We start from the raw sequence: 72089 nt of genomic DNA on the forward strand, positions 1-72089 counted from the left end.
TCAAGACTACCAAGGCATTCTGGAGCAAAATGTGCTGCCCAGTGTCAGAAAGCTTGGTCTCAGTCGCAGGTCATGGGTCCTCCAACAGGATAATGACCCAAAACACACAGCTAAAAACATCCAAGAATGGCTAAGAGCAAAACATTGGACTATTCTGAAGTGGCATTTTATGAGTCCTGATCTAAAACCTATTGAACATCTGTGGAAGGAGCTGAAACATGAAGTCTGGAGAAGGCACCCTACAAACCTGAGACAGCTGGAGCAGTTTGCTCACGAGGAGTGGGCCAAAACACCTGTGGACAGGTGCAGAAGTTTAATTGAGAGTTACAGAAATTGCTTGATTGCAGTGATTGCCTCAAAAGGTTGTGCAACAAAATATTAAATTAAAAGTACCATCATTTTTGTCCAGGCCAGTTTCATTAGTTTTTTTTTTTAAATTATTCTATTGCAAGTTCTCCTACTTAGAAAGATGAGAGGTCTGTAATTTTCATCATAGCTACACTTCAACTATGAGAGACAAAATGAGAAAAAAAATCCAGGAAATCACATTGTAGGATTTTTAAAGAATTTATTTGTAAATTATGGTGGAAAATAAGTATTTGGTCAATAACAAAAGTTTAACTCAATACTTTGCAACATAACCTTTGTTGGCAATGACAGAGGTCAAACGTTTCCTGTAAGTCTTCACCAGGTTTGCACACACTGTACCTGGTATTTTGGCCCATTCCTCCATGCAGATCTCCTCTAGAGCAGTGATGTTTTGGGGCTGTCGCTGGGCAACACAGACTTTCAACTCCCTCCACAAATATTCTATGGGTCACTCCAGGACCTTGAAATGCTTTTTACGGAGCCACTCCTTCGTTGCCCGAGCGGTGTGTTTGGGATCATTGTCATGCTGGAAGACCCAGCCATGTTCCATCTTCAATGCTCTCACTGATGGAAGGAGGTTTTGGCCTAAAATCTCACGATACATGGTTCCGTTCATTCTTCCCTTAACACGGCTCAGTCGTCCTGTCCCCTTTACAGAAAAACAGCCCCAAAACATGATGTTTCCACCCCCATGCTTCACAGTAGGTATGGTGTTCTTCAGCATTCTTCTTCCTCCAAACACGACGAGTTGAGTTTTTACCAAAAAGTTCCATTTTGGTTTCATCTGACCACATGATATTCTCCCAATCCTCTTCTGGATCATCCATATGCTCTCTGGCAAACTTCAGATGGGCCTGGACATGTACTGGCTTAAGCAGGGGGACACGCCTGGCACTGCAGGATTTGAGTCCCTCTTGGCATAGTGTGTTACTGATGGTAGCCTTGTTACTTTGGTCCCAGCTCTCTGCAGGTCATTCATCAGGTCCCTCCGTGTAGTTCTGGGATTTTTGCTCACTGTTCTCATGATCATTTTGACCCCACAGGATGAGATCTTGCGAGGGGCCTCAGATCGAGGGAGATTATCAATGGTCTTGTATGTCTTCCATTTTCTTACAATTGCTCCCACAGTTGATTTATTCAAACCAACCTGCTTGCCTATTATAGATTCACTCTTCCCAGCCTGGTGCAGGTCTACAATTTTCCTCCTGGTGTCCTTCGACAGCTCTTTGGTCTTGGCCATGGTTGAGTTTGGAGTCTGACTGTTTGATGCTGTGGACAGGTGTCTTTTATACAGATAATGAGATCAAACAGGTGCCATTAATACAGGGAATGAGTGGAGGACAGAAGAGCTTCTTCAAGAAGAAGTTACAGGTCTGTGAGAGCCAGAAATCTTGCTTGTTTGTGGGTGACCAAATACTTATTTTCCACCATAATTTACAAATAAATTCTTTAAAAATCCTACAATGTGATTTCCTGGATTTTTTTTTCTCATTTTGTCTCTAATAGTTGAAGTGTACCTATGATGAAAATTACAGACCTCTCTCATCTTTCTTATTTTCTGACTAAATACTTTTTGGCCCCACTGTATATCTAGGGAGTAACCCAGAATTCCATCCTCTCTGTTGGTGCAGACACTTTCAACCAGCCAGCAGAGGTCACTATTGCACCAGCATTGAGAAATCCCTTCGACTGTGTCGGTGGTCTGGCTGATCCATAGCACAGCTGAGATTTAATTCGATCTCAGAGTTGAATGTGGACATCAGAGAGTGACGTCAGTGTTTCAGAAGCTTTAATTATTCTTCACCATCCAGTCAGGGTTTTATCTCATGGTGAGATTTTCTGTACAATTGTAGAAGAAATCACATGGGACCTGAAATAACTTGGAAATGTGACATCAATGATTTGTGGAAATGGTCTTATATCTAGAATATGCACAAAATGTTCCAAACCATTTGTGGCTTAGTCTAATGGGTGTGGTCATATTATCTTTGTGTATGAGGCCACAGAGAAGTCAGCAGCTGTACTCAATCATAATTAGTAATACGGAATTAGGAGACCTTGGTTTTTGGAAAACCCACAATAAACATTTAATCATTAATCATTTAGTCACAAATCAGAACCATTGCACAGATGATTAAAATCTTAAAACACCTGACCATGAGCTTGCTGGATGTCCCAGTTCAAAAACAAATGATAATAAAACATAGTGACCTTTATGTGATCTCTTGGTTTCATTCATATCTGACTGACCGCTCGCAATTTGTTTATGTAAATAATAAATGCTCGGAAACTACAAAAGTAAAGTGTGGTGTTCCACAGGGGTCGGTACTGGGACCACTATTATTTACACTCTATATGCTTCCACTAGGTGAAATTATTCATAAACATGGCATAAAATTTCACTGCTATGCAGATGACACACAGCTGTATATATCAGCCAAACCAAATGATACTGACACAATCAGTGAGATAGAAGATTGTGTAAACGACATAAAAAACTGGATGTCGTGTAATTTTCTTTTACTTAATTCAGATAAAACAGAGGTTTTACTTGTTGGCTCTGAAGCTGCAAGAGACAAGTTGTCTAACCTGGTGCTAAACTTAAACACGTTCTCTGTTACTCCCAGCCCAGATGTAAAAAACTTGGGTGTCACACTAGATTCAGATCTTTCCTTTGATACACACATTAATAATATTACTAGAGTTGCTTTCTATCATTTGCGTAATATCTCTAAAATAAGAAATATACTATCTGTTAATGATGCCGAAAAACTGATCCATGCGTTTATAACTTCTCGGCTAGATTATTGTAATGCTCTTCTAACTGGATGCTCTGGTAGATCCATAAACAAACTCCAGTTAGTTCAAAATGCAGCAGCTCGAGTGCTAACTAGAACCAAAAAATTTGATCATATTAGTCCTGTTCTATCATCTCTACACTGGCTGCCAGTTAAATTCCGCATTGATTACAAAATAATTTTACTAACCTATAAAGCGCTACATGGTCTGGCTCCACAGTATCTGAGTGAACTTATTAATCACTACAGCCCAGCGCGTCCACTTCGTTCACAAGATGCAGGGTTACTTATAGTTCCTAAAATTAAAAAGACCACAGCTGGTGGAAGAGCATTTTCTTACAAAGCTCCACAATTTTGGAATAATCTTCCTGCCTCTGTTCGGGATTCGTACACAGTCTCAATGTTTAAGTCTAGACTGAAAACATATTTATTTTCTCAGGCTTTTGATTAGTATTGACAAAGGCGCAGAGCTTGGGGGTTCTTGGTGATAGAAACTTGTGGTGATCAGGGATGTTGGGTCGCTGTCGTTCTGCCTCTCTTGTCCAATCACTCCAGTTTGTGTAGGGAGGTGGGCGCTGATGTCCTATGAAAGCCTTCATGACCTTGTTACCTGCTCGCTCTCCCTTTTAGTTATGCTGTAATATTTAGGGCTGCCGGAGTCTAAAACTAAACTAGCATTGTACATTATTAACTACATTCTTTGTTGTTTTACTCCAAAGACATTCTGATGGAAACCTGTTTACCCACCAAGGTTAAGGATTAAAGTCAAGACTGCCGTGACAACTATGCTGCTCCTGCCGGATGTGACGGGTCTGGAGTAATTGCACCAAGAATGACAAGAAATCACTACAGACTTTATTGAAGACTAGAGCGAAGAACAACTCATTATTATTAGAACAATATTATTATTTATTTATTTATTTATCTATTTATTACCAGTTATAACTTTTAGATCATTTAATTCTGTGTTTGTATGCTTTGTGTAAATCGTGTATTTATTTAAAGTATCCTCCAGACCACCCAAGAAGGATGGGCCCTGCTGAGTCTGGTTCCTCTCAAGGTTTCTTCCTGTAATTTTCAGGGAGTTTTTCCTGGCCACAGTCGCCCTCGGCTTGCTCAACAGGGGTTTTTGTATCTGTTGGTCCTGGATTTTGTAAAGTTGCTTTTATAACGAAGCCTGTAGTAGCTGGTGAACGTGCCCCGGGTTCCCAGCGAAACAGGTCTTACAGAGCTCAGAAAACAAAGCCGGTAACCGTTGGGTGGCGACCCCGTACAGCGTTCGGTCGGTCTGCCAGCGATCCCGGTTCGAATCCGCAAGTTAACCTTGCCTAACTGTGCTTGTCTTTTTTTCCTCCTTTCAGTTAACCTTGCCTAACTGTGCTTGTCTTTTTTTCCTCCTTTCAGGTCGGAGTGCCTCTGCCCCGCGACCGTGAGCTCGTCGCACTCCGAATAGTTTTTCCCCGAATGTCTACCGCTGTTCCGGGGTTGGCGTTAAGCGGAGCCTTTCCCTCTCGCCTCGGCTTACAGCAGCGTCTTCAGCGCTAACGCGCTTTCGTTTTGCAGTGCCGCGTTAGCGTGGTGTTAACGCTCCCGGCTCTCACTACGGAGACCGGGGTTCGCGTCCGTCCTGTTGTGCTTTTTTTGTTCGCTGCACCCGCAGCCTTCCGTCGGAGGTTCCGATCGGTTTTTTGGTTTGCTTTATTATTTCTCTGTTTTATTTTTCTATTGATTATTATTTAAAAACAAAAATAAAAGCTTTTTTTATCTTATTCCTGCGTTTGAGTCCTCCCTTCTTCACCCACGTGACAGCTTTGAGACAATGTCTATTGTAAAAAGCGCTATATAAATAAAGTTGACTTGACTTGACTTGATCTTTTAGCTAGAACAACAGCTGCTTTTCTAAAGTTTGAGTTGAGCTTTTCTAAAGAGTTTGTGTCCCTGCAGCAAAAAGAGCATTTGCATGTCAGGGCATTGATGTTGGTAAAGAAAGCCTCATGTACACTTTGAATCAAACTATATTTAGCAGTAATTAAAAATACATTTTGGAATTTCAGTTGGAGAAACATCAAGCTCTGATGTCACCACTGTGGACCAGCAGAATGGAGGATTCCTGTTGGAGCTAGTCAAAAAAGAAGAATCTCAAGATAAAACCTATAAAGCAGGTAAGATGTTACATTGGACTTATAATAATAATAATTTTAATTAAAAGCATAGCATGCATTCTGCTATATTCCAGCTTGGCACTCTAAACCAAAATAGTTTGTGTTCTCTGATTTTATAACAATGTTCTTGTGTTTACTGCCTTCAGTATAAATATCAGTACTCGAGTCATATTAGTGCTCACTGTAAAATGAGTTTCACTCAGCTTGGTGCTCTCCGTTCGCACCTGCACATTTACACTGTTGATAAGCTGTATGTGTGGAAATGTTTTACATTTACATAATCTCAAATTAACACAGGAAATAGACCAGTGGTTCTTCAGTATGTGGTCTCCCTCTGTTGGTACATGAAAATCTACTACTAAATTTAAATAAGATTTAAAAAATTATGATCAATGGCTCAGAAACCTTCCCATCATGGCTCAAAACAGAAACGATTAGAAAAAGAGAAGATAAGAAGGACAATGTTTCCAGCTCAGTAAACTTCTCATATCACTTTTTGTCCAAAATAACAGAACTCTAGTTCTAGAACCGGTTTAGTTTGGACTTCTTTAAACCTTGATGCTCTTTAGAGAACCGGCCCACGTTTCCACCAGTTTTTGGGAACAAAGGATGCATCATCAATGATAGGCAACACAAGCAAACAGTAGTAACAAGGTGCATTTAGGGTTTGTGGTGCTGTGCTGTGGTTTCCTGTGGAGTTTGACGCTGCGCTTCCTACCTTTAAAGTTTATCTGATTGAATTTTGACCCAGTTTGTCACTCCTAAAGTGTAGATTTAGCAAGTAGTAGCAAGCTCCTAAAGTGAGATGAACTGTGATATGAGGCGGTAAAAGCAACTCAGTTCATGACTTGTTGTACTAAAACAATGACTGGAAAATTTCAGCAGTACAGAGCACTTATAACCAGTAATAACTGAGAGAAGTTTAGTGTTCCTGTCATTCTTCAGCCACGTTATGCTTTTTATGTTGCATTATTGACTTTCAAGGTGAAGCTGATTATCAGAATTTCTCAGAACCCTGAGCTGTAACACAAGGTTAAACGTGAAACCACCACACAGTGAAGAAAATTGATAAATAGATACTTTATTAATCCCGATGTCACACAGGGGCTAGACGAGACTAAGGGGCGGACACACTCGCAGAGATAAACGAAACCAAAGTTTATTAATAATAATAATAATAAAATTACAAAAACTAAGGGCTAGCGTCACAAAAGCTAGCAACGTTAGCGAGACACCTGGAGCTAGAAACAAGGAGCTAGATAACAAGAGCAAGTAACAAAAGCTAGTAACATGTGTGGCCTCCCCCAGTGAACTAGGTGCCAGACAACGCCACCCCTTGGATTATGAGCGAAGGGGAAGCTCCGTGTATAAAAAACTCACAAACGCAGGTTTAGAAAAGTACAAAAGTTCAACTTTATTGAGTGTAAAAACCACTGTCAGTTTGGTTGCAGGATAAGAAAATAAAACAAAACCACATACCCAGCTGGATGGGAATAATTGGGAGGTTGGGAACCCCACAGATATAATATCAATAACAAATGTGGCTAGTTTCTACTAATAAAAAAATACACTCTACAATACAGTGCGACACAGTAATCTCTCACACTACACAGCACTGCAAATCAGTCACTCTGGTGAACAACACACAATTCTACCCACCAACCTGTAGGTTTCCCAAGTTTCCCCCAATTAACCAGCACTATAAGACCTTTTAAAAATGGAGCAGCATCCCCATAAAAGCTAAGACCTATAAGTTTGAGTATACCCTAATGGAATCTCAAGTAACAACAGTCAAACAGTTGCGGAGCACAAATAAAGGAAAGGAAAACAGTTGGCACCCCAAACAGTTGTACAAATCGATTTTCACTGAGCAACTGGATAATGCTTCTAGGCAAATATTACGTGACCTCGAGCCTGCTCTAGCATAGAGCAAACGGCATTAGTCAGACACTATCCTGCTGTTTGTGTTCTCCCACACGGCCAGGTTACTTTAGCTGCCGGATGCGGTTCTATATCCACTTTAAACCATACACCACACTGTCATCAAACAGCACCAGCTCGGCTCTACTCAGAGCAACCAATGCTACCGGGAACCAAGGCGTCTCGTCTATGCCCGTCCCTCACTTCACAGCAGCCAATGCTTTACCAAACAGCCCGGGACACCGAACACCGCTACCCACGCTAGTCCAGCAACGAGGCAAACTGCGCTCAGGACCCAAAGGTGTCCGCCTAGATGCCCGATTGCTAGGACCCTAGTTGGCTCAATAACTGCCTGCTTTACCTCAAGACAGGCCAACAGCTATTTTGGCTTGGGATGGATTCTTGTTCCTAGCTCTTGTTCCTAGCTCATGTTACTAGCTATGTTTCTAGCTCTTGTTATTAGTAATGTTACTAGCTTTTGTTACTATCTCTTGTTACTAACTCATGTTACTAGCTTTTGTTACTAACTTATGTTATTAGCTTTGTTTGTCTTGTTAGCTTAGTTTAGTGTGTTTAGCTGTGTTTAGTTTAGTTAGTATTTGTTTAACTTATCTATGTTTAGTCTTGTTTGATTTGTTTGTCCTGTTCTTTTATTATTAATAAATATTAATTGTTTTTGTACATCTCTGCGCGTGTCCACCCCTTCTTGTCTTGTCCTTTAGCCCAGCGTGACAGTTACTTTTGTCAGTTTTAAGTTATTTTAATAACCATTGTGGGTTTTTCTTTCTTCAACGGAAGGGTACCAACAATTTTGTCCACGTGTGTATATTCCAGCTTGGCACTCTAAACCAAATAGTTTGTGTTCTCTGATTGTATAACAATGTTCTTGTGTTTACTGCCTTCAGTATAAATATCAGTACTCGAGTCATATTAGTGCTCACTGTAAAAAGAGTTTCACTCAGCTTGGTGCTCTCCGTTCGCACCTGCACATTTACACTGTTGATAAACTGTATGTGTGAAAATGTTTTACATTTACATAATCTCAAATTAACACAGGAAATAGACCAGTGGTTCTTCAGTATGTGGTCTCCCTCTGTTGGTACATGAGAAAATCTACTACTAAATTTAAATAAGATTTAAAAAATTATGATCAATGGCTCAGAAACCTTCCCATCATGGCTCAAAACAGAAACGATTAGAAAAAGAGAAGATAAGGAGGACAATGTTTCCAGCTCAGTAAACTTCTCATATCACTTTTTGTCCAAAATAACAGAACTCTAGTTCTAGAACCGGTTTAGTTTGGACTTCTTTAAACCTTGATGCTCTTTAGAGAACCGGCCCACGTTTCCACCAGTTTTTGGGAACAAAGGATGCATCATCAATGATAGGCAACACAAGCAAACAGTAGTAACAAGGTGCATTTAGGGTTTGTGGTGCTGTGCTGTGGTTTCCTGTGGAGTTTGACGCTGCGCTTCCTACCTTTAAAGTTTATCTGATTGAATTTTGACCCAGTTTGTCACTGACATTTTCAAAGCTCCTAAAGTGAGATGAACTGTGATATGAGGCGGTAAAAGCAACTCAGTTCATGACTTGTTGTACTAAAACAATGACTGGAAAATTTCAGCAGTACAGAGTACTTATAACCAGTAATAACTGAGAGAAGTTTAGTGTTCCTGTCATTCTTCAGCCACGTTATGCTTTTTATGTTGCATTATTGACTTTCAAGGTGAAGCTGATTATCAGAATTTCTCAGAACCCTGAGCTGTAACACAAGGTTAAACGTGAAATCACCACACAGTAAAAAAGATAAGATAGATAGATAGATAGATAGATAGATAGATAGATAGATAGATAGATAGATAGATAGATAGATACTTTATTAATCCCGATGTCACGCAGGGGCTAGACGAGACTAAGGGGCGGACACACTCGCAGAGATAAACAAATCAAAGTTTATAAATAATAATAATAAAATTACAAAAACTAAGGGCTAGCATCACAAAAGCTAGCAATGAAAGCGAGATACCTGGAGCTAGAAACAAAGAGCTAGATAACAAGAGCTAGTAACAAAAGCTAGTAACATGGCTAGTAACAAGAGTTAGAAACATAAGCTAGGAACAGGAGCTAGAAACATGAGCTAGTAACAAGAGCTAGAAACAGGAGCTAGTAACATGAGCTAGTATCAAGGAGCTAGTAACAAGGAGCAAGAAAACCTGGAGTCCATTCAGAGCCAAAATAGCTCCCACTGTCTTGTCATCCAGCCTTCCTCTTTTATAGAGGGCAGCTGGAGATAATCGGTCCAAACGAACCAACCAGAGTGAGTGGGGTGTTGCAGACAGTGTGCTCACAAAGAGGGGTGTGTGGCACAAAGGAGCACACAGAGGGTCCTGGTGTAAAATATACCCCTCCCTAAAGGCAATACTCCTGGAGTGCTTTTAAAAAAAAAAACAAAAAAAAAAAACAAGGTCGCCCTGGGCCCTGTGGGGCAAATTTGAAGTCATTAAGGAAGTCCTCAGGCAGGCGTGGACGCCAACAAGAGTGCTGACAGAAATCCAGAAGTGCAGCCGAGGGGCGCCAACAAGAGTTCAAAAGTGCCCTCTGGGGGCACCGACGAGGAGCCTGAGGCACCAACTTGAGGTGCCGACTTGAGACCTGAAGCGCCCTCTGGGAGCGCCGACTTGAGACCTAAAGCGCCTTCTGGGAACGCCGACTTGAGACTTGAAGAGCCCTCTAAGGGTGCCAACGAGAGTTCAGAAGTGCCATCGGAGGGCACCAACGAGAGTTCAGAAGCACCCTCTTGGGGTGCTGACTTAAGAACGGAAGCGTCATCAGGGGCGCCTACTTGAGAGCAGAAGCGCCATCGGAGGCGCCAACAAGAGTTCAGAAGCACCCTCTGTGCCAGCCATCAGAGAAGAAGCACCATCGGGGGCACCGACTCGGGAACAGAAGTGCCATCTTGGGGCGCCGACTCAGGAACAGAAGCACCTTCGGGGGGTGCCGACTCGGAAACAGAAGCAAGCTGTCTGGAGCCTGGAGAGGCGTCTTGAATCAGCTGCTTGGAACCTGGAGAGGCGTCAGAAGTCAGCTGCTTGGAACCTGGAGAGGCGTGAGAAGTCAGCTGCTTGGAACCTGGAGAGGCGTCAGAAGTCAGCTGCTTGGAACCTGAACAGGAGCTAGTAACAAGGAGCTAGCAACAAGGAGCTAGTAACAAGGAGCTAGTAACAAGGAGCAAGAAAACCTGGACCCAGGAAACAGAGTCCATCCAGAGCCAAAATTGTTCCCTAGCTCCCACTGTCTGTCCTTCAGCCTTCCTCTTTTATAGAGGGAAGCTGGAGCTAATCGGTCCAAATGAACCGATCAGTGAAGGGGTGTGGGAGGAGACAGTGTGCTCACGGGGGGGGGGGGGGGGGGGGGGGGATTGAAGGTAACCCGAGTTTTACATATACTGCATAGCTACAGAACAGTTATTTATGATGAGGATGGATTGAGTGTAAATAAACAAATGGAATGGAATTAAAAAGTGCAGGATGGTGCAGTTCCAAGTATACAGTACACGGTCCAGATTAAATATTAATTAAATAATAAATATAAAGTGATTGTTAGGGGGTCTGCGGCGTCTGACGGACTTACCACCTGTCCTCGGCGTCGCAGACATTACAGAACAAAGAGCAGCGTGGTTTCATATACAGTGTATCACAAAAGTGAGTACACCCCTCACATTTCTGCAAATATTTTATTATATCTTTTCATGGGACAACACTATAGAAATAAAACTTGGATATAACTTAGAGTAGTCAGTGTACAACTTGTATAGCAGTGTAGATTTACTGTCTTCTGAAAATAACTCAACACACAGCCATTAATGTCTAAATGGCTGGCAACATAAGTGAGTACACCCCACAGTGAACATGTCCAAATTGTGCCCAAAGTGTCAATATTTTGTGTGACCACCATTATTATCCAGCACTGCCTTAACCCTCCTGGGCATGGAATTCACCAGAGCTGCACAGGTTGCTACTGGAATCCTCTTCCACTCCTCCATGATGACATCACGGAGCTGGTGGATGTTAGACACCTTGAACTCCTCCACCTTCCACTTGAGGATGCGCCACAGGTGCTCAATTGGGTTTAGTCCATCACCTTTACCTTCAGCTTCCTCAGCAAGGCAGTTGTCATCTTGGAGGTTGTGTTTGGGGTCGTTATCCTGTTGGAAAACTGCCATGATGCCAGTTTTTGAAGGGAGGGGATCATGCTCTGTTTCAGAATGTCACAGTACATGTTGGAATTCATGTTTCCCTCAATGAACCGCAGCTCCCCAGTGCCAGCAACACTCATGCAGCCCAAGACCATGATGCTACCACCACCATGCTTGACTGTAGGCAAGATACAGTTGTCTTGGTACTTCTCACCAGGGCGCCGCCACACATGCTGGACACCATCTGAGCCAAACAAGTTTATCTTGGTCTCGTCAGACCACAGGGCATTCCAGTAATCCAAGTTCTTGGACTGCTTGTTTTCAGCAAACTGTTTGCTGGCTTTCTTGTGCGTCAGCTTCCTTCTGGGATGACGACCATGCAGACCGAGTTGATGCAGTGTGCGGCGTATGGTCTGAGCACTGACAGGCTGACCTCCCACGTCTTCAACCTCTGCAGCAATGCTGGCAGCACTCATGTGTCTATTTTTTAAAGCCAACCTCTGGATATGACGCCGAACACGTGGACTCAACTTCTTTGGTCGACCCTGGCGAAGCCTGTTCCGAGTGGAACCTGTCCTGGAAAACCGCTGTATGACCTTGGCCACCATGCTGTAGCTCAGTTTCAGGGTGTTAGCAATCTTCTTATAGCCCAGGCCATCTTTGTGGAGAGCAACAATTCTATTTCTCACATCCTCAGAGAGTTCTTTGCCATGAGGTGCCATGTTGAATATCCAGTGGCCAGTATGAGAGAATTGTACCCAAAACACCAAATTTAACAGCCCTGCTCCCCATTTACACCTGGGACCTTGACACATGACACCAGGGAGGGACAACGACACATTTGGGCACAATTTGGACATGTTCACTGTGGGGTGTACTCACTTATGTTGCCAGCTATTTAGACATTAATGGCTGTGTGTTGAGTTATTTTCAGAAGACAGTAAATCTACACTGCTATACAAGCTGTACACTGACTACTCTAAGTTATATCCAAGTTTCATGTCTACAGTGTTGTCCCATGAAAAGATATAATGAAATATTTGCAGAAATGTGAGGGGTGTACTCACTTTTGTGATACACTGTAGGAAGCCCGCTGATTAGGGCGTACGACTGGCACCTGCGCGCTTACTATATAAGTGGGCGTCGCCAGTGTGCCGGCGTCGCACCTTTTGTTCTCATGCCGGCGTTTGGCTGCATTGCTCCAGCCGCTTTTCTTTCCTTTAGTCTAGTGGGTCTAGTTGGAGGAGTAGGGTCAGGAGGCCCGAGGTACTAGATAAGTTTTGGGTAGATTGGCTGGTGCGACTGGGTGCAGTCCTTACGCTGGATTTTCCTTTCCGGCTCTTGCCGTCTAGCTTTCGGCTAAAGCTAACGCCGGGGTATTCGCTTCCCCTTGCTTTATAGCGCTTACCGGCTCGGGGATCTTTGTAGCGCTACTGGCGCTTCCCTTGTGAGCCGCGCCTCCACCGGAGCGACCAGGGTTCGCGTCCGGAGTTCGCTACTTTATTGCGAACTAGTTATATTATACGGTCACTTCCCAGCTGCGCTGGTGACAGCACCGTCAAGCTTTTTGGAACCTGTGTTCCAATCCTCTGTTTTGGTTTTGCCTTGTGGGTTTTTCCCCGAGCTCGGCTGAGCGCGGTGCCTCGTTTTAGCGCCAGCGCTATTTCTTTCTGCAGCCTTGTCGTAGCGAGGTGCTACGGTCTTGGGACGGCGTGCCAGCGACCAGGGTTCGCGGCTCGCTTCCAGTACAAGTTGGTTCCGGTTTTTTTCTCTTTTCTTTTCAGAGCCAGAGTCTTCGGCAGCACTCGTGGTCCCCGAATTGTTTTATGTTATTCCTTGTTTTGTTTTCATTTATTAAAATAAAGAACCTTTATTTTCTCTTATCTCCGCGTCTTGGGTCCTCCCCCTCCGCTACGCATAACAGTGATAAGTGATGAGTATTGCACATCGGATCGGGCCAATATAGCCATATACAGTGGGGCCAAAAAGTATTTAGTCAGCCACTGATTGTGCAAGTTCTCCTACTTAGAAAGATGACAGAGGTCTGTAATTTTCATCATAGGTACACTTCAACTATGAGAGACAAAATGAGAAAAAAAAAATCCAGGAAATCACATTGTAGGATTTGTAAAGAATTTATTTGTAAATTATGGTGGAAAATAAGTATTTGGTCAATAACAAAAGTTTAACTCAATACTTTGCAACATAACCTTTGTTGGCAATGACAGAGGTCAAACGTTTCCTGTAAGTCTTCACCAGGTTTGCACACACTGTACCTGGTATGTTGGCCCATACCTCCATGCAGATCTGCTCTAGAGCAGTGATGTTTTGGGGCTGTCGCTGGGCAACACAGACTTTCAACTCCCTCCACAAATATTCTATGGGTCACTCCAGGACCTTGAAATGCTTTTTACGGAGCCACTCCTTCGTACACACATGATACAGGATAGGATATTGGATTTATAGATTAGTGGGGTGTGCATGAATTTGATCTTTTTTCTTCTCAATGAATGTAATAATGATTGTGGTTTTAAATGTAAGTGCATGTAACAGTAAATAAAGATCAATATCTCAAAGCCCACCAGCAATATTATTTCAGTACATTTCTGCAGAAACTCCATTCAATATTTCTTTATTAGGATTTATACATTTCTTCAAAATACACATAAAGCTAAATTTTATATTCTGCACTAGTTCCTGATAAACTGATTATTACCTCAAAAAAAGAATACATTTCATAATTAAAATGTAAACTAAAATATTAGTGTAAGTAAGTGCTTTTCAGCCTACTGGAGCAGCCGGCTGCTTTTTATGAAAACCATTACATGTTTATAAAAATTAAATAAATAAATGTTTTATTTCTAAAAACAGCATCTGTAAAAAAAATGTCTCAGTCTGATTGGTATTGAACCAGAAGAACGTCAGGATGAATTTAAACACAACAAACAAATCCTAAAGAAAGTTTATGTAAAGAGAATCAGAGAAGACTGTTTTATGTACATTGTCCAGATGATCTTCCCAACTATATGAAGTAAAACAAGCTGGAAATAGTTAACGTAAGAATAGTCACCAGATTTAAAGAAACTTTGTCTACAATTATCTTATTATGAAAAAATAGCTAATTATACTCTGGTAAAAAGTATACTTAAGTGTAGTAATATTTAATATGCTACAGTGCACTATAGTGTATTGTGGTCAAGATCAATACACTTTCGGAGCAAAAATGGAACAACTATTATTATACCCATTATACTTGAATTGTACAAAAATAATACAAAAGCTTCATTTAATTCAAATGAAGAATTTTGCAGCTTGTGTATTTAACTCAATGTGTCACAAACACACTAGTAATTAAAGCACATTTAATCAGTAATTTAAGTGCACATTAAAGTAGGAGTACTTTAAAAATATTTTTTAAATAACCTTAAAATATATTTACTTTAGAGTAGAAATATACTTCCACTTCCTGTCTTTTTAGACCTGATTCTTTTTGGTGCTTTGTTTTATCAGGGTTTTTTTTTTTTTTTTTTTTTTTTTTTTTTTTGCAGGGGTCGTGAGTGCTTGAGTCAGTTCTTAACTGTTAGCATATCACATGTGTATTACTACCTACCTTGTGAGCCTAATATTCCTTTTTATATGACTAGAAATTTAAAGATTTTTACCAGCTTGTTGTTGAAGTGAATTTTAAAATCTGATTCAATTGGTATGTCAGTTTGATCTTTCATACTGAAGGTATGTTAATAAACCATTCAGTGTTATTGTTATCATAATTAGGGTCATGAGGGTGCTAAAGTTTAACCCAGAGCTCGTTATGTGAAATGCAGGGAGACGCCTGGTTAGTTGTATTTTTAAAAGCAATTATCTAATTTAGTTTATACAGGTTACTATTTAAGTACCATATGTACCCCAAATTAATATTTATGTGGTGAATTCTTTGCAAGTATTATTACAGCATCATGTGAAATTACATGCAATTTTTTACTTCCAAGTAAAAATACTTAACATACTATAAAAAACTTACCGGAATATGTTCTTTAATATGATGAATTCATTTTCCAGATGGGTATTTAGGAAACATGTAGGTCATGTTTGCATCATGTTTTTGGACTAGTCGATAATGACGCCTTTAGTGGATAATACAATAAAACTCCATCTAATTTTAAACTTTGCAATGCAAAGGTTGTAGCTCTCTACTTAGTACTTAGTATGCTGTAAAACCTATTTTAAGTCAGGAAATGTAGTCCATGAATTTCTTGCTTTTTGAAATAACTAAAAGATCAGCAGTTGGCGATAAACCGACTGAAGTATTGCGCACTGATACACATTGTTTGCATTTAACATCTTCCCGGATGTTGACTGCAAGCAACAGCTATTGTTTTTGACCACCACTTTTAAGTATGGTAAACTTGTGATAGCCTGTGATAAGCTTTCCCAGGTTAGGATTTTTTATAAAGGTTTTTTTTTATCAGTACTTATACAAGACACATGCCTGGGGAACACTGGTTGGTGGTATGTCTATATGAAGCTCTGAGGGTTTTTTTACTCATTTGGCAACAAACCAGGCTACAAACCTCTCCTGCAATTAACTATTGCCAAATAAAACACAATTCAATATAGAAAAATCAATCATCAGTTTTTGTCCTCACCATGCATATTCATAAGCAAGTTCTTGCACAACTCAAACATAAATTTTGATCCGTTAGATGGTACAGTTTGTGTGTTGGATAAAATGTAATATTTTATGTATGTTATGCTTTGTCCTCATTGGAATGAATGTTACTGTAGTGACTGTCACTTCATCCTTAACCTGCTTGCAAAACTTATGTTTCTGTTCACTTGAGTGGAAAGGTTAATCTAACCCACTTAAAAAAAAACTGTTTTTCACATATTGACACAGATGTTACTTATCAGTTGTTCTCTGTGCATTGTTTAGTGGTCAAGTGTGGTCTGGGCAGGCTGCCATTTAAGCTTTATTTTGTGTATTTTAGCTAACTGAATATTCTGAGAAAGCAGACGTGCGCCAGAAGGAAGTTTTGGCACCTGGCCAGTGCTGGGATTTTCTTCTCACACAAAAGTCACCAACACACACACACATAACTTTTGTTATAAAAGCTAGGATGGCCCCTCTGTTTGGCAGAAGCTCACTTGTGACTTTATGACGCAAAGTGTTTGGGATTTTCCAAACAGTTGAGCTCTTGCCAGGATCGTACTGGCTTCTCTAATCTGGGGACATGCCAAGATGATGTAAGCAGTAGCTGTTTGGTGAGGTTGTGTTTAATTTTCTCCACCACAGAACCACATCCCATAAATGCTTGATTGGGCTTATGTCGGGAAAATGTGCAGGCCACATCATTCATCAAAACTCTCCAGAATCCTTCTTAACCCTCCTCTTGTGTTAACTTTCTGTTACTATCTCTTATGTTAACGGGTCGGTTTTGACCCATGTCTTAAACTAGCCATAAAATACCCTCAAAAGAATAATTTATTATCCAGTTTTTTTCTTACCTCTTGGTTACCTTGTTAGGCTTCCTTATCCGTAGAAATTTTTTTTAATAATTTTGGTGTGGCTCCCTGGCCCTTTCTTTTGACAGCTTACCCTTTGTTTTTAATTTTAAAAAATGGTAAAATGAATGAAAAATTATATAAATATACTATTTATTACTATTAATATACTGACTATTACTGAGGGGTATTCGAGCACATCTCTTAAATAAATTTGTTTTATTAATTTTTTATTTAAAAAAAAATAGCTATAGTAACATCTATGGTGTTAGGGTCAATTTTGACCCATATATATTTACTTCAAGAAACACAACCATTGGCCATCTCCCGGTCATTTTCTGGCAAGTGTAGGTGGCAGTAGCTTGTCCAGGTTGTCCACAGGTTGTGTTTATTATAGTCCAGGATAATTATGGGCATTTTGTCACTTCCTAATGACACAGCTGCATCTTTGGAAAAAAAAGTGGACATAAGTATCATAAGTAACTTTTCTTTTTGGACAATATGAAAAAAAAAACAGTGGTAGTGTTTGTAAAAGCAAATTTTGAAGAAAGTGAAGCCCAGGAAGGGACAAATCATTCATATACTGTCACCTCTGGGTTTAACATCACTGGAAGGAGCTGCACACATCTCTCCCAGACATCCAGTTCTGTTTAGATTTGGTGTTTTGCAGAGTACACATTTCCAGTTTGCAGCATGCAAAAATGAGGAGAAGATTTACAATAAGCCATGCTCTGGATCATATCTTTGCTAAAAATGAGGCAGAGGACACAGAGAAGCATAGCGATACAGATGAGCAGGTTTCTGAGGAAGACGATGAGTCTGATAAGGAGGTCACTGATGTCGGAGATGCTACTGCTCCGGCTAAAACATATACATCCAAAAGTGGTAACATCTGTTGGTGCTGAGTACCTCCTTTTGTTAGATTTTGCTCTAGTATCTGTGTTGTCAAATCTGGGGACTCTTGATATTATTCAAAAGGTCTGAAGTGACATTGTTCCCCGGATCTGTACACTCCAGCAAGAAGAATAACACCAATATAAGCACCCAGGTATACCTCATCCGTGCCATTCCACATGTTGCCGTGGACTTTTTTCAAAATTTGTCATAGCAATTATGACTTTTTTTTAGTGACAATGGCATAAACAGGTCTTTATGTCACTTACTCTTGTCACAGCAAACCTTGTGATCCCAGGGGTCACTTTGATGACATTTGCAGCAGCTGCCTTGCCATGTAAGTCAGGAGGTACTGAGCTCCAACAGATGTTACCACTATTGGATTTGAATGTTTTAGCGGTAGCAGGAGCAGCTTCAGCACCAGTGACCTCCTCATCAGACTTATCAGGTGTGTCTGTGTCTTCTGGTTGATGCTCTACATCATCTTCCTCCTTAAATACCTGCTCATCTCTATTGCTATGCTGCTCCGTATCCTCTGCCTCATTTTTACCAATAATATGATCCAGAGCATGGCTTATTGTAAATCTTCTCCTCATTTTGTTTGTTCAGGGAAGGAGACAAACAGGCAAAGCGGGAAGCCCCTAACTAAAGCTTACAGGGTTGGGAGAGGAGCTGGCTGTCAGTGGGCTGTTGGCTGACAGTGTTAATGAGCTGACAGTGTGTTTATAATTTCAGTTTTGGCACTAATTATTGTTTTATAATCTTTTTTTTTATAACTGGGTCGAAACCGACCCTAACAACACAAATTCAAAGTCATAATTTTTACTAGCGCATTTTATAATTATAATTTTTTTTGTTTTATTTTGTTTAAATAGAGGTCCTTAACAAAGTCAAAAAGCCTTGATGCAATAAAATAAATGTATGTGGTACTTTTGTACATTTAAAACCTAAAATGGGTCGGTGCCGACCCTAACACGAGAGGAAGGTTAAACTAATTCTGGACAACTTTGGCCCAATAGCACCAACCCATGCCGTAAGAACAAACTCCACACAGATATGGAACAATCACCAGCCAGCACAGGGTCAATGGGTTTACTGGGTCTGTGTCACACACAATTTGTACCGTTAGCGGGAAATAATTGGTACTGTGACTCAGCGGACAACTGCACATGTTGCCAGTCTTCTTTGTTCAACTTAGCAATTTCACAAGACAAGGTGAGGCACCCTGTCGATTGTCGTGTTAACAGAGGCACTCTGGTGGGTCTTATGCCTCAATATCCCACAGACAATCATGATAGGTATGCACCCATGTGTGGCCATTGCACTGTCCATTGTATGTGGTAATGCCTTCTATCACATACTCCCAATACACACGACACTGTGGATTGAGGAATCGGAAATAACAGCACAACTTCGGAAATTGAATGTCCCATGCATCTGGCACCCACTACCAAGTCTCGTTCCAACTTCAATAATTCACATCACCTTACCATAAGCATGCTGGCCAGTTTTCAACCTCTGTCACAAGATAACACCTCAAAACTTATCCAGCTGTGGGTATTTTCAAGTAATCCCCTAAGGTAACACTACTTCATAATCAGTTTATATACTGCTATCACTAAATGTTGGAATTTTACAATTTTTTTCGAAGTGGTAACTATCTAGCAGTGAACGCAATTTCTCTGAAGTAAAACTATGATGTTTTACAGTCTGGTGAGTGCCTTTTCTTTTTCAGTTTGAGGACTTTTTAGAATTAATTCACACTAGTCTCAGTTCAGGCCATCCTGGGATTCAGAAAACTACAGATTTGGTCACCAGGAAGTTTTGATAAAGTACCTTAACAAAGGATATTTGTGAGTTTGTAAAGGCCTGTAGTGTCTGTGCTCAAACAAAATCTCCAAGACAATTACCAGCAGGGCTATTAGAACCTCTACCTATTCCCCAGCGACCCTGGTCCCATCTGAGTGTGGATTTTATAACTGATTTACCAATGTTTCAGTGATTTACTACTATTCTAGTAGTTTCTCCAAAGCCTGTAGGTTGGTCCCAATTAAGAAACTGCCCACAGCCTTTAAAACTGCTGAATTGCTGTTCCATCAGGTGTTCAGGTTCTTTGGGGTACCTGAGACATGAATGGGCAAGTTGAACATTTTAATCAAGAGATTTTATAATTTTAAGGTCATATTGTGGAAGGTCATGATTGGGCTAGATATTTATTCTGGGGCAGAATGTGCACAGAATTTGCTCATTCACTTCTCAACTGGCCTAACTCCCTTTCAATGTGTCCTAGGGTTTCAACCACCTCTCTTTCCCTGGACGTGGGAGAATTCTTCTGTACCTTTGGTGGATGAGTGGATGCAAAGGAGCAGCCAAACCTGGGGGGAGACACGTTCAATTGCAAAGGGCTATTAGTAGATAAAAGTTAAATGCTGATCGGCGTCGCCATGAGGTTGTTCCTTTTCGACCTGGGGATATGGTATGGCTATCGACTAGAGACCTGAAATTAAAATGACCATGTAAGAAACTTACTCCCAGATTTATTGGCCCATTTACAGTACTTTGTCAAGTCATCTCACCCACCTTTTATGTATGTCTTTTAAAGCATTGTATTCCTTTACCCAGGTTTTCAGAGATGTGGCAGAGCCCACCTCCTTTTGAAATAGATGGCTCCCCAGCCTACTCTGTCCACACTCTATTGGACTCGTGGTGCCTTAAAATACCTGTGTGATGCCGTTTGTGACACCGCTCCTCTGCTCCCCAAGACTCTGATGAATATGGATATTGTGAACAGCTCTCATGCCATCAATCGTTTGGTCCATTAGCAAGTTTCCAGTAGAGCAAGCCTTTAGATGAAGCTTTAGCTTCACATGCAGCCCTGAGCACCACCTCACCACTAAAGCCTCAAAAATGCAACCTTTAAAGAAAATACATGCACTATTTGGGACATGTGGTGTCAAGCAAAGGTATCAAACAGACCCAGAGAAAATCAGTAAAGTGAAAGATTGTTAAAGACCAGAAAACCGACGAGAGCTGTTGCAGTTTCTGGGTTTCACCACATGTTTGTTAAAGGGTAGGTGGCTCTGTACCGGCTGACTTCCGGCAACCACAGAAAAAAAAAAAAGGGAAGAAAGGGCCCCCTGCCATTGTTCCATTGTTTGACTGGACTGACAAATTTCAGGATGCCTTTAAGACTAGATTATTTAAGAGTATGGTATAATAGATGATAATTGTGTAGATTTTTATGTTTGTCCAAATTTTATTACTGTTACATTAAGTAGCAATGTCACGGTAAAATTTTTTATTTTTACTGTTTAATACATTTGTTTATACATTTCATAAAAAAGGGGATTTATTAGTTATTAGCTTAGATCAGGTTAGAACCCATTACCATGGTTGTGACCAGTCTTACTGAAGTGTAAATTAGTGTGTGTATATGATAATAATAATAATAATAATAATAATAATAATAATAATAACAATAATAATAATAATAATAATTAGAGATGGGACGATCGATCGGCTAGAAAATTGGTATCGGCCGATTTTCAATCAAAATATGCTATCGGCGATTGGCCGATATTTCCCAAATGTAGCCGATCGGATTGCATGATATACAAAGACCATGTTAAGTTAACAGCTCAGTGGATTGATCCAGACTTTGAGATACAAAGCACCAACCATCAAATCACCATTCAGTAACTATCATACAGAAACCTGGTGAAAGCTCTTCACGATCTAAAATAACATCATTAACGTTGTGCATCATACATAGTTCAGGATCATCTGCTCCGACAGAAAACTTTTAGGTCCACAGGCGGAACAAGTCGGAGTCAGTTACAGATCTGTGGTTAAGCTTTTTAGTTGAGCTTTGTAATGTAAGAGAGTCACACAAAATGTTCTGTAGTAGCTGGTGTTTATTTAAAACCACGACATTAATTAATAACATTAAACACGGAGAGATAACTGAGAAAAGAAACTTACGCTTTGCATCAAATGAATCGACTGATGAATCACTTATATATCGATACTGTGAACAGAGCATCTTTCTTAAAGTAACACACACACCTCAATGCTTCCGTTACCGGTTTATCTTCACTGTTCGTTCTATTTTTAAGGTTTTTTCAGACTGAACTGGATAACATCTAATGTGCGTGTGTGCGTGGTCAGTTAGACTAAAGAAATATGTCTCCCGTGGGTGAAAAACGAATTGCTTTAGTTTTAGAAGTAAAAGAAATCTCGCAATGCCCCCTGGTCAGGCACTCGCGCCCCACAGGTTGAAACATCCAATTTGTTCCGCTCACCTAAAATGATTTGCAAGTCATTGCTGTCTTTTTTTCTACTGTCAGATTTTTTTACATTTAGAATTAGAAGAGAACAGAATTCAGCTTTATTTGTATTTTGTATATATTTATAAATTCTAATGACTATAAATATTAAATAAAGTTCCTTCATACATGTACTGAAATGAAATTAAAATATTGATCTTTAGTTGTTTAACTGTTACATGCAAATCATTATTACGTTTAATAAGAAAAAACAAGTTCATGCACATCCTACTAATCTATAAATCTCACAACACTTACTAAACAGTGAGAATATACATCATTATTTATCTGACCATACTAATAAGTAATCATTATAAATCTTTTGTATGTACATATAAATTGTACAATTCTTCAGATGTATTCATACAGACTCTCTATAGCTTGTGTTTTTGTGTATTTTTTCCATCCAGTGGGAATCTTTCCGTTTCCCTGGAATGTTTTACCATAGTACTGCTCCAGGTTTCTTTGGAATCTGCACACAAACCACTTCCAGTATGTGAGCTCTGAATTATCAGGAGTGATGCTCCACCTAGCATATTTTCCTTTTGCTCTTCTGTATTGTTTAAAAGGTACTGTATCATCTGTATCATGACGGGGGTAGAAACCTTTATCACTTTGTACTAAAGTTGTACAAATATCAGCATTGAGATTTGTTGTATATCTGTAGTAACATCCTATGATTCCATCTACTCTGTGGAAGGGGACACTGTGATCTCCATCATGATCCTCCATTGTGTTGGTGCAGATGGCTTTACAGAATGGACACTGAGCCCAGCAGCAATGACAGAGATGTTCAATCAGAATCTCATCTGGTTTCTTCCTGAACTTCTCCATGTTGATGTCTGTTACACTGTTGAAGCTTTTATGTTGTTTTGACATCATCTTTGTGAGACCTTCACACACAAACTGCCGAAGAAAATCTAAATCTGTAATTTCCTTCAGACCACTGCAGGTTATTTTTTTTAAGCTCAGCTCATCTGTTAGTGAATTCTTCAAACTTCTCAGCCACATGTTTGCATCACCACTGCTGTTCTTCACTTTTTCAGTTGTGATGTTTACAGCGTTCATCACTTTCTGCTCTTTGTGTTTCAGGTTTCCTTTGAAAAGATTCAGAACCTCACTGTTATTTTCAGTGATGTATTTATTAACCTTTTTTGTAATAAACCGTTCAAAGTGTTTCTTGGGATGGTTGATGTACTCCATGTACTTCTCAAAGTTCTCCTCCTCTGCCAGAGATTTCAGGATGTGTTTCTCAAGATGTGATCTGTTACCATTAAATTCTGGCATGTCTGATCTCATCTGTGTTGACAGATCAATAGCAGTTTTATTGTAGGCTGCTTCCAGGATGGCTGGTACAAGACTGTTGTAGACAAGTTCACCAAATACTGTTGTGGTTGTTGCTCCTCTGCAGTAGTTTTGGAAGATGCTGTAATATTGTGGTTTCTGCTTTTCCAGATAAAATTTTACATCATTTTTATCTCTGAACTGTTGGTGGATCTTGATGAATTTGGGATTTGCAAGGTGACACACATGAAGACAGAGATCCAGAGTAAATTCCTTCTTCAGCTTTATTTTCTTGTTCTCACTGTGATATTGCCCAACTTTGTGTTTGACCTGGTCAGTTATTTCCTGAATGTAGTTGTTTTTGTACCCCAGTCCTGTAATTTTGCTGCAGATCTTCTTGATTAAATCCTCAGATTCTTGGATGACATTTCTGATCAAATTTCTCACTAACTCATGTTCTTCAAAATACAAAGGATTTATCTCTGACTCACTGTGTGATTGAAATAAAGAAAAACCAGTTTTCCAGAATTTTAGTTTTTCAGGAAGTAAATTGTTTTCATTTTTGACCTTAGATTTTTTAGTGACTTGCACTTCCTCCAAATGTCTTTTCCCTTCTTCGTGCTTGGTTAAGAGAATGTAGCGTGAATAATCACCTAGTTTGTCTATCTTTGTGTAATCTTTCTGAGATATTCGCTCATGTACAGCAGCTTGTTCATTATCTTCAGACAGAATCTGTATCACATCCTCCCAAACATTAAAAGCTTTTCCTGAAGGAGTGTCTCGTGTTAGATCAGAGACCCATTTGTTCCACACTTTATCGAATTCCTGTCTCAGTACTCGTTCATCAGTTTCTGTGCTTTTTAGTTGTAGAGCAAGTGCTTTACTCATATTGAAGAGCTTTTCATCATACTCTGTCTTTTTGTGATTAAAAGCTTCTCGAGCTTTTTGCTGCTGAAGTAAATCATTCAGGTTTGTTTTTGCATTTTTGACAAGATCTTCAAAAAGTTGTTTAATTTTGTGTTCAAATTTAACTTGCCATTGAATTAAAATGACTTTGTCTCTGTCCTCTTCAAAGTAACACTTCATTGATTTCTCCACTTCTTCTTTGGTCTTCTTCATGTGATCATAAAGGTCTTTGTCCTCAATCTTTTGCAGTTTTCTGTTTTTAATTGTGGTGTGCAGTTTTTCTTCATGTTCTAACATGGCACTTCTGAGGGACCAGGTCCATTTTCCGAACTCAGTTTCTAGTTTCCTGTAGACTGCAATCTCCAGTGTGTTTTTGAAGCTAAAAACAAAGTTCTCGTTCAGTAGAGCCTTCCACAGATCACTGATGCGTGATTTAAACTCTGAGAGCTTCATACCATGAGACTTGGTAGCATTTGTGAAAATAGCGCTCTTTAGCTTCTGAACATTTTCACTGTATGAGGGGTTTGGTGGAGCCATTGGTGGGCTGCCCTCCCAGAGCTGTGCAAAATACTGAACATCATCTTGTACATTGAAAGCAATAACATCACTGAAGCATCCAGCTTCACTGTCTTCCTCTTTAGCAGCTAATTTTGTCATTTCATCCAGTTTTTCCTGTAGACGTCTCCTGCCCTCCATGTTCTTCTCTCCAGCAGTGATGTCACCAACATTCTGATGGACAAACATACATCTGGGATTTAGTTTGACCTTCTTCATTCTCAGAAAGGCCTGAACAATAATCTGAAGAATCTCGTGCATCTCAGCAGGGTTCTCACCAAATATGTTGATCAAAGTCAGATTTCCAAGACCTACAACAAATGTTGCCAGTTCATTATCGTGATGGTGAGTGGATTTTCCTTCAAGCTCAAGTGCTCGAAGCCCTTCAGTATCTACAATAAGAATGTAGTCAAACTTCAGCTGCTCCTTCATCTCCTCTGATACTCGGACCAGCTGCATGAAGGCTCCTCTGGTGCACCTTCCAGCACCGACAGCAAACTGGAGTCCAAACATGGCATTCAGCATGGTGGATTTTCCTGTGCTCTGAATCCCTAGAACTGACAGCACAAAGACTCTCTGGTCTCCCAGTTTCTTTATAAGTTCATCTAGAACTGCTGAAACCCAAATCAGAGGAACATGAGCAGCATCACCATCCATCAGCTCCATTGGAAGACCAGATTTTATGAGTTCTGCAGCATATTTGGGAAGATTGAAGATGCTTCTTTCTCCAGATGTTTTTTGACTTGACTCGTATATCTGACCCATCTCTCTGAAGATGTGTTCCAGACCAAATGTTGCTGCATTCAGTTTCATGGAAATTTCCTCAAGTACTGTTTGCTCAGCCTTCATCATTTTGGATTGATCATGTTTCTTTTTGAGGTCTAAAACCCTTGTCCATGTTTCATTGTACTTGTGATGAAGATCTGAAAGATCATCTGAGGTTTGTTTGTCCAGTAGAATCTCGAGCCATTTAATAAAGAATGATTTTTCATTTCCTGATAGAGAATTCAGTAAGGAAACAATTTTTTTCATAAAGGCCGATTGTCCAATTTCTTGTTGCTGTTCACGGATTTGTTTCATTTGTGTTTGTTTTTCACTCTTTTGCATTTCTAAATTGTTTCCTTGAAGTTGATGTAAGTCTTTGTTTATCTGACACCACTTATACCAGAGCTTCCCTTGACAGGGCAGGTGTGTTTCCTTTAATGTGGATATTTCCTTCCCCTCCAGCTGTTTTATTATCTCTAGTGCAGCTTCTTTTCCTTTCTTGCATTCAGGATCATCTTCATCTGTGCTGATCTCATTGTTTTTGTTTAAATCCTCAAGTTTAAAAACTGAAGATGACTTGGACAGACACTCTGCAATGGTTGTTCTGAGGTTCTCAGATACGTCTGACTGATTTCTGTCTTTCAGGCCAATTCTGTAATTTCTATTATTAACCTTACTGACACCTGATTGATCCTCAGAAAGGAGACAGATGAGTGGTTTGGGGTCTTTCAGAAGGTTCTGTAGCATCTCCTTATTTCTTTCATTTTTAGGATCAGATAAAAGAACAACATTTACAGATGACATTTCAGTCAGAATATCCAGTTGTTCTTTACTGGTTTCTGCATCACCATGTAGATTACAGAAAGCAACACAGTCAGTAAAATGATCAGTTTCCTTTCCAGATGGACAGTACCAAGCAATCTCCACAACTCCATCCATCAGTAGACGGTTTTTAATGCTGCCTGGACAGTTTCTGTGGAAGAATGTATCATGCTTCTTACTGATCAAGCTGTTCATCAGCTGAGACTTGGAAAAGGACACGTCTCCTAACCTGAAGAACACCACCATTGGAGTTTCTGCTTCATAAACATGCTGGGTTTTACTGATCTTGGTACCAGAAGTGTCAGTGGTTTTCCAACTTTTAATAATTTGGCGAAATGTCCACAGAGGAAACTCGATCTTTCCAGTAATTGGATTTGGCACCAGTAGAGGCAGCGCATACTGACACTGAGAGAGTTTAGTCACTATTAGTTGCTTCAGGGAACTGTCTGAGCAGTGGAACACCGCCATCTGAAGATCCATGGGATGGATAGAATTTGTATCACCATCAAAAGATGCAGCTTTTTGCCAAATAAGCTCATCAAATTCATAAAGTTCTTCTTCATCTGTATCTGGAGAAGGAGGGTCTAAAGCAGTATTCTCTTTTTTGGTGGTGATGTATCTTGCTCTGTAATCCATCATTAACAACCTTTGTAGGAAGGTTTGAACCAGATCTTTTTCTTCACAAGATTCCTGGCCATGGAATGAAAGAGAAGTTAGTTGAAGAACATCTGAAGTTTTCATTTTTACTTCCTGTTTGTCCAGAAGATTAAGTGTAGTTAGAAGTTGTTCTGTTTTGTTCTTTTCTTTATATTTTGATCCAGGTTCTTCTACTCCAAGCTCTGTCTTTTTTTCCTGTAAAAATGTTTTTGTAAATTAGATTTCATAATATTTTTAGGGCCATGATTCATAGTTACGGCTTATATTACACTGCACAGACTGTTAATTGGTTACGTTTGCATCTATTCAAATCTCTTTTTCTTCTTTTTTTTCTTTTCTAATGTATTAATGATAGTAAATAATATTTTAGTGCATAATTAATGATAAAATAATGGTGCAGCGGAATGCTGCGAAAAAAGGATCCATGAATTATTACTTTTAAAATGTTCTTTTCAGTTTGCTAATTCCACCCTGAGACCTCTATGCCAGAGGCTGTTTATTTTCAAAGATTTTTATGAAGCCAAAAGGAGAACCTAACAGCTTCTCCTATTTACATCTACTAGCATCATCAGCAACATTTACGACCTTTACGACCTTCATCTTACAAATACCCCCTTTTATGACTTTACGAGGGCTCTCAGTGTCACAAGGAACCTGGCTCTTTCACCTCTTGTGTTATCTTAACTCAGTTTACGACCTCTCTGGAGACACCAGACAGGAACCAGACATAATTAAACCCCATTTTTGTATGTAAAGCAAATCTCCTTCATTATGGAATCCCAGTGCATTCAACACAAACATCCTACGTTTTCAATTCAACAATTGTATTGTATTTGTCACGATTACAGCCCCTCTGTGCTCTGGAGCTCTGTGTGCCACGCCCTCCTCTCCGTGAGCACACTCAGTCTCCTGCCACGCCCCTCTCTCTTGATTGATTAGCCGGGACTAATTAGCCCCAGATGCCAGTATTTAAGAGAGGCTCTGGGAAAGGCTGGTTGGAGACTATTCTTGGTAACTCTGTTTGCTTTGTTCCTCTCTTACCTGAAGTTCCGTCTGTACTATTCTGCCTTGCTCTGTTCTGTCCCATCCGGTTTGTTTTTTCTGCTTCTGTCTTGTTTGTCATATGTTCCTGTCTAGTTAGTTTAGGTTCTAGTAATCCTGTTTAGTCTTGTTTAGCCTTTGTCTCTGTTCTTTGGCCTCTTTGTTAGCTCTGCATTAGTTCGGTTTATCTCTGTTTAGTCTTTGTAGTCCCGTTTAGTTTGTGTTGTCCTGTCTAGTCCCTGTTTAGCTTAGCTTAGGGCTTAGGTTCATGTTTCATGTGTTTAGCATTTAGCTTAGCATAGGTTGAGTGTTTGATTTTTTACCTGTTCTACCTGTCTTTTTGTCTTTGTTTTCAAAAAATATATTTTGGTTATTAAACATCTCTGCGTGTGTGTCCGCCCCTCCAGTCCAACATAGCCCTAAACCGTTACATAATAATCTCCCCGTTAGCACGCAGCAAGATGTTTTTTGTTCATGTCTTCCCAGATTTTGGCTCCATGCGGTTTCCTCAAAACTTCTCGCTTAGTAGGTCGGCTCCTTATGATGGAAGCAACCATAGATTTGAAGGCTTCCTTCTCCAGAGCCAGCTCTACCTGCAGAACCTTCTGGACCCTCAGCCCACTGAAACAGAAATGGTAATGTTTATGATGTCTCGGCTGAGGGATGCTGCTCGTGAATGGGCTAGGCAGCTTTGGTCTGACAGGGGAGTTGAGCTGAACTCGGTGAAGGATTTTAAGGGCCTCATGAGAGCCAAATTTTCACGCAGCAAAGTGCCCACTGCAGCTTATACCTGACATCCAGTGCCCACTGGGGAGGGTAAAATTCCCCCTGTGCCCACTGCTGATGTGGTCCAGGTGCCAGTGCCCGCTTATAAAGCTCATGACCGTCCCATGTCCACATTAGGAGCCAGCCAAAATTATTTTGGTCCTGTTTCCTGTTTTGACCCCAAGGGCTCCGGGGGTCTCTCTGTTTGTCTGCCGGTTCCGTCTATATCAATGACTCCTAGTCAGTCTGAGACTTTGTATAGTCCAGCAACTGTGTCTAATACTCACACTCAGGTCAGTCCTCTGTCAGTTCAGCATGTCACCATGTTTGTCAGTTCATGGTAGTCCCCTGAATTAGCAAAACCCTGTTAATTCTGCTAGTTCGTCGATCTTGCCTGTTCCTAGTCTGTCTTTACAGTCTGTCTTGTCTTGTTCTGGTCTGTCTGTCCAAGTCTGTCATGTCTCTGAGTCAGGTTCCTTGAGTTCTAGTTTGTCTAGTCTTGTTCCAAGTTCGACTGTCTCTGTCAGTTCTAAGTGTAATTCAGCAGGTCAGGGTCTCCTAAATAGTCTGTCTATACTTTCGGGCCCTCCTGCCACCCAGACAGAGTCGAACAGTTCCAAGTCCTCTCCAGTTCTGTTTCCTGTCTAAGTTCCAAGCATTATGTTCCAGCCTGCAGAGTTCAAGCCACAGTCTACTACAGACAATTCTCCTTCAGCTCTGCTGCTGCTGCCTTCAGGCTCCAAGCAGCTGATTCAAGAGACCTCTTTAGGTTCCAAGCAGCTGAGTCAAGATGCCTTCGGGGGGGGCGTACTGTCACGATTACAGCCCATCTGTGCTCTTGAGCTCTGTGTGCCACGCCCTCCTCTCCGTGAGCACACTCAGTCTTCAGCCAGCTCCCCTCTCTTGATTGGTTAGCTGGGACTAATTAGCCCCAGATGCCAGTATTTAAGAGAGGCTCTGGGAAAGGCTGGTTGGAGACTATTCTTGGTAACTCTGTTTGCTTTGTTCCTCTCTTACCTGAAGTTCTGTCTGTACTATTCTGCCTTGCTCTGTTCTGTCCCATCCGCTTAGTTTTTTCTGCTTCTGTCTTGTTTGTCATATGTTCCTGTCTAGTTAGTTCATGTTCTAGTAATCCTGTTTAGTCTTGTTTAGCCTTTGTCTCTGTTATTTGGCCTCTTTGTTTGTTAGTTCCGTCTTAGCTCTGTGTGTTCGCCTATGTTCTTTAGCATTAGTTCGGTTTATCTCTGTTTAGTCTTTGTAGTCCTGTTTAGTTTGTGTTGTCCTGTCCAGTCCTGTCTAGTCCCTGTTTAGCTTAGCTTAGGGTTTAGGTTCGTGTTTCATGTGTTTAGCATTTAGCTTAGCATAGGTTGTGTTTGATTTTGTACCTTTGTCTTGTCTTGTTTTACCTGTCTTTTTATCTTTGTTTTCAATAAATATATTTTGGTTATTATACATCTCTGCGTGTGTGTCTGCCCCTCCAGTCCAACATAGCCCTAAACCGTTACAGTATTAAATTGAATAGTACCCTTAGACATTCTGTTTACATAAGTTTATCTTTTATATATTTTATATATTTTTTATACTGTCCTTAACTCAAAACATAGTGTTAAGAATCATGTTGTACCATTGTTGTATTCAAGGATAAAAAACATTTGTACTTAATGCTTAAATCACATATGTAACGACTTCTGTATGTAAGACTTGTTTGAGCTACATATTGGTATTTAGATTTTGTTATTTTCTTGGGTTAGTGATATTGAGAGTTAAATTTCATGAAAGGTTTTACAAACTTTTACAAAAATTCAACTTAAAATGTTTTTGGGTTTAGCATCACCTACTGACTACAAGTGGTTAAATTGCATGGTGGACAGAAACCTTTTAGTCACGTGATCTTAAGGGAAGTTTAACTTCCATTGGCTGTATCTTCTGCCATCCACGCCCCTGTAGCTGAGGCAGCCTTTGAAGGTTTTTTTTAGAGCATTTTATTTTTTAGGGTTTTTGTGGAGTTTTTTCAGTTTTTAGTTTATGGGTGAGTTTTTGCAGTTTAAGGAGTTCAGCACATAGTTCCAAAATGTAGCTAAGATAGGCCGAACAAGCCGACCCATTTGACTCAATAGTTTACTGATTTTCGCAAGTTTAGATTCGACATAACTAGTCTGCTTCCTATTCGATTGCGTGTAGAAAATTTCGAAATGCGTGCTTCATATCTGGCCATCTTTGAAGACAAAGAAAAGGAGAGTGCATCAGTCCGATTAAAGCACCTCTAAATTAACGGTCATTGGCCACTTCTCAGCTGAACAAGGGCCAGAGAGAAAGACCCGAGGTGATTCAACTACAGGCCTTAAATCGAGTCTTGCTACAATGAAACGACAGGTACTATGGAGCTAATTTAATGCCAAAACTTCGCAAATAAACAGAACATATTCTGTAAATATGATATGCAAACAAACACAACACGATGTACAAATAAAAAACGCTATTTGTAAACAAACACAACACGATCTTCAAATAAAAAACACGACTATTTAACGCACACAGTGTGATTTACAAATGCAAAACGCCACTGTGGCAAATGCATATGTGACTTTCAAATAAATGCACAGCTGTTTTCTAATACACTGCACTTCACAAACAAATAGAACACGTTTTACAAATACAAACGCTGTTCCGCAAATGCCGTTCATGAATCACGTGACTGTTCTGGCGCTCGTGTCACTTTTGTCAGATTTTTTCACAAATACATCCAGACTCGTACAAATGCATCACACCTGAGCAGTAGGGGCCGCTGTGGGTCCTCGTTACAACATGTGAATGAGCGAGAAGAAGCCACTCCAGCCGGCTTGTGAGTCTAGGTGGATGCAGCGCTTTGCCTTCTTGAATGAATCATTATTTTATACTATAGGTCGCACATCTCGATACAGCCACTGATCTGTATCTCAGTCATATAGCTCAAGTTTATTTATTTATTAGGATTTTACCGTCATGTTTTAAACTTTGGTTACAGTAATGACAGGTACGGTAGTTACTCATTACACGAGGTTTAACACGAGGTTTAACAGGAAAGTTTAATATCAAACACAGTCATGGACAATTTAGTGTCTCCAGTTCACCTTGCTTACACGTCTTTGGACTGTAGGAGGAAACGGAAGCTCCAGGAGGAAACCCACATGTCAATACATTCCGCCCGTCCATTTACTGATTTATTAACAACAACAACACATCCTGAGTCTCTGGAGGACGTGTCTACATTCTAACATATGTAGTTTGGGTGTACATTCTGCACATTAAAATGTACCCATCTACTGCAGAGGTCACACGGGTAACACTCTTTTAAAAAAAATCTGTAAATAATGTCCACAATAGCGTTATAATAATAAAGTTACAATGAGATTAAAATCTCTGCATTGTCCTAAGTTACTACTCAGCCCTGCTGTCATAAGGTTCCCTTTTCTTTACAAAAATGCATATTAATTTATGAACACATAGGCGTAGTTTAGCAACTATAATTTAGCACATAGTTTAGCAAAATTCTAGCTATTTTTCGCTTATGTTCTTCATTCCTGACTGGGTCAACAAGTGTTACTGTTTTTTTTTTTTAACATCATGATAACCTTAAACATATTTTATAGTAAATTAAGACTTAAATAAGACCATAAACACAGCTAAAATATTTGGCCACACTGACAGACAGACAGACAGACAGACAGACAGACAGACAGACGGACAGAACATGGAATAACGAAAAATAATTAGAACAGAACTGGCAAGGGAGCAGCAACAAAAATTGTTTTACTTATAAAAACAGTTAAGTACAAGATAACGTAGAAAATGCTCAACACATTTAGCCAGTAATGAACTTTATTAGACCCAACCTTCTACTTAACTGCAATGTTCCATAATATTAAGGTCACAGATAGCTATTTAAAAACGATTGGCTTCCCTAGTTGTATGAAAAACGCTCTAACTATAACCATAAAAATTAAAACTAACTAACCGCTAGCAGAAATAAAGCAGGCAAAAGTAGCACAGAATTATAGACAAATGCTCGGTAGGATAAATTAATAGTGGCTTCTTCTCGCTCATTCACATGTTGTAACGAGGACCCACAGCGGCCCCTACTGCTTAGGTGTGAGAAAATCTTACAAAAGTGAGACGAGCACCAGAACAGTGCCAAAAGTCAGGTGATTCACAAACGGCATTTGCGGAACAGCGTTTGTATTTGTAAAACGTGTTCTATTTGTTTGTGAAGTGCAGTGTATTAGAAAACAGCTGTGCATTTATTTGAAAGTCACATATGCATTTGCCACAGTGGCGTTTTGCATTTGTAAATCACACTGTGTGCGTTAAATAGTCATGTTTTTATTTGAAGATCGTGTTGTGTTTGTTTACAAATAGCGTTTTTTATTTGTACATCGTGTTGTGTTTGTTTGCAAATCATATCATATTTACAGAATACGTTCTGTTTATTTGCGAAGTTTTGGCACTAAATTAGTTCTATACAGGTACACGCTATTTGTGTGCTCGCAACAAAGTGTTGATCTCTATATCTTTTATTTGCTTCCACTATTAATTAGTAGCATATGCTTTAATCAGGCTCCAAACCTCCTGGTTCTACTCACTATTCAATTTGCTATATAAACATTATAACAATTCAAAATGTCTCATTTTTTTATTAACTTCTTTAATGTGTATATCATATACAGTGGGGCCAAAAAGTATTTAGTCAGCAAGTTCTCCTACTTAGAAAGATGAGAGAGGTCTGTAATTTTCATCATAGCTACACTTCAACTATGAGAGACAAAATGAGAAAAAAAATCCAGGAAATCACATTGTAGGATTTTTAAAGAATTTATTTGTAAATTATGGTGGAAAATAAGTATTTGGTCAATAACAAAAGTTCAACTCAATAACCTTTGTTGGCAATGACAGAGGTCAAACGTTTCCTGTAAGTCTTCACCAGGTTTGCACACACTGTAGCTGGTATTTTGGCCCACTCCTCCATGCAGATCTCCTCTAGAGCAGTGATGTTTTGGGGCTGTCACTGGGCAACACAGACTCCACAAATTTTCTATGGGGTTGAGGTCTGGAGACTGGCTAGGCCACTCCAGGACCTTGAAATGCTTTTTACGGAGCCACTCCTTCGTTGCCTGAGCGGTGTGTTTGGGATCATTGTCATGCTGGAAGACCCAGCCACGTTCCATCTTCAATGCTCTCACTGATGGAAGGAGGTTTTGGCTTAAAATCTCACGATACATGGCCCCGTTCATTCTTCCCTTAACACGGATCAGTCGTCCTGTCCCCTTTGCAGAAAAACAGCCCCAAAGCATGATGTTTCCACCCCCATGCTTCACAGTAAATACTTATTTTCCACCATAATTTACAAATAAATTATTTAAAAATCCTACAATGTGATTTCCTGGATTTTTTTTCTCATTTTGTCTCTCATAGCTGAAGTGTACCTATGATCAAAATTACAGACCTCTCTCATCTTTCTAAGTAGGAGAACCTGCACAATCAGTGGCTGACTAAATACTTTTTGGCCCCACTGTAAAGGAAATAATTTGAAGTCTGTCCCTGCAGAATTTGTCCTTTAGTGTGGTGGGGACAAAAACATTTGCCCAGGAAATCGTTGCAAAGATCAGGCTACTGCCACTCTTGTAGCCTCAAGATTTACCCTTTCCCAATCCTTACATTGGAGGCATTTACCTCTATGATGAAAGGAACCTCAGAATCAGGCAGTTTAAGTACTAAAGCAATACCTTGTTACTACTTTGGGCAGAGGGTAATGAAGGGTGTTTTCCACTCATTGCTCTGCTGAACTCTGATCAGGTTATGTGGATTGCACTGGTCCAATTTAATGAGGAGAGATGCCTGCTGCAGTCATCCAAAGGCAGGACTCATAAGAGGCAGGGGTGATCTTAACATTGATGGCATTGAGACCTTGGAATTTGATACAATGGTACAGGTATTTTTCCTTTTTCTCCTCAAAAAAAAAAACTGTTCCGGCCAGGGATGAAAAAGGACAAGCATGTTCCTGACATTAAAGACGATGAACTTTGTTTAAATATTTATTTTTCACTTAACGTTTTTTAGAAATAATATTGTTGATCGATATCTAGTGTACTTTACCACATTCTAATGATTTTTAAATGAGTGTACAATAAGGACTTCTTACCAATTTTGTTTCTGCTGCTTCTTGATAAAGGTCAGAGCTACAGTCTATCAATAAAATACAAGAAAATAACATAAGAAAAAGATAATCCACACTTTACATGACAAATTAACAATCAGTTCAGCTTTACTGGCCATGCTGGATCTTAAGGCTTTAATTTTACTAATATTAAATTAAGTTAAATAAAGTTTTTTTTAATGCTTCTTTTAAACCAAATGTAACACAATTTGGCCCTGCCCAAATTTTATTTGCATTTTCCCTACTGCCCCAAGTTTGTGTGTAAAGATAAAAAGGTAAAATATACACCCACCTTGCTTCCTCTTGTGTCCTTGTTTATCTTCTCTGAGCTTCAGTGCTGTGTTGAACATCTCAGCGGTGTAGCAGTGTTGGTTTCTCTCTGAGACCAGGATGTTAATCTTCTCCACCAGTGTTCTCATCTCTGATTGGTTATCCATACTCCTGCTGCATGTGTGGTACCTGCCTCCACATTTATTTATCAGTTGCTCTAGTACACTGTTTCTCTTTAGATCATCTATGATGGAGTCATGATCCTCCTTTCTGTCATACGTAAAGAGAATCATCACAAAGGGAAGAACATTTTCTCCAAACGTTTTTTGCAGCCATTCGAGTCCCAGTTTATCATCATCTGTAAAAATCTCCAGTTGCAGAATGAAGATAAAGGAATGGATGCTGTTTTCATTAACTAAGCAACCAGTGATGTTCTCAACAGGAACTCGGGAATCATCATCATCTTGATGTAAGTTAAGCATGTTGAACACTGACACAACATGTCCAGATATTTTAGTTTCTCTAGGTAAACAGGTCTGTAGTGGTAGAACATGCTTTGGTCCTAGTAGTATATTTGTGTCTCCAAAGTGAACAGCAGAGGCGTTTCCAAACAGTACAATAGTGAGACCAGGGGATTTACTGGATAACTTAACATTACTTTTAACTTGGGGTGTGGTACTTTCAGCTTGGAGTGTGGTACTTTCAGCTTGGAGTGTGGTACTTTCAGCGTGGGGTGTGGTACTTTCAGCTTGGAGTGTGGTACTTTCAGCGTGGGGTGTGGTACTTTCAGCTTGAAGTGTGGTACTTTGAACTTGGGATGTGGTACTTTCAGATGTAACATCATCATTCTCCTTAAACACAGACCATGTGATCATTATTGTTGTGTCTGATTGTGTTACTGCTGTAAATTTATTTTATTTACTGATCCTATCTTAAGATATAATTAATAATAACTTTACCCATAATGCATTGTGACAGTATTTTGTACGTACCTCATGTTTTTCTGGTGTTATTTGGATTTCCATACTGCTGGTTGTAAGAAAGCTTTCATGTCTACTGGGAGCTTGAGTGAAGCAAAGACACAGTTGTTATTAAAACTATTTATTTTAATGATAGTTATTTAAAAAATATATATGAAAATAAAGGATAGAGAATCTACAGCACTCTCTACATGTATCAACACCCCTGAAAAAAAATGAACAAAACCAGCTGGTAAAAAGTCATCCTTCAATGCTTTTTCTTTTGCTTAAATTAATCCTTAAATTAAAATGCTCAAAACACCAAAAAAGTTGGGACAGAAGTGTGTTTACCCATGTTCAATCAGCCTTCCTGTTTATGAGACTTTTTATGTTTTGGGACATGAAAACACTAATTTCTGCAGTTTTGCAGGTGGAATTGTTCTGTCTGTGGTCGCTCTGTACATCATGTTGTCCCTGATGCACCATACATTTTCTCTGCACTAATCACACCAGCACAACAATAATGTATGTATATATTGCATATTAACCACTAGACTTATCTACTCTCTTCCATTTATTATCATTCATTTAGCCACTGTAGTTAATTGATTTAGCCACTGTAGTCACCTTGTAATTATATAGTAGTCTATACACTGTACAACCATCATCTGTTTACTCTTTTAATATATGTACCTTCATCCGGTCACTACTGCACTTTTTACTGTATTATATGTAAATAATCTTTATCTTGCACTTCTGGCTAGATGCTCCTGCATTTGATCCCCTGTTGATTTTGTAAGTTTACCCCCTTACAAAGACTTGAACAGTCTGTAATTTTTATCATAGGTACACTTCAACTGTGAGAGACAGAATCTAAAAAAAAATTCAGAAGAAAAACATTAAATAAAGGTTATAAATTAATTTGTTTTTAATTAAGGGAAATAAGTACTTGATCCCCTACCATCCAGCAAGAATTCTGACCTCCACGGACCTGTTATGTGCCCATGAGGCACACAAATTAGTCCTGTCCCTGTATAAAAGACTCCTGTCACAGAATCAGTTTCTTCCATTCAAATCTCTCGACCACCATGGGCAAGACCAAAGAGCTATCAAAGGACGTCAGGGACAAGATTGTAGACCTGCACAAGGCTGGAATGGGCTACAAGACCATCAGCAAGAAGCTTGGTGAGAAAGAGACCACTGTTGGTGCGATAATTCGAAAATGGAAGAAATACAAGATCACAGTCAATCGCCCTCGCTCTGGAGCTCCATGCAAGATCTCACCTCGTGGGGTAAGAATGATTCTGAGAAAGGTGAGGTCAGCCGAGAATTACATGGGAGGAGCTTGTCAATGATCTCAAGGGAGCTGTGAGCAGAGAAATGCTGGATATGACCCCAAGAACACCATCCCCACTGGGCATTTCTCTGCCTCCAAACACGGCGAGTGGAGTTGATGCCAAAGAGCTCAATTTTGGTCTCATCTGACCATATCACATTCTCCCAAGCTTTCTCTGAATCATTCAGGTGTTCATGGGCAAACTTCAGACGGGCCTGTACATGAGCCTTCTTGAGCAGAGGGACTTTGCGGGCACGGCAGGATCTCAATCCATTACGGCGAAGTGTGTTACTAATGGTTTTCTTGGTGACTGTGCTCCCTGCTCCCTTGAGATCATTGACAAGCTCCTCCCATGTAATTCTGGGCTGACCTCACCTTTCTCAGAATCATTCTTACCCCACGAGGTGAGATCTTGCATGGAGCTCCAGAGCGAGGGCGATTGACTGTGATCTTGTATTTCTTCCATTTTCGAATTATCGCACCAACAGTGGTCTCTTTCTCAACAAGCTTCTTGCTGATGGTCTTGTAGCCCATTCCAGCCTTGTGCAGGTCTACAATCTTGTCCCTGACGTCCTTTGATAACTCTTTGGTCTTGCCCATGGTGGTGGAGAGATTTGAATGGAAGAAACTGATTCTGTGACAGGAGTCTTTTATACAGGGACAGGAATAATTTGTGTGCCTCATGGGCACATAACAGGTCCGTGGGGGTCAGAATTCTTGCTGGTTGGTAGGGGATCAAGTACTTATTTCCCTTAATTAAATACAAATTAATTTATAACCTTTATTAAATGTTTTTCTTCTGGATTTTTTTTTTAGATTCTGTCTCTCACAGTTGAAGGTTACCTATGATAAAAATTACAGACTGTTCAAGTCTTTGTAAGGGGGTAACTTACAAAATCAGCAGGGGATCAAATACTTATTTCCCCCACTGTATGCACAATGACAATAAAGTTGAATCTAATCTACTCTAATCTAATCTCTAGGAGACAGATCTGGACTGCAGGCAGGCCAGTCAAGGACATGCACTCTGTGTCTATGAAGCCACGAATTGCCTGCAGAAATATCCATGCATCGCCTGGCAGCAAGTGTCTCTACAATTGGATTATACAGGTGCTGGTCATAAAATTAGAATATCATGAAAAAGTTGATTTATTTCAGTAATTCCATTCAAAAAGTGAAACTTGTATGTTATATTCATTTATTACACACAGACTGATATATTTCAAATGTTTATTTCTTTTAATGTTGATGATTATAACTGACAACTGATGAAAACCCCAAATTCAGTATCTTAGAAAATTAGAATATTACTTAAGACCAATACAAAAAAAGGATTTTTAGAAATATTGGCCAACTGAAAAGTATGAACATGAAAAGTATGAGCATGTACAGCACTCAATACTTAGTTGGGGCTCCTTTTGCCTGGATTACTGCAGCAATGCGGCGTGGCATGGAGTCGGTCAGTCTGTGGCACTGCTCAGGTGTTATGAGAGCCCAGGTTGCTCTGATAGTGGCCTTTAGCTCTTCTGAATTGTTGGGTCTGGCGTACAGCATCTTCCTCTTCACAATACCCTATAGATTTTCTATGGGGTTAAGGTCAGGTGAGTTTGCTGGCCAATTAAGAACAGGGATACCATGGTCCTTAAGCCAGGTACTGGTAGCTTTGGCACTGTGTGCAGGTTGGTCAGCAGCAGGAGGCATGAAGTGCTTTAAAACTTCCTGGTAGACGCTGCGTTGACCTTGGACCTCAGAAAACACAGTGGACCAACACCAGCAGATGACATGGCACTCCAAACCATCACTGACTGTGGAAACTTTACACTGGACCTCAAGCAACGTGTATTCTGTGCCTCTCCTCTCTTCCTCCAGACTCTGGGACATTGATTTCCAAAGGTAATGCAAAATTTACTTTCATCAGAGAACATAACTTTGGACCCATCAGCAGCAGTCCAGTCCTTAGCCCAGGCGAGACGCTTCTGACGCTGTCTCTTGTTCAAGAGTGGCTTGACACAAGGAATGCGACAGCTGAAACCCATGTCTTGCATACGTCTGTGCGTGGTGGTTCTTGAAGCACTGACTCCAGCTGCAGTCCACTCTTTGTGAATCTCCCCCACATTTTTGAATGGGTTTTGTTTCACAATGCTCTCCAGGGTGCGGTTATCCCTATTCCTTGTACACTTTTTTCTACCACATCTTTTCCTTCCCTTCGCCTCTCTATTAATGTGCTTGAACACAGAGCTCTGTGAACAGCCAGCCTCTTTAGCAATGACCTTTTGTGTCTTGCCCTCCTTGTGCAAGGTGTCAATGGTCATCTTTTGGACAACTGTCAAGTCAGCAGTCTTCCCTATGATTGTGTAGCCTACAGAACTAGACTGAGAGACCATTTAAAGGCCTTTGCAGGTGTTTTGAGTTAATTAGCTGATTACAGTGTGGCACCAGGTGTCTTCAATATTGTACCTCGTCACAATATTCTAATTTTCTGAGATACTGAATTTGGGGTTTTCATTAGTTGTCAGTTATAATCATTAACATTAAAAGAAATAAACATTTGAAATATATCAGTCTGTGTGTAATGAATGGATATAATATACAAGTTTCACTTTTTGAATGGAATTACTAAAATAAATCAACTTTTTCAAGATATTCTAATTTTAAGACCAGCACCTGTATGTCTGTTCATCAGTTGTGCCTCCCACATATACAAATCACCCATGTTGTGGGCATTCTCACCCTGATGAGCCATTCGTTGTCTGTATAGGTGCCTGACCTGCTAGTAGAAGAGCTGAGATTCAAACTCGTGAGTTCAAGATCTTTCAAGAGCTCTGCTGGGCTAGCATGTTTTACTGCTGTGCCCCCAAGCACCCATGGCTGGTGTTTGTTTCCAAAAAGCTGTAATTTGCTCTTATCTTACCACATAACGTGCTTCCACTGAAAGCTCTAGTAATGTCTGGAAAATTGTTGGCACTTGAATTTGATGTTTCTTGACAGTAGAGGCTTTATTTTGACAACCCTCCAAAACTCCAAAACAAATTTCAGTTAGGAAACCATGTCACCAAATAATCGAGCTAGTGTCAGCAAATGCCCAGCTTTGATTCTTGGAGATACTTTGGCCGCTTGAGTCATCCTCCTCAGTGTGCGTGCTATCAATATAATACAAAACTGTTTTAACTTTCATCATTATTGTCCTGATAGTGATTAATGTGTAACGGTTTAGTCTTTTTTTACTTGTAGCCGTTTCCTGATTTGTACAGCTCAACTACTTTTTGTTGCACATTATTGCTGCATTTTTCAATCTACTTATCAGTGAGTACATGCAGTACAACAATAACAGTGGTGTAAATTAAATTACAAGCCCAAATCAGAAAAAGTTGGAACAGCATGGACAATGTAAATAAAAACATTTAATTTGACTTTCATTTGATTGCAGACAAGGAGCCTGTAGGATGAACCTGAGATATTTCATGTTTTGTCTGGTCAACTTAATTTCAAATTAATAAACATCCATTCCTGCATTTTAGTGATTTTAATCATTTTCTCACACATTTGTGGACAGACTGGAGATGCTCTGATCATCTTTGCTCATCAGGGACTCTCAGCCTTTCCTGGATGCTGCTTTTGTACCAAACCATGATCACAATCACCTGTTGACATCACGTCATTATTTAGTTACTAGCCCTAACTTGCCCCAACCCAACTTTTTTTTTAAATGTGTTGCAGGCCTGAAATACAGGAATGAATGTTTATTAATAAACGAAATAAAACATGAAATATCTTGGGTTCAAACTGTCTGCAATCAAATTAAATAAAAAAAGTCAAAGTAAATGTAAGGAACACTGCATTTTTTATTTTATTTGCATTTTCCATACTGTCCCAACTTTTTTCTGATTTGTGGTTGTATATTAAATGTATTATTACCTTTGTTGTTACAGTCTGTGTTTCCTGCAGTCATGTACTGGTTAGAATCTCCTTTACTGTCCACATGGACGTTGCTGCTGAGAGTTTCATGATCTTGTTCCTCTTTACTGCTGAGTTGGTCTGTAGCATCACAGTTATCTGTGGCTGGCTGAGTTGTATAGACCGGATCATGATCCGTCATGACTTCAGCCTCTATAGCTTCACTTCTGAGTTTTCCTACTTACAAAAAGAGTTAAATATTTAATATTTAATTAATTAAGCATGTCATACATATACAGTATTTCACAAAAGTAAGTACATCCCTCACATTTTTGCAAATATTTCATTATATCTTTTCATGGGACAACATGGGAAAATGAAAATGACAACACTATAGACTTAAAGCTTGGATATAACTTAGAGTAGTCAGTGTACAACTTGTATAGCAGTGTAGATTTACTGTCTTCTAAAAATAACTAAACACACAGCCATTAATGTCTAAATAGCTGCAACATAAGTGAGTACACCCCACAGTGAACATGTCCAAATTGTGCCCAAAGTGTCAATATTTTGTGTGACCACCATTATTATCTAGCACTGCCTTAAGCCAGGTTTTTACCAAGAAATTGCTTTCCATTGATTTCCAGAGGCCGTGATCTGGCCTCAATCAGCAGACTTTATTCAGAAAGAGAACAAAACACAGTCTTACCTGCAGAGAAAATTTTCTGTGAATTAAGAAGCCAAAAAAGCCATAAACACTGAACATTTTCAAAGCTTTTCTGATTTCTGATCTTCCTGGTCGTTTTTAAGGATACTTGCTCTAACTGAGTATAAATATGCACTTATAAAAGCTAAATCTTTATATTATTCGTCCCTAATAGAGAAAAAATAAAAACAATCCTAGATTCCTTTTTGAGACAGTCTCCAAATTAACTAAAAACGTCAATGAAACTGAATCTAATATACCACCCGACTATACCAGCGATGATTTTTTAAAATTCTTTAATGACAAGATAGAAAAATTACGACTTCTGAGTCAAAGTGTGTCACTTGCCAATGTTAAGTATGGACTCACTCCGAGCAGCATTGGTGATAATAGTAACGAGTTAATCCAACTAAATTCCTTTAATCCAATCTCCCAAAATGAACTAACTGTGTTGATTAAATCATCTAAGTCATCATCGTGTATACTCGATCCTGTTCCAACTCGTTTACTTAAAGATTTACTCCCAGCTATTGTAGAGCCCCTGCTTACATTAATCAATGCATCCCTTAGCCTTGGGTATGTACCTAAATTGTTTAAAAGTGCTGTTATTAAACCCCTGATTAAAAAACCTAATCTTGATCCACATGTTTTATCTAATTATAGGCCAATTTCAAACCTTCCTTTTGTCTCAAAGATATTAGAAAAAGTTGTTTCCAAACAATTATGTTCTTATTTGAATGAAAATTGTATTCATGAAAAATTTCAATCAGGATTTAGACCCAACCATAGTACCGAAACCGCATTAATTAGAGTAGTTAACGAGTTGTTAATGTCTTCTGATAATGGATGTGTCTCTTTTCTTGTTCTATTAGATCTTAGTGCAGCGTTTGATACGGTCGATCATAACATTTTACTGGAGAAGCTAGAAAATACAGTAGGTGTTAAAGGACTCGCACTCTCTTGGTTTCATTCATATTTGACTGACCGCTCGCAATTTGTTTATGTAAATAATAAATGCTCAGAAACTACAAAAGTAAAGTGTGGTGTTCCACAGGGTCGGTACTGGGACCCCTATTATTTACACTCTATATGCTTCCACTAGGTGAAATTATTCATAAACATGGCATAAAATTTCACTGCTATGCAGATGACACACAGCTGTATATATCAGCCAAACCAAATGATACCGACACAATCAGTAAGATAGAAGATTGTGTAAACGACATAAAAAACTGGATGTCGTGTAATTTTCTTTTACTTAATTCAGATAAAACTGAGGTTTTACTTGTTGGCTCTAAAGCTGCAAGAGACAAGTTGTCTAACCTGGTGCTAAACCTAAACACGTTCTCTGTTACTCCCAGCCCAGATGTAAAAAACTTAGGTGTCACACTAGATTCAGATCTTTCCTTTGATACACACATTAATAATATTACTAGAGTTGCTTTCTATCATTTGCGTAATATCTCTAAAATAAGAAATATACTATCTGCTAATGACGCCGAAAAACTGATCCATGCGTTTATAACTTCTCGGTTAGATTATTGTAATGCTCTTCTAACTGGATGCTCTGGTAGATCCTTAAACAAACTCCAGTTAGTTCAAAATGCAGCAGCTCGAGTGCTAACTAGAACTAGAAAATTTGATCATATTACTCCTGTTCTATCATCTCTACACTGGCTGCCAGTTAAATTCCGCATTGAATACAAAATACTTTTACTAACCTATAAAGCGCTACATGGTCTGGCTCCACAGTATCTGAGTGAACTTATTAATCACTATAATCCAGCGCGTCCACTTCGTTCACAAGATGCAGGGTTACTTATAGTTCCTAAAATTAAAAAGACCACAGCTGGTGGAAGAGCATTTTCTTACAAAGCTCCACAACTTTGGAATAATCTTCCTGCCTTTGTTCGGGATTCGGACACAGTCTCAATGTTTAAGTCTAGACTGAAAACATATTTATTTTCTCAAGCTTTTGAGTAATATAGACAAAGGCGCAGAGCTTGGGGGTTCTTGGTCATAGAAACTTGTGGTGATCAGGGATGTTGGGTTGCTGTCGTTCTGCCTCTCTTATCCGATCACTCAGGTTTGATGACGGTGGGGAGATGGGCGCTGATGTCCTGTGAAAGCCTTCATGACCTTGTTACCTGCTTGCTCTCCCTTTTAGTTATGCTGTAATAATTAGGGCTGCCGGAGTCTAAAACTCTCTGTAAAACTGTTTTACTCAACTAGCATTGTACATTATTAACTACATTCTTTGTTGTTTTACTCCAAGGGCATTCTGGTGGGAACCTGTTTACACGCCAAGGTTAAGGATTAAAGTCGAGACTGCCGTGGCGACGACACTGTTCCTGCCGGATGTGACGGGTCTGGAGTAATTTCCACCAAGAATGACAAGAAATCACTACAGACTTTATTGAAGATTATTTATCTATTTATTACCAGTTATAACTTTTAGTTCATTTAATTCTGTGTTAATATGCTTTGTGTAAATTATGTATTTATTTAAAGTTTCCTCCAGACCACCCAAGAAGGATGGGCCCTGCTGAGTCTGGTTCCTCTCAAGGTTTCTTTCTGTAATTTTCAGGGAGTTTTTCCTTGCCACAGTCGCCCTCGGCTTGCTCAACAGGGGTTTTTGTATCTGTTGGTCCTGGATTTTGTAAAGTTGCTTTGTGACAATGTCTATTGTAAAAAGCGCTATATAAATAAAGTTGACTTGAAGTTGACTTGACTTGTATTTTTAAAACACCACTTTGTGTATTAAATAGATAACTACATTAATAGGTAAAATCTAGGATCACTTTATTATTTTATATTATTGTATCTGTTGTATATTACTGTAATATTATTTTTATTTAAACAAAAATTATGCTTGATGTAATATACTTCAGTTTAGCCTGCTTTTCTTCCAAGTTATCTTTAATAATTTACACATGCATCAATCTTGGAAACTAAAAAACTGGATAAGAGCGAGTCCATGTGTTTATGTAGCCCACAACATTACTACTACTACTACTACTACTACTACTACTACTAATAATAATAATAATAGTAAAATAATTTACCAATGTATTAATGGTTGTATTAACAATACAGTTTTAATAAAAAATATAACAATAATAATAATGATAACAATAATAATAATTATAATAATAATAACAACAATAATGATAATAACAGCAATAATAATAATAATAGTGATAATATTAATATTAATTTAACAATGTATAATTTTTGCCATAATAATATCATTTAATAATAATAGTAATATTAATAAAAACAATAATAATAATAATAACACCATTTTAAGGAGTTGGGAGGCTTATTAGTGTCTTGTTCTCAATAAGGCATGAATTAGACATTTATAAATGATTCATTCTCTAAGCAAAAAACTTTATTTTCTGTGATCTTTATTAGTACATAATTGTGGTTCTGTCATGTAGAAATCACTTATAGTTTCATTATTTGTTGTGATAATGCACAATAAACACTTTTTTAAGAACCTGTTATGCAAATGATTGAGAATAAATTATTATCTAAACGTACGTTTTAGTGTGTAGCTGGCAGAACTTTGTGTGGGTTCTAAATAATGACGGGGTTATTGCTGTATGTGAGTTTATTGAGTTAATAATAAACCAAGAAGTGTTTTTATATTCTAAAATGAGCTGCTACACATCACTAATTAAAGACTAAAAGCACAACATTAGAATTGAACAGGTCGATTTGAGTCCCATATTTACATACAGGATTTAATTTAGTCTGTAAGCCATAGCCTAGTGGTTAAGGTACTGGACAAGTAATCAGTAGGTTGCTTGTTCAAGCCCCACCACTACCAGGTTGCTGCTGTTCACATTTGTTTTAAAAAAAATAAAAAAATAAATAGTAAAATAATGTTGATGTTTTTACTCTACTTACTTGTATTTTTCTGATTGTAACATCTACACAGTAACAGCTTATCAGGGGTGCATTTCCCGATAATGATTGATCTTAGCGATTTACGAACAACTTTAAGAATGACGTAACTTTAAGAACGCCAATTTTGCGAGTGTTTCCCAAAAGCCCTCGTAAGTCTCCGAAACTAAGAACGAGGTGTAAGTAGTTCTGTGTTTGCTCCGCCTCTGAAAAGGCACCGCCAGTCGAAAACTGAATCACCGATTATCATGTAATTTCTCATTATTACATCACAAAAAGCAAATAATTCATTAGGAAAACATTTTTTATAAACTACTAACCAATAGATCTTTAAATTACTGGTATAAAAACATTACATTTGCAATCACTATCTGTTGCATATTAAGGTTATAAATAGGCGCACAATTAACCTTTCATGCATCAATCCAGAAGCATGGCAAATCTACAGCGCAAACGGGGGCATAATTTAGGAAAGAGAGGGCCAAGATAGGTGTAGGTCAGTTATCTGCAACAGACCTTAATGTGGAAGAGGAAGCAACAATGAGAATACTAGGCCCAACAGCCACTGAAGGGATAGCTGGGGAGTAGATGTAGGTTTAAAGTTCCCATCTACCCCATCTCTTGTGCAGCCTTCACTTTGCAGCAGTCCTGGGTCATCTCCTGGGCCTTCCTCTGCACAGTCCAGTCAAATAGCTTTAACTGATCAACAGGACTTCATGGCCATGCAGTTTTCAATGGCAGAATTATAGCTAGCCATAAAATAATAAAATAATTTAAACATTGAAATACAACAGTGAATATGAATGAATGACCTACACACATATATATATCACAAAAGTGAGTACACCCCTCACATTTCTGCAAATATTTCATTATATCTTTTAATGGGACAACACTATAGACATGAAACTTGGATATAACTTAAAGTCGTCAGTGTACAGCTTGTATAGCAGTGTAGATTTACTGTCTTCTGAAAATAACTCAACACACAGCCATTAATGTCTAAATAGCTGCAACATAAGTGAGTACACCCCACAGTGAACATGTCCAAATTGTGCCCAAATGTGTCGTTGTCCCTCCCTGGTGTCATGTGTCAAGGTCCCAGGTGTAAATGGGGAGCAGGGCTGTTAAATTTGGTGTTTTGGGTACAATTCTCTCATACTGGCCACTGGATATTCAACATGGCACCTCATGGCAAAGAACTCTCTGAGGATGTGAGAAATAGAATTGTTGCTCTCCACAAAGATGGCCTGGGCTATAAGAAGATTGCTAACACCCTGAAACTGAGCTACAGCATGGTGGCCAAGGTCATACAGCGGTTTTCCAGGACAGGTTCCACTCGGAACAGGCTTCGCCAGGGTCGACCAAAGAAGTTGAGTCTACGTGTTCGGCGTCATATCCAGAGGTTGGCTTTAAAAAATAGACACATGAGTGCTGCCAGCGTTGCTGCAGAGGTTGAAGACATGGGAGGTCAGCCTGTCAGTGCTCAGACCATACGCCGCACACTGCATCAACTCGGTCTGCATGGTCGTCATCCCAGAAGGAAGCTGACGCACAAGAAAGCCCGCAAACAGTTTGCTGAAGACAAGCAGTCCAAGAACATGGATTACTGGAATGCCCTGTGGTTTGACGAGACCAAGATAAACTTGTTTGGCTCAGATGGTGTCCAGCATGTGTGGCGGCGCCCTGGTGAGAAGTACCAAGACAACTGTATCTTGCCTACAGTCAAGCATGGTGGTGGTAGCATCATGGTCTTGGGCTGCATGAGTGTTGCTGGCACTGGGGAGCTGCAGTTCATTGAGGGAAACATGAATTCCAACATGTACTGTGACATTCTGAAACAGAGCATGATCCCCTCCCTTCGAAAACTGGGCCTCATGGCAGTTTTCCAACAGGATAACGACCCCAAACACAACCTCCAAGATGACAACTGCCTTGCTGAGGAAGCTGAAGGTGATGGACTAAACCCAATTGAGCACCTGTGGCGCATCCTCAAGTGGAAGGTGGAGGAGTTCAAGGTGTCTAACATCCACCAGCTCCGTGATGTCATCATGGAGGAGTGGAAGAGGATTCCAGTAGCAACCTGTGCAGCTCTGGTGAATTCCATGCCCAGGAGGGTTAAGGCAGTGCTGGATAATAATGGTGGCCACACAAAATATTGACACTTTGGGCACAATTTGGACATGTTCACTGTGGGGTGTACTCACTTATGTTGCCAGCCATTTAGAAATTAATGGCTGTGTGTTGAGTTATTTTCAGAAGACAGTAAATCTACACTGCTATACAAGTTGTACACTGACTACTCTAAGTTATATCCAAGTTTCATTTCTATAGTGTTGTCCCATGAAAATATATAATAAAATATTTGCAGAAATGTGAGGGGTTTACTCACTTTTGTGATACACTGTATATATACAAGGGTTGGACAAAATAACTGAAACACCTGTCATTTTAGTGTGGGAGGTTTCATGGCTAAATTGGACCAGTCTGGTGGCCAATCTTCATTAATTGCACATTGCACCAGTAAGAGCAGAGTGTGAAGGTTCAATTAGCAGGGTAAGAGCACAGTTTTGCTCAAAATATTGCAATGCACACAACATTATGGGTGACATACCAGAGTTCAAAAGAGGACAAATTGTTGGTGCACGTCTTGCTGGCGCATCTGTGACCAAGACAGCAAGTCTTTGTGATGTATCAAGAGCCACGGTATCCAGGGTAATGTCAGCATACCACCAAGAAGGACAAACCACATCCAACAGGATTAACTGTGGACGCAAGAGGAAGCTGTCTGAAAAGGATGTTCGGGTGCTAACCCGGATTGTATCCAAAAAACATAAAACCACGGCTGCCCAAATCACGGCAGAATTAAATGTGCACCTCAACTCTCCTGTTTCCACCAGAACTGTCCGTCGGGAGCTCCACAGGGTCGATATACACGGCCGGGCTGCTATAGCCAAACCTTTGGTCACTCGTGCCAATGCCAAACGTCGGTTTCAATGGTGCAAGGCGCGCAAATCTTGGGCTGTGGACAATGTGAAACATGTATTGTTCTCTGATGAGTCCACCTTTACTGTTTTCCCCACATCCGGGAGAGTTACGGTGTGGAGAAGCCCCAAAGAAGCGTACCACCCAGACTGTTGCATGCCCAGAGTGAAGCATGGGGGTGGATCAGTGATGGTTTGGGCTGCCATATCATGGCATTCCCTTGGCCCAATACTTGTGCTAGATGGGCGCGTCACTGCCAAGGACTACCGAACCATTCTGGAGGACCATGTGCATCCAATGGCGGTGCCGTGTATCAGGATGACAATGCACCAATACACACAGCAAGACTGGTGAAAGATTGGTTTGATGAACATGAAAGTGAAGTTGAACATCTCCCATGGCCTGCACAGTCACCAGATCTAAATATTATTGAGCCACTTTGGGGTGTTTTGGAGAAGCGAGTCAGGAAACATTTTCCTCCACCAGCATCACGTAGTGACCTGGCAACTATCCTGCAAGAATAATGGCTTAAAATCCCTCTGACCACTGTGCAGGACTTGTATATGTCATTTCCAAGACGAATTGACGCTGTATTGGCCGCAAAAGGAGGCCCTACACCATACTAATAAATTATTGTGGTCTAAAACCAGGTGTTTCAGTTATTTTGTCCAACCCCTGTATATACATATATATATACAGTGTATCACAAAAGTGAGTACACCCCTCACATTTCTGCAGATATTTAAGTATATCTTTTCATGGGACAACACTGACAAAATGACACTTTGACACAATGAAAAGTAGTCTGTGTGCAGCTTATATAACAGTGTAAATTTATTCTTCCCTCAAAATAACTCAATATACAGCCATTAATGTCTAAACCACCTGCAACAAAAGTGAGTACACCCCTAAGAGACTACACCCCTAAATGTCCAAATTGAGCACTGCTTGTCATTTTCCCTCCAAAATGTCATGTGATTTGTTAGTGTTACTAGGTCTCAGGTGTGCATAGGGAGCAGGTGTGTTCAATTTAGTAGTACAGCTCTCACACTCTCTCATACTGGTCACTGAAAGTTCCAACATGGCACCTCATGGCAAAGAACTCTCTGAGGATCTTAAAAGACGAATTGTTGCACTACATGAAGATGGCCAAGGTTACAAGAAGATTGCCAACACCCTGAAACTGAGCTGCAGCACAGTGGCCAAGATCATCCAGCGTTTTAAAAGAGCAGGGTCCACTCAGAACAGACCTCGCGTTGGTCGTCCAAAGAAGCTGAGTGCACGTGCTCAGCGTCACATCCAACTGCTGTCTTTGAAAGATAGGCGCAGGAGTGCTGTCAGCGTTGCTGCAGAGATTGAAAAGGTGGGGGGTCAGCCTGTCAGTGCTCAGACCATACGCCGCACACTACATCAAATTGGTCTGCATGGCTGTCACCCCAGAAGGAAGCCTCTTCTGAAGTCTCTACACAAAAAAGCCCGCAAACAGTTTGCTGAAGACATGTCAACAAAGGACATGGATTACTGGAACCATGTCCTATGGTCTGATGAGACCAAGATTAATTTATTTGGTTCAGATGGTCTCAAGCATGTGTGGCGGCAATCAGGTGAGGAGTACAAAGATAAGTGTGTCATGCCTACAGTCAAGCATGGTGGTGGGAATGCCATGGTCTGGGGCTGCATGAGTGCAGCAGGTGTTGGGGAGTTACATTTCATTGAGGGACACATGAACTCCAATATGTACTGTGAAATACTGAAGCAGAGCATGATCCCCTCCCTCCGGAAACTGGGTCGCAGGGCAGTGTTCCAGCATGATAATGACCCCAAACACACCTCTAAGACGACCACTGCTTTATTGAAGAGGCTGAGGGTAAAGGTGATGGACTGGCCAAGCATGTCTCCAGACCTAAACCCAATAGAACATCTTTGGGGCATCCTCAAGCGGAAGGTGGAGGAGCGCAAAGTCTCGAATATCCGCCAGCTCCGTGATGTCGTCATGGAGGAGTGGAAAAGCATTCCAGTGGCAACCTGTGAAGCTCTGGTAAACTCCATGCCCAGGAGAGTTAAGGCAGTTCTGGGAAATAATGGTGGCCACACAAAATATTGACACTTCAGGAACTTTCACTAAGGGGTGTACTCACTTTTGTTGCCAGTGGTTTAGACATTAATGGCTGTATATTGAGTTATTTTGAGGCAAGAATAAATTTACACTGTTATATAAGCTGCACACAGACTACTTTTCATTGTGTCAAAGTGTCATTTTGTCAGTGTTGTCCCATGAAAAGATATACTTAAATATCTGCAGAAATGTGAGGGGTGTACTCACTTTTGTGATACACTGTATATACAGTGTATCACAAAAGTGAGTACACCCCTCACATTTCTGCAGATATTTAAGTATATCTTTTCATGGGACAACACTGACAAAATGACACTTTGACACAATGAAAAGTAGTCTGTGTGCAGCTTATATAACAGTGTAAATTTATTCTTCCCTCAAAATAACTCAATATACAGCCATTAATGTCTAAACCACCGGCAACAAAAGTGAGTACACCCCTTAGTGAAAGTTCCTGAAGTGTCAATATTTTGTGTGGCCACCATTATTTCCCAGAACTGCCTTAACTCTCCTGGGCATGGAGTTTACCAGAGCTTCACAGGTTGCCACTGGAATGCTTTTCCACTACTCTATGACGACATCACGGAGCTGGCGGATATTCGAGACTTTGCGCTCCTCCACCTTCCGCTTGAGGATGCCCCAAAGATGTTCCATTGGGTTTAGGTCTGGAGACATGCTTGGCCAGTCCATCACCTTTACCCTCAGCCTCTTCAATAAAGCAGTGGTGGTCTTAGAGGTGTGTTTGGGGTCATTATCATGCTGGAACACTGCCCTGCGACCCAGTTTCCGGAGGGAGGGGATCATGCTCTGCTTCAGTATTTCACAGTACATATTGGAGTTCATGTGTCCCTCAATGAAATGTAACTCCCCAACACCTGCTGCACTCATGCAGCCCCAGACCATGGCATTCCCACCACCATGCTTGACTGTAGGCATGACACACTTATCTTTGTACTCCTCACCTGATTGCCGCCACACATGCTTGAGACCATCTGAACCAAACAAATTAATCTTGGTCTCATCAGACCATAGGACATGGTTCCAGTAATCCATGTCCTTTGTTGACATGTCTTCAGCAAACTGTTTGCGGGCTTTCTTGTGTAGAGACACACATATACAAACCGCTACTTTTGTAACAAGATACATGCAGCCGGTTGAACTTTTCACGAACTGAGTCGTTTAAATTGATTCACACTGTATTATCAGCCCTAAGAGGAAAGTTTGACTCACTCTACTGATTCAGAAGCGTAGGTTTCAGCCAGAGCGGTAGAGAGAACAGAGTGGCGACACTCCCATAGGGAACCGTTGGAAAGGGGGCGGGACATTTTTTCTGTGCAGCTTCCGGGTTGTGGAGCTCTGTATAGTTCCAAACATCCCATAGAGCCCCATTCATTTCCACTACTTATCAAGCATTTTTAGCTGTTTGTTGCTTTGTTTTAAAAAAAATAATGAATTTGATGTCATTAATATACGTAATACTGTTATTATTTAGCATTTGCTCAGCACTAAATGTTACATGTTTATCTTAATTAATAGGTATAACTGAATTTAGCTTAGTCAGCTAAGCTAAATTATTGACACTAGAGTCTTTTCACCTAAAATTGATTAATTAAAAGTTGATTAATCAAGAGTCTTGTTACAGAAATGATAATAAAACATCAGAGCCATAATAAATCATTATACTTTTACTTTCATTCTTAAGTACATTTGAAGGTAAATTTAGTTTAGTACTTTAGTGGAGGTAAAGAGTATTTTTACTTTTACTACTACTTTTACTGGAGTAATATGTTACCTTGGATATCTCTACTTCAACTCAACTACATGGTTTGTGTACCTTGTCCACCACTTACATTAGACAAAATGAACTAGTGCATATTAATTATGAATTAATTCATGTATTACATGTAGGAATAAATTATTACTTACTCATGAAATAAGACATGAATTAATGCTATTTCATGTACCTGCACTATAATGTTAAAGGTATTGGTACGGTAGTGTGTTTATGAATCTGTTCATTCAGTGCAGGTAAACCTTATGAATCCAGCCACATGGCTTAGTGTTTAACCAAAATGATTATTATTATGAATCCTCAGGAAAGTGAAGGGAGATTAGTTTATGTAAAAAACAAAACATAAAAAACTGTCTAATCTCTGTACTGTATATTGTCTCTACTACTTAATGATATCGCATTATGTAATGTATGCTAATATAATGTACTGTGTGTTAACAAGAACGACCTATTAAGTCATTATAAACATCAATCTTCCACTTCATATACCAAATTGATATTAAAGCAGATGCAGTAAATGTAAACGCAGTTGAAAATACCCAGAAATTGTACAAATGTTTATTATTTACTGTTTAATATTTCACTCACTGCTGCCTGTCCCATATGAGAACATGACAGCGCCGGGTTTGTTTGGAACTATTGGAGGGTGACATGAACCACGTGACCGCGTAGCGGCGAGATCAAGGAGTGTCGCAACTCTCTCTATCTACGGCTCTGGTTTCAGCGTGCGTAATGTGTATCCATGGTGACGGCTGGTGAAATACAGCTGTTTAGACTAATCCGAGAGGCTAAATGCAAAAAGCGGGGCGGGATATAAGCTGGTCCTCCAATCAAAAGCAAAATATGCTAATATTTTTGCATTTCTCCAATGAAAAACAAGTATTAGGTGGTGAGATGGATACTGTCTCTACATTGGCTGTAAAGGTATTGCGCAATCTCACAGCCAAACAGTGAACGCTATCTGTTACAGGGAGGTTTTGTGATTACTGTGAGCGCTCTCTCATTATGATACGATCTGATATTCGCGTGTTATTGACTTATAAACTTATACAACATGCTTGCAACTATTCAAAATGGCCGCCGGTGTTTGAAAACATTTACAAAAAGTGGATTTTATCTGGAATGGAAGGACTAATGAACATAAATTTGGACTCAGATTGAAGATAAAAGATCCAGGTATGTGCTGGTTTAGCTCTCATGCTTTTGTTTGATATACATTTGTCGCGGTGGTGTTGTTTACCGAGTGCTTGATGCATTGCATGCTATGCATTGATGGCAGAGCTTTATCAGATGTAAAACTTTTCTGTAATATTTTGGATGCTGATGTATTTGAAGTAAAACAAACAGCAGAAATGTGATGGTGAAGTTGTGCTGGCTTGTTTGGTATAAATGTTGTCGGTATGAAAGTAAGTACCGCAGTATAATATTACAAAATATAAAGGCTGTATTTCTGGCAGAAATTTTTCAGACCTACAATTCTTTTGTGTTTTTAAAAGAACTTATAAACAAAATAAGCTCAATGTTTACGTTGCTAAAAACTAGAGATTTTAAGCTATCAGAAGGTTCCTTGTTTACCAACAATGATATTTTGACGGTGTGACAGTATACAGAGAAACACAAACATAAAAATTCAAAGCCCGTTCACGGGCTAAAGACCACCATGGGGTTTTAAAGCGCAGAGAGCATCATGAAGACCAAGGAACACACCAGGCAGGTCCGAGATACTGTTGTGGAGAAGTTTAAAGCCGGATTTGGATACAAAAATATTTCCCAAGCTTTAAACATCTCAAGGAGCACTGTGCAAGCGATCATATTGAAATGGAAGGAGTATCAGACCACTGCAAATCTACCAAGACCCGGCCGTCCCTCTAAACTTTCAGCTCAAACAAGGAGAAGACTGATCAGGGATGCAGCCAAGAGGCCCATGATCACTCTGAATGAACTGCAGAGATCTACAGCTGAGGTGGGAGAATCTGTCCATAGGAAACAATCAGTCGTACACTGCACAAATCTGGCCTTTATGGAAGAGTGGCAAGAAGAAAGCCATTTCTCAAAGATATCTATAAAAAGTCACCTGGGAGACACACCAAACATGTGGAAGAAGGTGCTCTGGTCAGATGAAACCAAAATCGAACTTTTTGGCCACAATGCAAAATGTTATGTTTGGCATAAAAGCAACACAGCTCATCACCCTGAACACACCATCCCCACTGTCAAACATGGTGGTGGCAGCATCATGGTTTAAGCCTGCTTTTCTTCAGCAGGGACAGGGAAGATGGTTAAAATTGATGGGAAGATGGATGGAGCCAAATACAGGACCATTCTGGAAGAAAACCTGTTGCAGTTGTTAGGTTTTTCGGAACATAAAAACGTACATTTAATATGGGAAGTATTACATCCAGACCACATGGTCTATTGTTCAACATGTCGCCGGCTAGGCTCTCTCCCTGACTCCTACAGAAAGGGGGGGGGGAGGCAGAGCCCGGGGCTTGTTAGCACACTTCATTGGCTCCACCAGCAGTAAAGGAGGAGGAGCCTAGCTGAGTTTAAAAACTGGCGGGGAGAAAGGTTCGGCCTCTTTCTTACGTGGTGTGTCTAGACTGCAGGAGTAAGGAGCGCCGGCCGGCTTAGCTCTGATATATATTCACAGATTATTTTTACACTTAATAAAGTGTTTTAAAGAGTACTTTCTGGACTTCTCGACTGCTTTCTTCAGGACCTTTTGAACCAAAAGATTCATCCTAACAAATGGTAGCCAGAGGATGGTTCAAGAGACCTGAGATAGCATCGAATCGATTCAGCTGACTGAGGTAAGACCAGGAATTCTGAAAAAATCTTTTGTACTCAGTACAAGGCGCGCACCTGCTTAAGGTAAACAGACGTTCTCTGTATATATATTAGATGCATTTATTATTTAGCGTACTGAGTGTGAAAGTGAATCTCAGAATCCGTAAGTGTCTGATTAAATTACTAAAGTATCATTAGATAGTTTAAAACTGTGAATATATGTTGGAGCTAAAAATGTGTGTTTCCTGATATCTGAATTTGAACCAAACCGGTTAAAATAAATGTTAAGGGCGCCATTGTGTATGGGACACAATTGAAGGGAAAGGACGCTTGTCTGTTTTGGTAACGAAGCGAACCTAATTCGAGTGTAACAAATTCTAACGAATTCGTCTGTTTCGGTAACGGAATTCGGGTAATTTGATTATTAATCTCAAAGGAGTCTGGCTGTTACGGAAACGAGACTCGGCTAGTTCGTCTGTTTCGGTAACGGAATTAGCCTAATTCGGTCGTTCTAAATTCTAACTAGCCTGTCTGTTTCGGGAACGGGGCTGGAATAATTTGATTACTTTAAATTCTAAATCCGGTTCGAAAACAGTACATCAGGAGTTTTGTTTGTCAGTAAGTCTCTGTGTATGTTTGTCTGTGAAACCGTGTGCTGGATGTGCAACGTGGTTTCTTTTGTTGTCGGCGCCATTTTGTTTCTTGAGAACGCAGCGTGGCTTTCTGTCTGTACGCCATTTTGTCTTGGGAATGCAACGTGGTCTCCCGTCTATCCGCCATTTTGTTTCTTGAGAACGCAGCGTGGCTTTCTGTCTGTACGCCATTTTGTCTTGGGAATGCAACGTGGTCTCCCGTCTATCCGCCATTTTGTTTCTTGCACACGCGTGTTTTCTGTCTGTCCACCATTTTGGCTCTGGGAGAGCTGAGCGTGGTTTTCTGTCTGTCCACCATTTTGGCTCTGGGAGAGCTGAGCGTGGTTTTCTGTCTGTCCACCATTTTGGCTCTGGGAGAGCTGAGCGTGGTTTTCTGTATCCGCCTTTTTGGCTCTATGTGAGCAGCTTGCCGTATCTTGTCCATCGGCTATCTTTGTCTTTGTACGCCTGGATTGGGTAAGTGCTGCAGTTAATTTTATAATCAACTTTATTTTTATAATCTTAAGATAACTGAGTTAAGATGAAGTATTTATGGTACCTTATTAAGTGTGTTTTAAGGTAGATAGCGTTCTTGAACTTTAAGGTTCTTAAACCAGGAAAGGGGGTACTTAGAGTGGAATTCATCCATGTGTGACATAGGACATTTTCACACATAATTAAGGAAAATCTCCTTAATCAGAGTTGTTATAGTGAATAAGATTAAAATTTTGTGAGTAACACAGCGCTTGTTAGTCGTGATAGGAGATTTGCTGGGTGTATTGGTGCATGTATTATTGAGAGATTGCTATATTGTTTCTTTGTTTAATGTATGGGGTAGTGCTGGACAATAATTCGACATCAATATGTCGCAAGTGGGGAATGTTTCAATAGCGGGGATATGATTTTAAACAAATTCGATCAATACACATACATACACGAATCCAGTGCTTAGTGTTACCGCTCTGATCGCACTGGTTACTGTAACACAGTAGTTTTTAAAGCACATTTCACAGACTGTAATTTTGCTTTTGCTTAAGTATGTTTTGTATTAGTAATTGTTACATTTTGAATAGCATCTGTTACCGAGCAAAATAAAAAAAAACAAAAAAAAAAACGCTAAAGAAATCGCGAATTCAGTGAGTTGCGACAGGGAGTCGAGTCTTTTGTCTCGGTTCCTTTTGAAGAGCCGCGTATTTACATGGCGACTGCCGGAAGAGTCGGTTCCTTTGTTTCGGTTAGAAGAGCCGATTCATGGATTCGAATCATTTTACGACACATCGCTAGTGATTATACAAGTTGAAAAAGTTTTATGTCATTTGAAATGACGCATTACACATCCCTAACTGTTTTAATTGTTGTATCAACATGTTTCTTCTATTGCATTTGAGTTAAGGACAACGTTTCTTCTATTACATTTGAATTAAAAACTACTGTTGAGGTTTGTATCCACTCCTGTTTACATTACACAGAGGAGACCCCCTGCTGTTTACTCGGTGAGTACATTTTAAATGAGTTACTTTCTACTTTTTGCTTGAGTGGATTTTCAAAGTAGTAACTTTACTCGTAATTGAGTAAAGATTCATTAAGGTAATAGTACTTTTACTTGAATACAATTTGTTGTACTCTTTCCACCTCTGATTAAGACATGTGTTGATATATTAGATTATATATTGTCAAAGCTTATGTTTATTTGAGAGTGAGGTCGTGTTTTTCTCTGTGTACAAATGCTGAATACAAGTTAAAAGGTAAAAGCTAATATGTTACTGTTTCTAAAATATTGTGTAGTTGTAAAGAGTGAGATTTCATAGCCCTATAAATCTTATGAGGTGTGATCATTTGTTTGCCTCTTGAATTAAATTGGAAATAATGCCTGAAGGTACCACTTTCTGTACAAGACAGGGACTCTGATCCCTTCTGGATTTGTGCAGAATTTTCTTTCTGTCTCTGTCTGCTACAGAAATATCCGTAGTTATACTAGGTGATCTTGAGGGTTATACTTATCTAACTCGGTTAGTGCCAAATTATGTTCTATAACTGAAAGGAACACATCTCACGTATCAAGTTAATGATTGTATAAACACTACAGTGTACTTTTGTTTACAGGTCCAGCTAACACCAGACTTTGATTGAACTAACTTTAAAATTCTGTGCTTTCCAACAGGATAAACACATTTAGAAGGTTTATTTAATATTTTATTTTCAAGATTTGATTGTAAAATTTGAAAAAGGGGGGAGTATTATGGCAGGAATAAGAATTTATGTTTAATATGCCGCTTTGTGTATTAAATCCTGTGATACATTGTGCTGGGGCAGCTGGACTGGCAGACCTACGGATATGCATGCAGATTCAGGTACGTATATGCATGCAGATTCAGGGACGCCTGGTGAAGGTAATCTTCAGCCTTACCTCACATATGAGGACATTACATTTTGGTTTTGTTATGCCTTATTCCTTGACCTGCTAAACTTCGATCGATTGTCCCCATTGGTGGACACTTTTGTCTGCCAGCTAGTGGTAGCAAAAGTACTAGAACACTAATAAAGTTTGTTTGTTGCTTTATTGAGATTTTGACGTTATGTTTTGCACTTTGGTTGCATTTGTGACAGGAGCGGTGGTTGCTCATTGCACGGGATTCAGGTTATATCGGGCACAGTCGTGGACAGTTCAGTGTCTCTGGTTCGCCTCGCTGGCATGTCTTTGGACTGTGGGAGGAAACCGGAGCACCCGGGGAAGGCCCACACGACAACATGCGGGCTCCGCGGAGGGGGGACCTTCTTGCTGTGACAGTGTGCGACGGTACTACCCACTGAGCCACCGTGTCACCCAACTAATAAGGTTAAAAACAAAAGGAATAGGGAAAATGCATTGAAAAAATCAAAGCTCGGGTCTCAGGAGATTAAATATAATTGCTTACACAGACTCCGGTAAGATTCAATTTAATTGGTAATATTTTTGGAAATTGTTAATTGACAATTGTTAATATTTGATGCTTGTGTTGTATCCGATGAATCTTTTCTAGCTAATTGATCAGGTCAACTCACTCATTTTATATTATATAGTTTATTGAAGAAGTTAGATTGGTTCAATGTGGTGCAGTAAACCTTGTGGCAATACTATGTATGATCATAGACGAGTGCAATTTAAAGATTGAGGGAATAGTGAGAAGAAAATAACTTGTTAGGAGAGAAGTACATGAAGGGGGGTGACTGGAGACCCAGGTCATAGGTTTCACAGACACACAGCAACCCAGCGGGGGGTTGAGGCCATAAACTGCAGGCCCTGCATGAGTAAAGAGAAGTCTGATATTTAATCTACTGTGTACTGGCTGAGGATGGTGGACACTTATGCAGTACCAAAGATGATGTAAAAATTATGAATACCAGATCTTGCAGATGTGTGTCATGGCTGTTGTTGCATTCTGATGTTTGAGTAAAGCAGTGTTCAAGAGGCATATGGGGTGCTGAGGTACAGAATGCCAAAGTAATGACATCATCAGACAAGAGGAAGGGAAAGCTGATGTGAGACTGGATGGAGACGTTATGCAGTGAAATCTCAAGACCGTGTGGGACAGTAGTGTGTTTTAATAGACATCCACCTGAAGATCTGGGTTCCATAATAAAAAGTGAGGGGTTCGGTAACATCTTATAGAGGTTTTGGATGTATTTTACAGTAAGGTATTAGAATAACAATAATTCGTGTAGAAAAAGTTTTGGTTACAAGAGTAAATTAGAAAGAGCTACAAGTGCTTGTGTTTTAGTGAGAGTAGGGATGCAGGTACCATAGTGATGTGGGGTTAATGACATTTGTAGGGAGATGTAACAATAATACAATAGAGATAGTATAGGTTGGTAGTACTTTGCAGTGAGTTAACTAAATGGAACTGTTTAAGTAGAGTTTAATGTGATTCAAGAAAGCCAAAGTGGATCAAAGCGCTGGTGATGATGAGCATGAGGGATTGGCTGACTAGGAGCAGGAGATGGTCATGTGAGAGTCTGTTGGATTGTGGGAAATGGAGTCTGTATTGTTAGAAGCAGGAGGTGTGTTAGTACCAGTGACCAAAAGTTGGGGTAAAAACATCTGAATGAATAAATAATATAAGTCAGGGGTTTGTAGGACTGATGGAAGTTGATATAGCAGAGCTGTTGTTATTTTAAGTATGGCAAAGTAAATAATAAATAGTGGATTGGTGATTTTGTATTGGGAAAAATGTGATTTAGAAAATTTGAAGGCTCTCTAGCATGCGGCGATGATGAAGTAGAATAAGTGTAGAAAATGTTAGATGTAATGTGTATGCACCTTCTGCTCTGATCAGTTTGAACTGTTTGAAGTGGAATTTTATATAGCAGGAAGGGTTAATGCAGTATGAGAGACAAATTGTGAAGTGACTGTTTGTTTCCAGGGGATCACTGTCGATTGCCCTGAAGTATATGTTTGTTTCCATAGGACCATTGTCGGTCGCGGTGAAGTATATGTTTGTTTCCATAGGACCATTGTCGGTCGCGGTGAAGTATATGTTTGTTTCCATAGGACCATTGTCGGTCGCGGTGAAGTAATTGTTTGTTTCCAGGGGATCACTGTCGATTGCCCTGAAGTATATGTTTGTTTCCATAGGGCCATTGTCGGTCGCGGTGAAGTAATTGTTTGTTTCCAGGGGATCACTGTCGATTGCCCTGAAGTATATGTTTGTTTTCATAGGGCCATTGTCGGTCGCGGTGAAGTAATTGTTTGTTTCCAGGGGATCACTGTCGATTGCCCTGAAGTATATGTTTGTTTCCATAGGGCCATTGTCGGTCGCGGTGAAGTAATTGTTTGTTTCCAGTAGACACTGTTGTTGTACTGAGGTTTACGTTCTTTTGTCTGAGTTGTGTTTGGACAACCGAGTGAGTTGTGCCAGTGAATGTTAAAAGAATACTCGTATTCTTCGACTAGGCAGGAATCTTCTGTTCTAGGGTGTATCAGTTTATCTTTGTCTTAATACGTGTTACAGATTTTGCTCGAAAGGTTGTTTAAAGCGGTCTAAAATGTCTAATTTAACACATAGGGAATTTATCCATGTCTCACCCACTAACTCAGGAACCAACTCCAACCAACATCAAAGCTTATAAAGACAATTACACCTGTTTCAGGAGCAACAAACCAGAACCGATAAACAGGGGACATTTTTCAGAAGGGATGTGTGTATGAATGGGTGTCTGTCGCTAAAACACTGAATGAACTGCCAAAGGCAGCTCACTTGCGGCCCTGACGCTAACCTTCCTTACTCGCCGGCGCCACATTGGTGTCAGAAGTTGGATCGTGGTGTTTGGGTGGCTCTGATGGTTTGGTGAGCCAATATGCCCGGTCTGTCGGAGTGCGCTAGCCCAGGTGGCTGTAGGGGCAGGGTGCCCGGTCCAGCAGTGGGTGGAAGAGCGACTCGGCAGTGTAATGGGGTGCGGTCCAGACATGGAGCCACCCAGTGGACGCTGGTGAGTGGGTCACCGGGACGGTTGACCATTAGGGAGGGGACAGTGTAGCGTCGCCACTGGGTCTGGCACGGGCTTTACCCAGAAAGCCTTGCGGCAGTGGTGTCTAAGCTCACCGTGGCCGTGTATCCCGTTGTTGGGAGTGGGGTGGCTGCAGTGAGGGCTGGGTAAGTAGCTTATATGTTTGTCTGTTGTATGATTGTATGTGTGTATGAATGGGTTAAGTGGCTAGAAGGGATGTTTGGGCCATGGAAGGAAGTTATTACGGGTTTAGTGATGTCAGTATGAGAGTGTGGGATTGGCAATTTTAGTGGTATGTTGAGAATTCTCTTGTAGATAATTAGAAATAATTACTGATAAATGTTAAGGTGTGGTTCCTCTTTCACTGACAAAGGTATGGTGGGCATGCCTTGACTCCTGGTGAGTCCAAAGGATCCGGTGTGGTTAGAGTCCATGCCAGTTTGGTTAGAGTCCAAACTCAAAGCCTGGTACCAGGTCAGTTGGTCCGAGTCCAACTGTGAAAGCCTGAACGGGTTCAGGTCGGTTGGTTAAAGTCCAACCGTTTGTGTGGTAAGTTATTTTCTGGTCCGTGTCGAGCAGTCGGCCCTGAAAACCAATATAGCAATTGCTTTGTGGAATAATCAGTGGAATTGATTAAATTTCCTATTGCATGGTTAGCAATTGGTTAGTAAAGTCAGTGAGGCTAGAACTGGTCAGGGAAACTACTTACCGGGGTCTTGGTGAGGTCAGTATGTGTAGGATTGATAATTTTAGTGATATGTTGTTGTTGTGGTATCCCGTGCATCAGGATATTAATAGAAAATTTTGTGATAGAAGTAGTGAGTAGAGGAAGCAGAGGGGGGCAGGATCCACCAGTTATCCAGATGGTGTTGGCTGATTTGTCGAGATATCAGGTAGATGATGATGAGGAGGATGACCTTGAAGGTGGGCCGGAAGACCCACTTCGAGCAGTATAAGTGCTACTAACTCTGCTTAATTAAAGGTAAAACCGACCAGACAAGACGAGGAGAGAGGACCAGCACTACTAATCACACACCGTGATGAAGGAAGGAAGGACTGGCAGAGGCAGACTTCGTGGGAATTGGAAGACCCACTCCGAGAGACAGAAGTGACACCAACTGAACCAGCCAACAGGGAACTAAACACAGCAGAAAGCCCGACAAAACCGACTATGTGGAAGAAGAGTCCAGCGGAATCAACGGAGCGGAACAAGACGAGGGGGGAGAATTTAGTTAGACTAGGAGACAAAAACATAAACATATAGTTCGCAGACACATAGACCATCTTTGAAAACACTAGTTAAGTGCAACACACATAGTTTAGCTACAAAACGCAAGGGGTTAGTTCAGGATTGTTTACAATGTATATATGTTTGGTACTCTGCTATTTTTAGGAAATGTTTGTGCTGCTGTGGAAACAGGTAAGACCGACAGGGGAGAATCCATAAGACATTAGGAGTCATGCAGAGACACAGGAGCTATGGGCCCCTTCTGAATATCTGCAGCTCCGTCTGGTGGAGGACAACCTGAACGGACTTCCTGTAGAAGCCACGCACCCATTGTGTTTATTTTATTTTTCTTCTCTTTTTGATTTCCTATTTTTTAAATTACTTTATTTTGATTTCCTGTTTTTATTATTTTTTGTTTATTTGTTTGTTTTAGGGTTAGGAGCTGTTGCGATAGGTACGGTTCCTTTAGTTTAATTGGTAGCCTTTTTATTTTTAGAAACGTTTTATTGTATAAAATTCAGCCCAGTGGCCATGTAGTCAGAAGGGGTTAAATTGGGGGGTTGCTGACGGCTATCCTTATCTCCTGGGATCTAGAAACACCTAACCTATAGTTAAAAGTTATTGTGAAAGCATTAAGATGCTTTCAAGGGGGGCTGGTTAGGTTTTTTGGAACATAAAAACGTACATTTAATATGGGAAGTATTACATCCAGACCACATGGTCTATTGTTCAACATGTCGCCGGCTAGGCTCTCTCCCTGACTCCTACAGAAAGGGGGGGGAGGCAGAGCCCGGGGCTTGTTAGCACACTTCATTGGCTCCACCAGCAGTAAAGGAGGAGGAGCCTAGCTGAGTTTAAAAACTGGCGGGGAGAAAGGTTCGGCCTCTTTCTTACGTGGTGTGTCTAGACTGCAGGAGTAAGGAGCGCCGGCCGGCTTAGCTCTGATATATATTCACAGATTATTTTTACACTTAATAAAGTGTTTTAAAGAGTACTTTCTGGACTTCTCGACTGCTTTCTTCAGGACCTTTTGAACCAAAAGATTCATCCTAACACAGTCTGCAAAAGACCTGAGACTGGGACGGAGATTTATCTTCCAACAAGACAATGATCCAAAACATAAAGCAAAATCTACAATGGAATGGTTCACAAATAAACGTATCCAGGTGTTAGAATGGCCAAGTCAAAGTCCAGACCTGAATCCCATCGAGAATCTGTGGAAAGAGCTGAAAACTGCTGTTCACAAACGCTCTCCATCCAACCTTACTGAGCTCGAGCTGTTTTGCAAGGAAGAATGGGCAAAAATTTCTGTCTCTCGATGTGCAAAACTGATAGAGACATACCCCAAGCGATTTGCAGCTGTAATCGCAGCAAAAGGTGGCGCTACAAAGTATTAACGCAAGGGGGCTGAATAATATTGCACGCCCCACTTTTCAGTTTTTTATTTCTAAAAAAAGTTTAAAATATCCAATAAATTTCGTTCCACTTCACGATTGTGTCCCACTTGTTGTTGATTCTTCACAAAAAATTACAATTTCATATCGTTATGTTTGAAGCCTGAAATGTGGCAAAAGGTTGAAAAGTTCAAGGGGGCTGAATACTTTTGCAAGGCACTGAAAATGGAAGTCACCTCACATGTGAGATTTTTGAGGCTGCAGATGAAACTTTGCAACATTATGACAAACATGGAAAAGATGAAGAGAGGAAAAGTGCAGGTTGTCCTGAAGAAAAAAGTAAAAAGAATACATTTAACAGAGTGAGAAGGGTTAGAAAAAGTAAGTGTTAAAATGAACATAAATATACCAGCACACTTTACCATGGTTCAAGGAATTTCATGTGAATGTTGGCGGTTGTGTTTTGGTGGAAGTGATTGCTCAGCTTTACAAACGCTGATCTTTCATCTGGAGCTTTATTGGGACGGTTAGCTCCAGATCTCTAAGGGTCTTGTCCCCATTGTGCTTGTTTCAGAGAATGTTTGCTTTCATGTATACTATATGACCGAAGTATTATGACACCTTGGTCAAGTAATGTCAAATTTATATAGCGGCATAGCACTAGCTCAAAGCAACTGCACAGAATCCTAAACAAAAAACCTGCAAGTCGAGAGCAACAGTGATAAGGAAGAATTCCATTACAATTACAAAGATTAAACCTTGAGAGGAACCAGACTCATCAGAAACCTCTACCCTTCTTTGGGTGACTTAGAAAGTAATTAGAATGAATTAGAATTTGATTTAAAACATTTAAATAGAATTACTTCTAATAAAAGTTTCACCAATGTTTTAAAAGAGCAGGGTCCACTCAGAACAGACCTCGCGTTGGTCGTCCATAGAAGCTGAGTGCACGTGCTCAGCGTCACATCCAACTGCTGTCATTAATGGCTGTATATTGAGTTATTTTGAGAGAATAATAAATTTACACTGTTATATAAGCTGCACAGACTACTTTTCATTGTGTCAGTGTCATTTTGTCAGTGTTGTCCCATGAAAAGATATACTTAAATATCTGCAGAAATGTGAGGGGTGTACTCACTTTTGTGATACACTGTATGTAGTTAAAATGTGATATAAACAAAATCATTAATAGTGTAATTTCAATTATGCAAAGTAGCATGAGACACTCTTAATTATTACAGCATAACTGAAAAGGAGAGCTAGGAGGTACAAGAGTGTGCCTTTAGTTGTAGTGGAGAGCCCTGGTCCTACAATGAGCTACCATTCCAAAACCATGGGCATTAATATGGTAGCGCCACCACCCTCTTTTAAAAGACAGTGACAGCTTTTACTTTTTTGGAAAGGCTTTTCACAAGATTTTGAAATGTGGGACTTGATGCTTATTCAGTCAAAATAACACTTGTTCTTGTTCAAGGTGAGTCAGAAGTACCACATACATGTGCTGATATTCATCACAAAATCATGCTGATTTTCAAGTTACTAGTTCAAGTTAATTTAAGATTGTTTTGGCCTTGGCATTATGCACAGAGATTCCTACACAGTCTCTAATTGCCCTGATAATATTATCAGCTGTAGAGGGCAAGTTCTAGCAGTGGCTTATTAAGAAAGCTGGAAGATTTTGTGAAATGCACTAAAATAGAATCTGAGATTTGTGATTAATTCTCTTATTTGTTAATATTAATTATTTATTTTACAAACAAAATTAGATAAAATAGATGTCCAATGTTTTCCCTAATCAACTTGTTTTTTTTATGATAAGAACACATTTAGAATTTTTTGCAACACACTTTAAACAGTTGGGACAGATATAATAAGAGTGAATAGTTTATGGAGTATTTAAACTAATTTGAAAAATTCCACAATAAGCAGGTGAATTACCGAACATTTGGATATAATTTAGAGTAGTCAGTGTACAGCTTGTATAGCAGTGTAGATTTACTGTCTTCTGAAAATAACTCAACACACAGCCATTAATGTCTAAATAGCTGGCAACATAAGTGAGTACACCCCACAGTGAACATGTCCAAATTGTGCCCAAATGTGTCGTTGTCCCTCCCTGGTGTCATGTGTCAAGGTCCCAGGTGTAAATGGGGAGCAGGGCTGTTAAATTTGGTGTTTTAGGTACAATTCTCTCATACTGGCCACTGGATATTTAACATGGCACCTCATGGCAAAGAACTCTCTGAGGATGTGAGAAATAGAATTGTTGCTCTCCACAAAGATGGCCTGGGCTATAAGAAGATTGCTAACACCCTGAATCTGAGCTACAGCATGGTGGCCATACAGCGGTTTTCCAGGACAGGTTCCACTCGGAACAGGCTTCGCCAGGGTCGACCAAAGAAGTTGAGTCCACGTGTTTGGCGTCATATCCAGAGGTTGGCTTTAAAAAATAGACACATGAGTGCTGCCAGCATTGCTGCAGAGGTTGAAGACGTGGGAGGTCAGCCTGTCTGTGCTCAGACCATACGCTGCACACTGCATCAACTCGGTCTGCATGGTCGTCATCCCAGAAGGAAGTTTTATTTCTATAGTGTTGTCCCATGAAAAGATATAATAAAATATTTGCAGAAATGTGAGGGGTGTACTCACTTTTGTGATACACTGTATAATAAGAGTGAATAGTTTATAGAGTATTTAAACTAATTTGAAAAATTCCACAATAAACAGGTGAATTACCGATCATTTCAAAAAGAACATGTCTCAATGCAAAAGTGTCATGCTTTTGTGATAAATACAGCCACATGGACTCAGGAGTATTTAAGAAAACCATTGTCATGTAACACAGTCAGTCAATGCATCAAGAAATGCAACCTAACGTTCTACTACACAAAGAGAATGCATCAATTTTGTACATGGAATTCTGTACATAAACACTTGAGTTCTCTAGGCCCAAGCTCATCTTAGATGGTTTAAAAGAAACATGCTGTGGTTGGATCCAAAGGAGTCCCCTTTTCAGCTTTTCATTTTTGTAAAAAGGCGTGGTTATGGCCTCATTCTGTATTTGCTACAACAGTGTGACTTTGTGGACACAGAATGTGTGCGCTTAACTTACCTTCCTGCAGTCCAGATCTGTCTCCTATTGAAAATGTACAGCACATCATGAGAAGAATCAGACAACGGCAACTTGCACAACTGCAACAATTATTGTTCTCAGTTCCCCATGCATTAAAAAGTCCCATTAATAGGAACACTGATGGAACATGGGGGAACACGTTTCTGCGTTTGTAGAATTTATTTTTTATTTCTAAAATCAAAAAGTGTTGAATGCCATTACAGAGCTAAAGAGAAGCTTAGATTTAACTTGATCATCACTTAATCTCACAAAATACAAATAAATAAACAAACAAACATTTGAAAAAAAGCAGAGTGTGTACAGGCTAAAATGTTTAGTATTTAGTGTGACTTTCCCTTAGACTTGAGCAATTGCAGAAACCCTAATAATGTCATTGCTCCCTGGATTTACTACTTCATGTCATTTACATTTACATTTTCAGCAGACGCTTTTATCCAAAGCGACTTACACAATGAGCTGAACACAATGAGCAACTGAGGGTTAAGGGCCTTGCTCAGGGACCCAACAGTGGCAACTTGGTGGTGGCGGGGCTTGAACCGGCAACCTCCTGTTTACTAGTCCAGTACCTTAACCACTGAGCTATCACTGCCCATGTCAAATTAACTCCTATGAAAATATTTTATTACACCAGCAAGCCAGCTGGTGCCAGGCTAGACATACTTGAGTGCTACATACACATGTAGTATGAGTTTATTAGATTGGAAGCTAATATGTATAACATGTAAGGGGCCGCCCGCACCGCCATCTTCCCACCACCAGAGGGAAACCGCGCTGTGCACCCAGTGATAATCAGTCTGATTGATATCAGCTTTTTATAAGGATCTTGCCCAGTTCACTCGGCACAGAGTCTTGTGTTTGCATACAGAAACCAGACCTCGCCGGTAATCGGTATCTCTCTTTGAAGGAACATCTTTATTTCCTTCTCTTTTTCCGCCTTGTAGGAAAACAGTACCCTTCAGGCTCTGTCTATCTTCCTTCCTAAATTAAAGAACATTTTTAAAGAAAAGTTAAGAAAGTATCACTTTCAGTGGTGAACCAGGTGGATGCAGGGGATTTTTGCTCCAGTGTTCTCTGGTGTTTCAACAGGCACCCACCCGGTTCCTCACTGAAGGGGTTAAAGTTGCGTACATGATTTCTCTCCTTACTGATAGAGCTCTAACCTGGGCCACTGCACTGTGGGAAAGCAGGTCCTCCGATTGTAGCACCGTCACTGACTTTACAGCAGCTATGAGACGGACATTCGACAGCCCCGTACTAGGTGTGGAAGCTGCCTCTGCCCTTCTAAATATGCGGCAGGGCTCCCTCTCTGTTGCAGATTATACTATCTCCTTTTGTACATGGGCAGCAGAGAGTGGTTGGAACTCAGAGGCTCTGATGGCTGTTTACCAACAAGGTCTTAATGAGGACCTCAAAGACCTCTTGGCCATCCCCCAGCCTCTTTGGAGGACCTGTATGAGGTTACTATCAAGCTTGACAATCGTTTATGGGAGCGTCGTCAGGCTAGTAAGAAGGCCCAACGAGCTCTACCTCCTGTGGAGAATCCTATTCGGGGGGGGGGGGGGGAATGTGGGCGAACCAATGCAAATTGGGCATGCTCGTCTGACTCCCCAATAGGCTGTGCAACGCCGCCAGGAGGGGCAATGTATGTACTGTGGGGAGGAGGGCCACAAGCTGGCTCAGTGCCCAGTTAGGCCAGTAAAAGGCCAGGCCTACCCCCGGTAGGGGGCCCCAGAGTAGGTCCGCTTCTAGGCCCCAGGACCAGTGGGTTGTTTCTTCCAGTCACTCTGAGCTGGGACAATCCACATGCAGAAAAAAGGCTGCAAGCCTTCATAGACTCTGGCGCAGCTAGTAATTTTATGGACGTCTCCATGGCCATAGAGCTAGGGCTACCCATGGAGCCTTTGGTAGCACCCCTACCTGTTGCTGCCATTGATGGTTTCCCACTCCGGTCTGGGGCCATCAAAAAACAAATCAAGCCCATTATGGTAAGAGTAGGCCAACATTCAGAGCTTCTCTCATTTTTGTTAACTCAGGCTCCAGATTTGCCAGTCATCCTAGGGTTCCCCTGGTTACTCAGGCACAATCCTCAAATCGACTGGCTCTCCAAGTCTATCCGTCACTGGGGCCCGCATTGTTAGGGCAGCCTACCATGACCTCTGGGAGGTTTTTGGTAAACAAAAGACTGAGGTGTTGCCCCCTCACCGGTCGTTTGATTGTGCCATAGATCTGTTACCCAGCACATCCCCCCATCGGGCATCTATTCTCCCTCTCAGGACCCGAGAGAACAGCCATGGAAAAATACGTCCAGGAAGCCTTGGCCCAAGGCTTCATCAGACCCTCCTCCTCTCCTGCTGTTTTTCTTCATAGGCAAGAAGGACGGAGGCTTGCGACCCTGCATTGACTATAAGGGGTTTCAATAAAATCACGGTCAAAGACCGATACCCATTGCCTCTCATGATATCTGCCTTTGAGACACTGCAACAAGCGTCTATTTTCTCTAAACTTGACCTTCGCAGTGCCTACAACCTCTTGCGAATCCGACCAGGGGATGAATAGAAGACGGTGTTCATCACCCCTATTGGCCACTATGAGTATTTAGTGATGCCGTTCGGGTTGATGAACGCGCCTGCTTTTTTCCAGCGCCTCATTCACGAGGTCCTCCAAGAGGCACTTGGTCTCTATGCCTTCGTGTACTTAGATGATATCCTCATCTTCAGTAAGACCTAGACCATGTACGGCGGGTCCTGCAACTGCTTTTAGAGAACCACCTTTTTCTGAAACTGGAAAAATCCCAGTTCCACATACCCACAGTTCATTTTCTTGGATTTGTGGTTTCTTAGGGCAGACTGGCTATAGACCCTGCTAAGCTCAAGGCAGTGGCCTCGTCCAACCTCTCTCCGGCTAGTTCAGCATTTTTTGGGCTTTGCCAATTTTTACCGGTGGTTCGTTAGGGGTTTTGGTTCAGTGGCGGCACCGCTGATGGCCCTTACCCGAAAACTACCTGGGCCATTTCGTTGGACGGGCAAGGCACAGAAAGCATTTGATGACCTTAAGCGCAGGCTGATGTCTGCCCCCATTCTCCATCTCCCTGATACCCCCTTTCTGGTAGAGGTTGATGCCTCTGAGGTAGGCATGGGGGAAGTTCTTTCTCAACGCTCAGGCGTTGACAAGAAGCTCCACCCATGCGCTTACTTCTCCCATCAACTAATGCCCACTGAAAGTAATTATGATGTGGGAGATCGAGATCTCCTTGCTGTCAAAATGGCTCTCGAAGAATGGAGGCACTGGCTGGAGGGGACCAAGCATCTGTTCTTGGTCTGGACGTACCACAAGAACCTCTCTTACATTCAGGAGGCCAAATGGCTGAACCCCCGGCAGGCACGCTGGGCCTTATTCTTTAGCCGCTTCGACTTCACCCTCTCGTACCGTCCAGGCACCGCTGCGTTGGGGAATTGAGGGAGTGATCAGGAAGGCCCTTCTGGCAGAGCCCAACCCTGGAGGGAGCCCTGCCCATTGTCTTTATGTCCGTACCTCGGTCCGGACTCAGGTGTTACAATGGGGGCACACAAGTTCCTTTGCAGGACACCCGGGATCTACCCGCACCCTGGAGTTAATCCAGAGGTGGTTTTGGTGGCCTAATATGTCCCGGGAGGTTTGACAATTTGTGTCTGCATGTGAAACTTGCGCACATAACAAGGACTCCAGGGCCAGGCCCTCTCGACTCCTACACCCGTTACCCATTCCCCATCGTCCATGGTCACACCTGTCTCTAGATTTTATCACCGGTCTACCCAAATCCAGGAGCCTATCAGTGATCTTGGTGGTGGTGGACAGGTTCTCTAAGGCCGCCAGATTTATTGGCTTGTCCAAACTTCCCTCAGCCAAAGAAACAGCTCACCTCATTCTTCACCAAGTCGTGCGGTACCATGGTCTACCCACAGACCTGGTTTCAGACAGGGGTCCCCAGTTCGCCAGCCAGTTTTGGAAGGCCTTCTGTGCCTTCCTAGGGGCCTCTGTCAGTCTCTCATCAGGATTTCACCCCCAGTCCAATGGGCAGACTGAGAGGGTGAACCAAGATCTGGAGCAGTCATTGTGGTGTCTGGCTTCTGCCAGTCCTAATTGGGCGGATCACCTATTGTGGGCGGAATATGCCCTCAATACTCTCTGGCACAACCCCACCTTCCATGTGTCCAACCTCAAACCCTACCTATGTTCCCCTGGGACCCGGCCACCAGAACCTCCACCCATTTGTATGGTCCAATATCTGGTGGACTGGGCAGTGCGGATTCTCGATCCCGATCTCATCCGGAC

General features: G+C 40.6%; 1 protein-coding gene across 1 annotated transcript; it reads right to left on the reverse strand.

The window, feature by feature from the left end:
• Window positions 1-22516: 22516 nt before the first annotated feature.
• On the reverse strand, window positions 22517-36417 carry LOC134302370 (interferon-induced very large GTPase 1-like). Its single transcript, XM_062987451.1, has 4 exons — window positions 36413-36417; window positions 35443-36059; window positions 35136-35179; window positions 22517-27349 (listed from the first exon to the last, which is right to left on the reverse strand). Exons 1-4 carry the CDS (start codon window positions 36415-36417, stop codon window positions 22517-22519), a joined length of 5499 nt encoding a protein of 1832 aa, XP_062843521.1.
• Window positions 36418-72089: the final 35672 nt, after the last annotated feature.

The sequence above is a fragment of the Trichomycterus rosablanca genome, chromosome 2 (assembly GCF_030014385.1).
Source record: "Trichomycterus rosablanca isolate fTriRos1 chromosome 2, fTriRos1.hap1, whole genome shotgun sequence".
Classification (NCBI taxonomy): Eukaryota; Metazoa; Chordata; class Actinopteri; order Siluriformes; family Trichomycteridae; genus Trichomycterus; species Trichomycterus rosablanca.

Coding starts and splice junctions, on each gene's coding strand:
- LOC134302370 (XM_062987451.1), bottom strand. Junction 35,180..35,442: donor AGGACACAAGAGGAAGCAAG/GTGGGTGTATAT, acceptor TTTTATTGATAG/ACTGTAGCTCTGACCTTTAT. Junction 27,350..35,135: donor AAGCAGCAGAAACAAAATTG/GTAAGAAGTCCT, acceptor ACATTTTTACAG/GAAAAAAAGACAGAGCTTGG.